The sequence below is a fragment of the Lactuca saligna genome, chromosome 5, assembly GCF_052625555.1.
Source record: "Lactuca saligna cultivar CGN05327 chromosome 5, ASM5262555v1, whole genome shotgun sequence".
Lineage (NCBI taxonomy): Eukaryota > Viridiplantae > Streptophyta > Magnoliopsida > Asterales > Asteraceae > Lactuca > Lactuca saligna.
Window position 1 is genome coordinate 67,879,265 of NC_136421.1, and position 72,089 is coordinate 67,951,353.

Here is a 72,089-nt window from a genome sequence, read left to right on the forward strand (position 1 = left end):
CTGGTGTCCCTCGAATAGGATTAAGATTCAGAGGATACATTTCTCCTTTTCGTGCCGATTTTAGCAGAACTTTCTTGGTTTGTTTTTCTATAATCTCAGATCCTGTATCATCGAATGATACCTTCAAGCCTGTGCCCACAACTAATTGCGAGACACTAATGAGGTTGTGCTGCAATCCCTCCACATAAGCCAACTTTCTGATGGAAAAGTCTTCATTAGTTATCATCCTGTATCCTTTGATTGTTCCATAGGAGTTGTTTCCAAATTTCACCGAACCGCCATCCTTTAGAGACCGAAACTCCCTTAATTCCTCCTTTCTTCCTGTCATGTGACGCGAGAAGCCACTGTCTATATACCATTCGTCGTCGAACTGCTCGTCACTGATTACCTGCAATTTCAAGCAGATTTAGGAACCCAAAGTTTCTTGGGTCCTGGTGAGTTTTTCACAGAGAAAGGAATTACAATAGAAGCATCAACAAAGTAAGTTCGTTTGACGAGAGTTGTTTGATCCTTTCTTTTGATAGTAAACACCTTGATTTTTGTTTTCTCTTCTTTAAATTTTAATGTATCTTCATTAGTTGGTTTAGTGTTTTTCGTTTGATTCTTAGGTTTAGGGGAGGATCGCTTATGTTTATATTGGAACCTGGAGGATCCATATCTAGAATTGGGACCGAAACCGGTGTTAGAACTGAATCTGGTGTTAGGACTGAATTTGGTTCGATGATCGAAACCTGGTCTAGAACCGAAACTTGGTTGAGAACAGAAACTTGGTTTAGAACCGAAACTCGGTTGAGAACCGAAACTTGGTTTAGAACCGAAACTCGGTTGAGAACCGAAACTTGGTTTAGAACCGAGACTTGACTTTCGGTTTTGGGATTTGGAATAATAGGAATTAGGAGCAAAATCTTCCTTTAACTTTTGCTTTCCTTTATCCATGGATTCTTTCCTAGGAGACTCATAGTTAGGATTTTGAGAATTCCAATGCCTTTTCCGTTCATTTAGATTCGAGGCATATCGCTGATTTCTGAGTCTTTTCTGTTCAGATAGCTCCTTCTGAGATTTGTGAACATTAAAACTTGACTTCGATTTTTCCTTCATTATCTTGTTATCCACTCTGGTTCCGGTGTGTTCCTTAGTTTGAACTTTCGGTGCTTCTTGTCTCTTGAGTGGACCTTTCGGTTCTTTTCTTTCGATTGGAGCATCAGGTTGCATTGATGGTTCTTCAGGAACATCTTTCGTTCCACTTGTGCTGGGAATATCGAAACTGGAAGGTTTATTGATGGGTTCTGGTATGTATCGTCCTTTGACTCTCCATGTGGTTCTCTCAGACAGACCCACAGTCTCATCTGCATTGTCAATGGGAGCAGACCAGAAATAGTCTTCGCATCCTTCAGCATTATCCTCTTCAACTATCGTCCTTAATTCAATTGTTTGTCTGTGAGCGACTCCAGTCACAGCATAAACTTGGTTTGGTACGGTCTGTACCTTCTGATAAACCATAGCCTTTTCTTTGAGTTTCGGTTTCTGTTCCTTTGACAGACGAGCAAACTCAACTGAGTTTTCTGAAATAAGAGGTTTTTCACTCTTGGCTTCATTTTTCACAAACTCAGAACAATCAACAACATCCTCTACTGAGATTTCACTCATCTCACTCTCTGTTTCAAATTCAGAAGAATTATCTATTATAATTTTATTATCCTTGACGATTTTGGCATTTGATTCATCGAATGTTTGTATAGTTTCGGTTTTAATATTCAGCCTATCATTTTCATCTAAGATATCTCTTAACATACTTTTATGTTCCGTAGAATCGATGAAAGTTTCTATCTTATCTAAACCTAGCATATATGACATGGATGTTTCTTCAGAGGAAACTTCTGATTCACACTCTGCTATAACAGCATCTTCCTTAAATTCAAGAAAGGGCAAAATCATTTTATGTATTTTCTTTCCAATTTCACAATTAAGATGTAATTGAGCAATATTAGTATAAAGATGCTTAGCAATTAAACAGAAAATATTTCTTTGTTTTAATAATTTCAAATTGTCTCTTTGCAAATAAATTATCTCATCCCTAGCCCTAACTAACTCGCTTCCTTCTGCTCAATCCAGATACTTCTCTCCTCACTTTTTGAAGACACCCTGCCGAGTTGGTCAGTTAGGTTAGAGTTTGCTAAGCAGGTTTGCATGAGGCTACTACTTAGGTTGTTAAATTTAAAGTTTAGCTCATTTAATTCTTCTAGATATTCAGTTTTGGAAATTTTAAGAGATTCAAGGAGAGAATGTACCTTCTTGATCAATCGATCGCAGTCGTTGATCTTCTCACTCACTGGCTTGGCTGCAAAACACTTGTTCTCAGTCATGTTCGGTTCTGTGTCTGCACTTTCGGTTGATGGTCCAGCAGTGACGATCAAGCATTTTCCACCAGAACCTTCATTCTTTGCCAGAAACGCATTTCCATGCGTGGGTCTTCTGACCTCTTCGTCTTCAGAATCTGTTGACCAGACTTCTACGCCGCCAAACTCGTCTTCCCCTGCATTTTCTTGTACAATTAGAGCATTCATCGAGCTGTTGGAAGTCATTTTCTTTTTGACTTCTTCAAGTTTTCGCATGTAATACGCTTCATCATCTTCACCCTCTCTCTTCTCAGCCATCTTTCTTAACATGCAATCTTTGGCAAAGTGGTTCTTGCCGTGACAGTAATTGCAGTCGTATCCAGAGTCTCCTGCAAGTTTGTTTTCCTTTTTCTCTTCCACCTTTTGAGAAGAGCCTTTCGGTTCCTCTTTTACTTTCTCAGAACTGTAACTTCCTTGCCAATTTCGGTTCTTATTGGTAGGAAATTTTCTTCTTGCAAATTTCTTTGGATTTGTTATCATTAGAGCATACTCCTCACTTGTAAGATCACATTCTGACATGTCTAACTCTTCTTCTTCCTCAACAGCACTTTTTCCTTTAGAGACAAGAGCCAGCGATCCCATGCCAGAGACCACTTTCGCCTCCTTAGTTACAACACTTTCATGTGACTTCAGTATCCCAACTAGTTTCGCCAGAGAGTAGGATTTGAACTGTTCATGCGCCTTTACAGTAGAAACCACAACCATCCATTCTAGTCTGAGCCCGTTCATGAATGTAACTTTCTGTTCGATCACCTTCCTTTCAATTCCATGCTTGATCATCTTACTTAAAAGATGATTGAACCGATCAAAGGTCTGAATGAACTTCTCTTCAGGTTTCTATTCAAATACTCCAAATTCTAACAGCAACAGAGTTTGAATGGAGTGTTCCAGATCCTCATCAGTTGAGTATAGTTCCTTCAACCTATCCCAGATTTCCTTAGCAGTTGTGCATGAGCCTACAAGCCGAAAGGTGTCAGATTGTAAGGCGAATTTTATCATTCGCATGGCTTTGACATTACACAGAATCTTGTCATTCTCATCTTGCGGCATCTTCTGAACATCTGTCACCAACTTGTTGTAATCTTTCTGTGTCTTGACGATGGTGTTTGTTTCTGAGTGCACGAACGGTCCAAGAACAATAGCTTCCCAGATGAGATAGCCATTATCTTCGGATCCAACCACGTAATCTTCAAAGTGATGAGCCCATACTTCATAGTCTTGAGTGTAGAGTATGGGAACTCTAGTTGTAGAACCGATGTTGTTTGAGATGTTAATAGGGTTTGTATGCGTATCTTCATGAGACATGGTGAGCTGCTAGAATCTTACCTGTAAACTTAAGATTAGGGTTTTATCAAAAGCTGAGTAGTCGTCGTTAAGAAGACGACGGCTTCGATAAAAGCGGAAACCCTAACTATTTGTGAATACAGAAGAAAAGTGTATCGACGAACACAATCTCCTGCTCTGATACCAATTGTTAGAACAATGTTCTATCAGGATCGTATGATTCTAAGCGGAATATAAATAAGAACGTAAATAAGAACACAAGTATTGCAAAGAATATGTCGAATGATTAATGCAAAATACCCCAGAAGAGCTCGATTAAGAACTTCAATCCGTAGAGGTAAATATTAGGGTTACAAGAATCAACGTGAACGACTATTCTATTATATACGCATACATGCATGCATATATTTATAACAAAACCCTAACAACTTATCTAGATAAAGGAAACTATTCTAGATAACTACGGATGGATAAGCCCAATCCGATTACAAATCAAAAAGCCCAAGACGCAACATTAAAATATTCAATATATATATATATATATATATATATATATATATATATATATATATATATATATATATATATATATATATATATATATATATATATATATATATATATTTCTATTTCTATTTCTATTTGACCCAAAATTTTGAATATTAAAAAATAATGTAGTTTAATTTTATTAAAAAACTTCCATCATTTTCGTTTATAAGATATTTAAACTAATATATTTTAAATTTTGATGCTCTTATGATTTGAGAAATTTTAATGTTTGGTCCTTATAATAATCAATCTTTATTACTTTACTCCCTAGATTAACAAAAACTTAGCATTAAACTCTCGTATGAAAATTTATATCATGAAAGATTCAAGGTTACTAATCAAACCCCATACATAACCATACCGAACTTAACATTTAACTAAAATAATGATTTCTCTTTGGTCACCAACTAAAAATAGCAACTTATAACAACTTTGGCCCTTTATATCAACCTGATGGGTTGCCATCTTTATTTTTTATATTATTTTAATAGATTTATTTTTTGTCTTTAATAAACAACTAGTTGCAATAGAATACCAATGGGGTAGTCTAAGAGACAAATAGTTAGCCAAACTTAAGAATTTTTACATAATATTGTTTCTATTATGATCACAATCTTGAAACCGATTATTGATTATATATATATATATATATAGGGCTAGGTTCAAATGTTTCTAACATTTATTGTGTGCTCATACGCATAAATCTAGACCAACGGATGGAATAAAATCAATGGTCATGATCTGAGGGTGTATGATATTAGAATAGGTTAACATGTACCATATAATCACACAAATTTTAACGTATGGGTATTTTGGTCAATTAACCTATATTAAAAAAGGAAAATTTCGGATTTTTAGGGATAGTAATTCTTTTAATTTAATAAATCTGAATTTTTTAAATTAATTCAATTTTAATTATATCGTAATTCTATAAAATAAACAAAATTTATTCTGACAGAATGACAGTCATAAACTAGTAACAATATTTTCGATTTTATTCTTACAGAATATAATTCCAATTCAGATATTTTTTATAACTAACCATATTTAAGAATTCTACATATTCTTCATATATTCGACCTTAAATACAAATTAATAAATATTCTTACAGACTAATAGTCTTATACATTTTAATATAGTTACATAGATTCTAACAAAATATCATCAAAAATGAGTAAATTTATTAAGAAATAGAATTCTTAAATATACGATTATTGAACAAATTCACTTAATCTTCTTCAATGGTCCAAATAATCCACTTGATTCCAACTATTCTTATGAAAATGTGATATATTATCATAAGAATGTAATTCTTCGCAAATATACTTGATGATGAATTCAATTCCAAGTCTTTGTCTTGTATGATTAAATATTAGATTCCTTCTTCAAGCCATTCTGAAAGGATAACATGCATTACTCATTAATATTACTAATTAAGCACATATACTTGTTATTAACAAACATTCTTAAAGACATTCTGACTGAATGCATTTATACAAATAAATTATGACAGAATACAGTACAAAATATTCTATAAGAATACATATATACTTTATTCTAGCAAGATATTACTTAGAATCTAATAGCTATCAAAAAAACATGTTTATTTTGCAAGAATGATGCTATAAATATTCTTCCAGAATGGTTTTGATTATTCTTAAAGAGTATGAAATTAATTCAAATAAATAAAACTAAATCATCATGTTTATGGAATAACTAACCATAAGAAAAGCTAAAATAAAGAAAATAAAGACGCCATTAGACCAACACAAACCATATTAACAAAAGTACATTGGCTAATTTTCAAATGACTTATCAATGGATATCATATACAAATGAATGGATGAAATATTTGGTTTAAGCATTTTAACAAACATCTGGTGGGCAAAAATTTTAGTCCGAAGCTATGTACTAGTTTAGGGAACAAGAAAATCAAAATTTTATGTTAATCCAGTCGTTTAAAAAGAAAACTTACAAAGTCAAGTTTTGGGACTATAACAAAATAAGACTTTGCCATTTAAGAAACACTAACAATCTTTAAACTAACTAGGAAATGAACAGGCATGCTGGATTAATCAACTTATGCTAGTTGATGCTCAAGATCGATTACAAATCCTTCTTGATCATCTTGATATATATATATATATATATATATATATATATATATATATATATATATATATATATATATATATATTCATACACACACAAATACCCATATATAGCTCGTCTTTAGTCTTCGTGCCTTCATTCTTGCATCGAGTTAAAGAAGATGAGAAGGTTCCTACGAGGTCACTAGTGTTTGCAACAACCTCCTTGTTTACTGGACAGAAAATCGAACATGATGGAGGTGAGTGATGGCAACGACTAGTGGAGGACTGACAGTAAAGATTGCCACTAAGCTTTTGTGGTCGGCAATTGAAGGATTTAGGGTTGTCTTCGAAGACGGGATTTCTCTAGTGATGATAATAAAAGAGACATCTTATTTAACAAACAAATTCACCCAATTTAAAGGATATTAAAATGTTTTAAATATTTACCATAATTAAATGTAGCCAAGATTACTATTATACCCTTTTATGATTTATTATTGAATTTATTTTTGTTTTATTCTGATTAGTTATTAGATGCACACAATACTTACTGAAAACATTTGAAATTAATTGGGAAAATGACTTATAAGGGTAAGTATATTTTTAAAATGGTCAAAAAAACATCATCAAAATTTAGCATGTTTAAAAAATACCATCTAACTAAGAGTTTTGTATAAAAAACATCGTATACATTTTGTTCAAATCTAACTAGTAGTAACCAACATGTGTAGGTTAAATGAAAATTTTTACGTGTAAAAAAATAATTAAGGAAAACTAAGAAATGACATGGCATTTTTTTATTCCGTACGTGGATTAATGGGGAAAAATTCCATGGGGTCAACGGAAGAAGGGATGAGTACTACTTTTTCTGCAGGGAGTATCTGTTTTTCAAAGTATGCTTCCATGGGGAAACCGGAAAATGCGACAATATCTTCGAGACTCCGACTCTCGCTGGCCGGTTAGTCCTGGACCTCCATTGTTACCACTACCACCGTCCCCATATTGAAGTTGCTTTGCAGATGTTTTGACGGAAATAAACATCAATGAAGTTTTACTCTGATGACTTTCTTTCTCATTCGAATTTTTCACGTCTTCTGGTTCTCCGATTTCAACGTCCTCCCATTTCATGACCTGTAAGAATTTTGATTTAGTTTGTAACCGACTTTAATTGAATCGGAAATCGCATGCATCATTAGGTCAAACACTTTGATCAACAATCATTGATAAAACAATTTACAACCTAGAATGTTACAGATGCTATTATTGATCACGAAACTTCAATCAGACACTTAACTTTCAATAATAACTTGTTTATGATTAATAAAGGAATTGAATTAACAGAGGAAAGGAGAGTTGGTTGGGGAAAAGTGCAACATTACACATATGAAGAAAGAACATCACCATTACACTTTCAAGATTGTGTTTATGGGATTTACACTTTCTTATGTTGTCTACAGAGTGGAAACACAACAGAAGGGTACTTGATGAAGCTGGACTAAGCATTTCAGGTAATTTAAGTGGTTGGAGAGAACACTCATGTTTACCAAAGCCTATCCAAGGACCTCACTGCCATTAATAATCGTTTGAATGGGTAAGAAAGAATATAATTATCTTCATTTTTCCCTCATATGAACTTTGACATTATCTTCATGCAGGTCCAGATTGTTGGTGAGTTTGGTGTAATTTTTCATCTTTTTGCACAGGGCCTAGAGTTTTCATCAACAAAGGTTCGTATTGTCCGAGTTGCTGTTTTAGGAGGAGAGGAATACCTCAGACCACCAAGTTCATAAAACCTTATAACTTTGACCATGTTGGATGATGTAGAAATCACCCTAACAGTTGCAAAAATAGATATAATGGATTTGGGTTTGTTGAAATTGAGTTGATGTCGTTGTTGAAAATGATGAATCGAGTGTTGATTATTGAGAAAAGAGTTTATTAGCAAGTGGAGTTGGAGCCGCTTTGATTGAATACGAACAAAGTGGGTGAAAAGGGAAAAAAGTCGATGGTATTCCTTTCAGAGGAGGAGATGAGAAGAAGAATTTTGGAGACCAGAAGAAGAATTCGTTCATGAATGTTGAATGATGCCCTAATTCGATTTATGAAGGAGTACGTCAATTAAAGCCATGCCACCCACTCTTATCCATGTCACCCATATTTATGCCATGTCATCAAGTATTAGGCCACGTCAACATTTAACCCGCAAGAACCGGTTACCACCGGTTAGATGGAACAAAATGTATTCTTCGATGGTGTTTTTTATGCAAAGCCTTTAGTTGGATGATGTTTTTTAAACATGCCAAACTTTGATCGGTTTTTTTTTTTTTTGAATGTTTTTGAAACATAATTACCCTTATAAGTCATTTTCCTAGCCTAATTCTAACATTAATATAATCTACTTTTCTTATGTTCAATAATATTTTCTATGGATAAAATAAGAAATAAGTTGTTTTAAATGAATCATTAATAAACAATATTGAACTAATAAACTTTGTATTATACTATTTATATTACACCAAAACATCCAAGGTTTCATATAGGAATGCAATTTATACATCATGTACACAAGAATGTCAAGTTTTTCTTCTTTACTATTAAAAGAGATATGGCCAACTATACATCATGTACAGAAGAATTAGAAACAGAGAAAACCAAGAATTGTCGCCCAACAAGAAACAACACCCAAAGTTTCACCTCTCAAATCAAATCAGTGAATTAGTTACACAACCATCAAACCCACATTCATTTCACCATCATCAACCTGCAATCATTTATTATTTATTAAACAACCAAACACTTGAGCTTGTGTTTTTTTTTTTAATTATGGAAAGGAAAGAGAAGTACTACTGACCTTCTTCGGAGAAAGCAAACACCCCACCAAGCATATCATCATCACCATCGCCATCTTCCTCGGATTTACTCCTCTGATGGAGGCCATTTTTGGCATCAGCATCATTTATTTCTTTTTTTTCCTGAGTGGAAGGGTTGCAGTATTCTTCTTGGAAATCGTGTCCATATCCATCAACAATATTGTTCATGCTTGAGTCGGAACGGTTCGAACCGTCGCTAGTGACCACGCTTTCCAAGGACTTGACCCCGCGGGCCACGGTTCGGTCGGGTGGGATTGAGCGGTCAACCGGAGATGGAGAATTCATGATGTCATCATCAAGAAGAGGAGGGTAACAAGTTAGCCCATTCATGCTGTCTTTATTATTTACAGTTGAAGCGAGAATAGGGTAAGATGCAATCTGTGCTTCTGTTGCTGAACCTGAGAGAATAAACAATAAATAAATAAATAAATAAAAACAGTGTTGGGTTGAGAATTACATTTACTTGCTTTATGTTTGGTTTGTAAATCTATCAAATGAATGTTATGTTAAAGGAAGAATTGTTTTTTGTGTGTTAACAAGGGTTTTTAGCCCGCACATTGCTGGCAAGAGGGACCATTTCTGTAACTTTATCTTACACAGGGATCGTTTCGTCTATATTTCCTACAGAAGGATCATTTCTATAATTTTTGACTTAGGCAGGGATTGTTTCTGTAGTTTGGTTAAAGAGAGACCATTTCTGTCATTTTGTATTTGAATATTTTTGTAAATTTTTTTATATATACTGATACAAATAGAAGAAATGTATAATTTTAACTATGTATATTTTAGTAGAAGATAAATAAAAAAAATCAAACCAAAGGATCTTTTTACCATTGGAATCTTGAGGAAACTTTTCATTGCTGCTACCACCATGGGAAGACGAAGCAGAATATCTACCAGCACCAAACACTCTTCAAATAAAATGAAAACAATTAAAAGTTATAAAAGCCTATACGCTTGCATGATAAAAGATTAGGAGGATGAAAAGGGCATTTGCATGAAAAGTTTAAAAGACGTAAACACCCTTGTTAGGATGATGAAATTTAAAAAAAAAAAAAAAGGAATGGAAGAGGGGTTAATGCGAGTGAGACTACCGGTTATCAGTCCAAGCAGGATGAAGTGCACAAGAGCTATCGAAAACAGGCAGCAAATCTTTCTCCCTGACTTCAATCTCATGCACCGGGATTGTTTCAATATCAACCTCCCCACCATGACCATCATCATGTAACTGTGGGGCCATTGCATAGAAATATATCTGTGCATATCATAATCAGATTCAGATCATAACTCATAAGCATTCTTGAAAAATGCCCAACATACATCTGTGAAAAAAAGACATAAATACCCTCTCCTCATCCTCGAGAATAGCACCTTGGACTTGGATTGAAGTCTCAACGAGACAAAAATTGCAATTTTTGTCCCACACAAGAAAGAGAGAAAGAAAGAAAGAAAGGTGGGGTGGGATGGGATGGGATGCAAAACGACGTAAATACCCTTCTCACCTTGGACTTTTGCCAAATGGGAACTCTCCCGGATCTCATTTGCACCTCAGCATGCGAAAGATACCACCGCGATCTCTCTTTTAGTTTACTCAAATCCTTCTCCACAACACCACCGTCTTCGTCATCGGAATTAGCCATCGCAGCCTCCACCGAACCATGTCTTCCCGGAGCACCACCAATACCAATACCAATACCAATAAACTCCTCTTTTTCCGGCCAATCCGTTCTCCGGCAAACATCCCACCACTGAACGGGTTCGACCTTCACCCTCAACTCCTCATCTTGAGGGGAACCGCTGGATTCCCCTTGCTCCCTTCCTAGAGAAGGCAACAGCTCATACTGAATCACATACCCAGATGGCGTATACACCAACAAATGCTCTAATACATCAGCTTTAGAAACAGAAACAGAAGGAGAAGGTTCCGGATGATTCCGGCGTACGGAAGAATGGAAACAGGCGGCAATGACACCTGGCGGGACAGCCGCCTTTCCGGCGGTGTTAATCCACCCGAAATTAACGTTTTTTATTCTGCTAACTACTGATAGGGTGATGGGGGGTGGGGGTGAGAATGATTGGTCTTTTGTGAAAGAGGAGGTTGACCACCATGGTTGTGATACAAAAGGTGAGAGTTTGGTTTTGTTGGAGTTTTGTATTTGAATACCGGTTTCACCACCGAAAGGAGACAATAGAAAGATATGGCATGTGCCCCTTGATGAAACTACAGCTATCCACTGACTATAGTTACTAAAACATATGTCCTGTATCACCTGTTAAATCAACAGAAAACCATACTCACCAAATAATCAATAAGCTGGATTTTATATATAATTAGTTTTTTATTTATATATAGAAAAGAAAATAAAACAAGAGAGAGAGAAAGTAGAGACGAACAGCAGAAGTCATGCCACGATGGAGTTTATAAAGATGGACATGAGCAGAATTCCAATCAAAGTTTCGGTTGCCTGATTCGTTATGTGAGGAAGATGGAAGAATCCGGAAAATATTGATATTATTCCCATGAACAGATGCAGTGACCAAAAGGGTCCCACTCGGATCAAAACATAGTGCAGAGATAGGACTTGTGTGGGCCCTAAATTGTGAAACAACAGCTCTTGATACAAAATCTTTAATCACAACCTGCACAGATAGTTTTTAGATACGATTCTAATTTCAAAGCAAGTTTTATAGGTAGATGCTTACAAAAAGTAAATATATTAATATATGAAAAATCTTACCATTCCTGCATTAGCATTTTCAGTAGAATGAGGCACAGCTCTGGTAGCATCAGGAAGAAGGTCATGGCAATACTTAGAGAAAGTTCTGTAACTCATATCTCCAAGATTAATAAGTCCACTAGCAAACTGCTTGCTGGATTCCATGGCATATCTGGCCATTAAACTTCCACTGCCAGGTGAGGTTGAGGGACTGACACCTGGCGAAGGGCTTAGATTTTGAGGACTTAATCGCCCTGTGTTTGATAATAATGGATTGTTGGAAGAATATGCTAACCACCTGGGCCCCACAGCCATTGGCCCATATCCAATATTGATTCCAGAGACTCCTTGTCCTCCTAATTGTGATATTGGATATGTGAGCACACTAAATTTGTTTTCCAGTGTAACCGCATCAAAGCAATATATCTGCCATGAAAGAAAAAAAAAAAACATTGTTAATTGTTCCATAACATTCCTTTTCAAAACTAGGAAAAAAAAAACAAACATTTTTAGTATGATTCATTCCTTGATGAATAAATTAAGTTGGGAACCGAATTAAACATAAATTTCACAAATGGAATTAGAAATCGAAGATATTAATATTATTAGTAAGGGTCTGTCTAGTTGGATGGAATGGAAAGATAAAGGAATGGAATGAGTTATTACTACATCCCATGATCATGTTTGGTTGGCCTATAGGAATAGAAATATGGAATGAAATTCCGTACGAATTTTTTATATTATATGTAAATACAATTTATAATATTTTAACTCTATTTTATAAATTATTTTTTATTTACAATTATCAAATTTTAATTTACAAAAACAAAAAAGCCCGTTGAATCCAAAATAAGTTGCAAAAAAAGTATATTATTTTTGTTATTTTAAAGACTTATAAGCGTACTTTAATAATAAATTTTAAAAACTGTGTCAATAAAATTTAAATAAATAAAAACGGGCTATACTGCAAATTTTCAAATCATCCTTGATGGGATAAAAAAAAAAATACCCATGATAATAAGGAATGAAAATTAACAAAATGGAAATGGAAGGAATCACATTCCTTCAACAATGGTTCATTCCATTCCGATGTGCAAAAGAAACAGGTTGTTTTCATTTCTACACAATGAATCATGGACTATTCCATTCCTTCCTTTATCCCATCATACCAAACACCACATAAGAATCAACATAAAAAAATCTACCCCTAAACACAAAGCAATTTTCACTGCTATAACTAACTAACTGGGTTAAATTTTCCAATGTATAATGTCCAAATAACAGAAAACTAAAGGCAGAAACCTATATATATATTTTTTAAATACATTGCTATTTCTTCAAGCATTTAACCCCTTAAAAATTCAAGGAAAGATAAAAATAAAGAGTGAATGTAAATGGATAATGGATGCTTACTTGTGAAGTGAGACCTACAGCTACTATCCTTGGACTGCATCTAACCATATACACAGTTGACCGAAACCTCAACACATGAACATAACTATGTGACCTTAATGAGTAGAATCTCACAGCTCTAGGAGAATACATGGAATTATCCATCTGGGATTCATCTCTTTCATTGTGTGAATGTGATATACCTGAAACCCTTGCTTCTTCACTAGCAACAACCAATAACAAGGGGTGTGACATTTTGAATCCTTCATGGGCATCACTTGTTGTTGCTTCTTTAGGGGTAGGCTGTATTTGTAGAAATGTGACTGGATCATCACGAGTTGAAACTAGTTCACTAAAATTACAACCATCATCCACATCAAGAACTTGAAAACCATTTGAGTAGCCTAGTAGAAGGACATTCTTGATTGTTGATGGATTAAGCTCTAATCTATCAAAGCAACACCATAGTACCTGTTCAAGAAAATATAATCTTGAGTGATTATTATCATTATAATTTATAAATACAAACTTATACAAATATACGCAGCATATTTTGTAACAACCTAAAAAATCAATGGTTACAGAGCGATTAAACAATAGTTTAGTGGTGATAGTGCAAAAGAAGGGACTTTTATTGATAAGCAATAGACTTTTATCATTAAATACAGTATACACAATCCATGTGTTAAATGTGTTAACATGATCACATACAGGATCATAATTGCACAGCAGTTGCTTATTGATTAACACAATATAACCTGTTTAGTTTATAAGTACAATACCCAAATTGCAAAACATGGAAAGAGAACACGTAATATGTTAAATAAAGTAAGTTTAATACTCGTGAAATCTTTTAAAAAGAGGTAACACATCATGGGGGCTATCTTATGGACTATTTTTAAACTAACCCTAAAGATTTTAATGTTGAAATGATAATTCACAAAAGTAGCACTCATTCCATAAGCATTATGTCTAACAAGTCAAATCTAAAACATCTCATTGAAGTCATTTCTTTTTAAGTCCATATACATAGAGAATTAGAAGCCTAGAATTCTATTTGGACCCACAACAAAGTACACACAAAATGCATGTTTTGACTATCGAACTCGCTTTGACTTTCTAATACTTCCTCATCTGCAGAGAAGAATCACCTTTGTCACCTCACCTCAGCTCCTTTTTCTCACTTTCAGGTATAGGTTGTAAGTTCACTTTCCATTTTAAATTGTAGCAGAAACTAATGAGATTTTTGTCTATATCCTCTTTAATTTTTTGTCATAAGTGCAAAACTTCCCCAACTGTATAAATAAAAGTTCCATGTCTACTCATATCAGTAGTAAACAATTCAAGCATATGATTAAAGTGACCCCCTGCTACACCCCTGAAAAACTCCAATTTCCAAACGATTCTGTAGTTCCAAGGGTGAAACCGCGCAGTTGTTTATGTGGCTATCATAGAAAGAGCAGCATCTCCAGAACCACAAAACAAATAAACCCTATATTTAAGGAAAGATCCAAATATCTCATCCACTAGTCCCCAATCCAAATTAAGTGTCTCATTAATCGCTAAATTAGATTCCTCAGCCTTTATATCAATTTCCATTTCCGATGAAAATCCAAGCAATAATTCTACAATATATACTCGAAGTAGATAAAAACACACATGAGATTAATTTCAGAATCCAGTATTAAAACGGTGAACATCAATCCTTATCCTTACGTAATACAGTAAAATACTCTTAAACAAACGCGAAATCAAGCAACTAAATAATCGATCATGAAACCTGGTCTTTCCGAAGTTCATCGGAGGAATCACCGGAAACCGATCCAGAAACGGAGGCTCCAGCCGACCGGACGTTCGAAGAGACGGTCTTGATATATGAAGAAATGAATCTGAACGAATTAGGAATTAAGCCATTGCTGTTGTCATGTTTATCATTATTGGCCTTGTTTTGGTTTCTCCTCATAATAATAATAATCGACTACTTGTAATTTCACCGGCACTCCCTCCTCCTCCTCCACCACCACTACTCACCGCCAAGCGTCGAAGGTTCACGATAGAATAGGGCATCAAATGATGAACTTCACCGGAAGAAAAAAACTTGCAAGAACACGACGGAGATTACAGCGGTCAGAGTTTTTCAAAGTGTTTGTTGGTTTGATCTTCACGTCGACGGTTCCTCTCTCTCTCTCTCTCTCTCTTTCTCTCTCTCTCTCTCTCGAGTCCCTCTATATGTGATTACAAGTTTGCTTGTTAATTGCGCCGTAAGCTGATTGTGGTAGTTGCAATATAGAGTCCCTTAAGATTATTATTTGTCAATTAAAACCTTTCTTTTTGACTTATTACTAAACACCACTTCTAATATATCTTGTTTGTTTTATATTTACACCCCGTTCCCGAGTTCAATTTAAAGAGAGAAAAGAAAGGAAATGGTGGAAGTTGGAGGAAAGTAAGAGAAATTGGTGTTCCCGAGTTTCATTAAAGGAGGGAAGTGGAAAGAAATGGAGGGATCACTTTCCCTCCTAACTTTCCTTCCGATTTGGAAGGATTTGGAGAGAAAGAACAAAATGTTTCATTTTCCTTCCATTTCTCTTCAACTCGGGAACACAAAACACAAATTTCTTTTCCTTTCTCTTCTCTTCTTTTCTCTCCTTACTTTCTTTTCTCTTCTCTTCTTTTCTCTGCTACAACTCGGGAACGGGGATTCTTTTAAGACTTGATTCTTATATCCAGATTCATATATGAACAATTCAAAAAAAGGATACATGATATCACATTTGATATTAAAATTCCAAACTTTAATATTCTAGATTTTTACGGTTTTAATTGATATTGTTGTTATCTACTTTAACATGCAAGAACATTCGAAAATATCTACTAAATCACTTAAAAAAGCAACACCTTTAATGTAAACAATTATTTGAAGTTACAAACCAATGGATCCAAACCAACTTATTAATTTTATACCACAACCATATATAAAGAAAAGTAATCATTACAAGTATACCCTCATTGAATGTTGTGGTTTTCCCATTCTAGTATATAGATCAAAATTATGTTTGGAAAATGATTTATTAAGGTAAATAATTTTTCGGTATGTTCACATCTAGGTAACTATCTTTTTTTTTTACAAATCTAGGTAACAAACTTGTTGGAAATATTCACATATGACCATTATGATTTGCTATAGCAGGTTAAATCCTAGATGTGAATATTTTCAACAAGTTCGTTACTTAGATGTATTAAAAAAAAATAGTTACCCAAATACGAACAAAACCAAAAGTAAAAATAAATTACACAAATGGTCCTTATGGTTTAAGAGAATTTGTTTTTTTTCGTCTCTAACTTATTTTTTTAACTCGGATGGTCTCACTGTTTATTTTTGTTACGCGTTTGGTCCCTGTCTTACCTAAAAAGACTATTGTGCCTTATTAATTTATTTTTTAATTAATTTTCTTATTTATGTGTTTATTTTTTATATATTTAAAAAAAATAATAGACCCCACATATTTGTATCTTGTCACCATAAACTTCAAACCATATTTGAGAAATTTAATTCGGACGATCCCTACTATTTATTTTTGTTGCGTGTTTGGTCACTGTTTTACCTAAAAAGACTATTGTGTCTTATTAATTTATTTTTTAATTAATTTTCTTATTTATGTATTTATTTTTTATATATTTAAAAAAATTAATAGACCCCACATATTTGTATCTCCTCACCGTAAAACTGAAACCACATTTGAGAAATTTAATTTGGGTTTTACGGGTCACCATCCCATCTCTCATCCTCCGTAACTTCTATTTCTTTTTCATTTTTAGTGACATCAATGTCTTCGTCATCCTTCTTTTTTTGGTACTTTAATTATGGTAAACCAACAACATAATCTATTGTCTCTTCATCTTTAGTGGGTTATGATGTTGATTCGACGGAGTTGAAGGATCGAAAAAAGAAGGGATGATGAAGATGTTGATATCACTAAAGATGGAAAAATAAATAGAAGTTGAGGAGGATGAAAGATGGGATGGTGAGAAGATACAGAGATATGGTGTCTATTAATTTTTCTTAAACATATAAAGAATAAATACATAAATAAGAAAATTAATTAAAAAAATTAATAAGGGTACAATAGTCTTTTTAGGTAAGATAGAGACCAAGCTCGTGAGAAATTAAATAGTAGGGATCATCCGAGTTAAAAAAATAAATTAATTAAAAAATAAACGGTAGGGATCATCCAAGGTGATACAAATATGTGGGGTCTATTAATTTATGGACCTGGTATGTGGTATGCAGGGAAATCCAACAGGGAGTTTGTAGGCTATGGTAATCCAACCGGGAGGTTGTGGACCCAACATGTCAACTTATATATTTTATATGTTGTGTGATGGTACTTTGGGGGGAACTCACTAAACTTTAGATTACAGTTTCAGTTTGTTGTTTCAGATACTTCAGATGATCATGGGAAAACGAATGCTTGATCATGCACATCTTTCTGTCTTATGATATGGGATCTTGGGAATTCTCTAATTTTGAATATTGAAACAATGACTCTTTTGTAAACAATGATTGGTTAATGGTTGTCTTTGAAAAGTTTTAATTTTTTATGATTTTTGGAGTGTTACAAATATTCTTTGTTCATACAGAACTCTGAGGTTAAGGATGATATGCTTTTGGTTTGGTTTATCCTTATATAGTCGTTAATGGTGGGTTTCTAAACCTGATACCATGTGGTTCCTTAATTCGTTTTATTAATCCATTAACATGAATCTACACGTAGTTCTTCAGACTAAGAGTGCACAATTTGTTCTTGTCATGAAATACATTGAAATTTTTGAACGAAGAAAATTCTTGTCTTAAACATAAGGATCGTAGTACAAAATAAGCTAAGGATTTTGATCAGAGATAAAACTCATGCTTCTCATGTAAGATCTTTCTATGAAAGTTACGATTACTTGTGTTTTGCAGAATTTGAAAGAGGATATATCCAAATGATAAAATTATTTGCATACTCATGGAAGATAATTGCTTTTTACACACGGTATTGCAAATGAATTCTCTTTTAAGCCTTGTCAAACTATTTTATTCTAAGGATATTAGAGTTCCAAATATTACTTAATGTTCTTCATATCAAAATTGTTTAAATCTAAATCTTTTGAATTCGAAGATTCATTTGAAGATAATTGTTTTTTACAAAGGTCTTGACATTCTTGTTACACATAAATAATAAAAAAGCCAAAAATATTTTCTTTATTTCTATCTTTTATAAATATCAAAATAGCTAAAAAGATTTTTTAAAATTTCTATCTTTTATATATATATATATATATATATATATATATATATATATATATATATATATATATATATATATATATATATATATATATATATATATATATATATATATATATATCGAAAGAACCAAAAAGATTTTCTATGTTTATGTCTTTTATGAATCTCAATAAAAAAATCAAAAAGGTTTTCTTTATTTGTGTATTTTGTAAAAAGTACAAAATCCAAAAATATTTTCGATATTAAATATTTTTTTTGATATTGCAATGACATTTTCGATATGCTATTCTAAAAGTTTGTCTTCTCATGCATTTTCGAAATGTTATCTCACTATACATGAACTTATATATGCACTAAATCTTATATTTTGGTTTGACACTTACACTGTTCAAGTCGAAAACCATGATTATAATTGTTATCTATGAGTTGCTTGTACATTGCTTGTACACGTGTCTGCAAAATGAGGAAATTTAACAATTAACTTTTCACGTGGCATTTTCTTATTTGTCAACCATTCACGTTTCAGAAAGGACAATTCAACTGGATCATTTAAAAGGGGCAACAGGCAACTGGATCATTTAAAAGGGGCAACAGGCAATTCCTTTCAAAATTTTCAAATACTTTGGCAATTTTTCTCTCACAAGGCCTAAATCATAGTTCTATACTTCTACTTCTCAAATCTCTTCGATTTTTCATCGATTCTTCCATTGGTCCGGATTCTTGAAATAGCTTGAACTTTGAGAGGATACCCAACTCAAGTTGAAAGCTTGAAGTAAACTAAAACCTAATTCATGGAAAATCAAAAAACAAATTAATATCAAAAAATCAAAAAACAAATTAATATCAGAAAAGTAAAATATATTTCACCATCAAACAAAAAAGAGAAAACTAAAATAATAGAATTTTTGTCATTTCATGTAATCAAAAAACATGCTAAAAACAAACTTTCTTTCAGAAAACTAAAAATAAAATACATTAACCGTGGTTGAAACTGAGGGTGAGCATGGTGCGGTTCGGTGCGGTTTTTGACAAAAACCGAACCGAAAATCACAACTTCGGTTTTTTAAAATTTAGAAACCGCACCATTTGGTTTTTATGCGGTTCGGTTTTTGCAGTTTTTTATTGCGGTATTATGCGGGGTTTTTTTTTTTTTTTTTTTTTTGCGGTTTTTTGTTAGTTTTTATTTCAGTTTTCGTTTGTCTTTTTACTAAAACACAAGTAACTCGATGAGTTACTTTGACTCAGATGAAGAGTGCTAATCATTTTTTGGAGATAAACCGATACCATCACCTCTTGGTTTGAAATCAAATTACATAATCACTTATCCAACACGTTTCTAATGCTTGAACACAATACGAATTTAATATAATATTTGTTTCACAGGTACATGCGATGATATCAATTAATATATTCATAAAAATGATACTATCATCAGTGGTACTCTTCATATTTAAATGTTAAAAAATATCATAAACATTATTCGATATTGTAACTACCATTGAATGTATGATTAAAAATATACAATCATCCTCCGATTTTTTTTTGCGGTTTTTACGAGACTAGAAACCACACCGCACTGAGTATTTTCGGTTTTTGCAAAACTAAACCCGCACCATCGGTTTTCTTTTCGGTTTCGGTTTATACGGTTTTTTTGGTTTGCAGTTCGGTTTTTGTTCACCCCTAATTAAAGCACTACAATGAGTTGTCTCTGAAATTGCCATGGCCTTTCTCAAGGTTTTTTTTTTCCCTCCAGTTCAGTAGTTGAACTTTGAAGTAGGGATGTCAACGGGGGCAACGGGGCGGGGATTTTTTGATATCCCTATTTTGAAGGCTGATATAATGAAATTAGAAATCGAAGGTATGAAGAATGTCCACTGATGTAATTGAAGAACAGAAGAAAGATTTCAGAAATTGAAATTTTGGGCTTCTTGACACATAATGGACCATTTTTTCTACTCCAAAGCCCATTCCCCCTTTCTTGAGCCAGCACTTAATAATAAAATAATGATTTCTCAAGTGCATCAAAGGATAACATGGTTTTCATAGGATTTTTTTTGCTATAAGTTCTAAATTCTAAAAAGTTATATATTACGAAAGTCAAAATAATCGGCCTACCATAAAATGAACATGTGTGGCACTTGTTTTATTAATACGCATACAAGGCGCCGAAGATACCATTCTTGCTTCCCTTCCGCATCTTGGTTTATTCTTTCAAATTGATAAACTATTTTCGGAAAATGGTTTCGTGACGTGATGTAATTTTTCCACATTTTCTTCCAATATTCTATTACTTTCATTTTATTATCCAATCCCTTTACCTTTCAGCTAATGTCAGTATACACCCTAAACTTACATATATCCAACTACTTCCCCTACATAAAGATACAAAACTATTAAGTAACGTTTATGGTATTTTGAAAATTTAAGGGCAAAAGATAAAGAACAGATTATGCCATAAGTTTTATTGAGTTAACTATAAAACATAATAATATATTTTAATTGATTTATTTTTATTGTAACATTATAATTTTATTTATTTCAATCTAAATAATGTATATTAAAATTTGTATTCCACATATTTACGAAACAATTCTTTTTCCTTTTTATAAAAAGGTATTCTGGTCTTTAGAGTTTACAGGCTCACCCCCAAGAAGGGTTTACGCTGTGTTTGGTGCGTCATAACTAGCTGATAAGCTAGTTTATTTTTCAAGCTTTTTAATGTTGTCGTGTTTGGTAAATAAAGAAATAACTTATAAGCTAGTTTTTTGAAAAGCTACTTAGATTAGCTTTTAAGAGTTTTTAAAAAAAAATTAAAATACACTCCTTAATTAATTATAAAAACACATACTCTTACATGTCATTTTATGTAATTTTATATATTTCAGCTAGTTTTACCAAACGTTATTTTTTATCAGCTAGTTTTTTATTTAAAAGCTAGCTATCAAATAACTTTTCAGCTAACATTTAGTTTTACAGCTAGTACGCCAAACATAGATTGTTATCAAACCAAACATAACCTTAGTGTGTTACAATTTGGTGAAAAATTCAGATACAACTATCATTACCACCGACCGAATAATATTGCAAGCCTTCTTCTGACAACCATTAGTTGAAACCGCGTAGGTTTGATAACAAGGTAAGCCAGTAGATGATGGTTATTTATAAAACAATGGAATTCATTATTTTTTGTAGATTTTTGAATTTCAATGTTTAAATAAACAATAATATAATACTATAACTGAATAATTGTTTTAATTACAACGTTTTAATAGAAAAATTAATATGCGCTACTATTAATAAAAAAACAAAAATACTATAATACATAAGTAAACCAAGTATGATGTAATTTTTTTTATTTGGTGATTATTATGTGGTCAACAAAGTTTGAAAATCACAATAAAACAAAGTTTGAAAATCACAATAAAAGCTTGAACTTTATTAAAAAAATCATTAGGGATTTAGGGTGATATAAATCATACTAGACTACTAGAGTACTAGTCATTTTTAGAGGTGGCAATCGTATCGTGTCGTATCGGGGTGCCGTGTCGAAACAATAAACGGGTTGAAAGTGTTTGACCCTAACCCGACCCATTTAATTAACGTGTCGTGCCGTGTTAACCCGTTTATTTTTTTGTCGAGTTCGTGTCGGGTTTCGGGTTAGGGATATACCTTGAAATATATCGTGTCGTGTGAGGTTAAAATATTGAGCGTGTTGAAAGAGTAGGATTTGGGTAGGCGGAGAGGAAAAACTAATAGTTTGGAGGCAGAATAGATGAAGTCATAGCAAGTTCAGATGATAGGCTCTTCGTCCTCTTCCGGATCCTCCTCAATCCATCCTCCGTTGCCTTGGTTTGGGTAGTAAGGGTCCCTATGCGGGTGAAATCCAGCCATTTGACTATACGAGAATAGGGTTATAAGATTTGAACAAAACTTGAGACATGTAATACTAATTAATCTATTGTATGCACCAAATACTCCTATAGTATTTAAATTGTATGTTTGATACTAGTGTCTAATTTTGGTAAGTTTTGACTTGTTTCTCACTACAATATTTCCTCGATATACGTTAGTCTAATTTCGGATAAACATAGTTGATTAGGCTATATTCGTCCCAAATTTGATTACATATCTCGAGAACTAATCGTAGTGTCCAACTCGTCTTAATACTTTTGTATAGTTCTCATCATGAAAATATGTCATTGTATGCATGTATTTTGGATTTCCATAACCTAAAAAAAATCTATTTATATGAAATAAAGAATTTAGGTACAAAAACTTTTGTCAGAGACTTTAAGTCCCTAAGCATTTATAGTTTGTATATCTTATGAGGTTCGATATACTTAGTTCACTATAAACATTGCTCTGATACCAATCTGTCACACCCCTAAACCGGAACGGCGGAAACGTTCAGGGGCGAATGACTTCATGTGGTAACGTAAAAAATGAATACATAGTAAAGAAAGCAATACAACCATCATATATATAATTGAAAGTTTACATTGTTTAAAAGAGTACATGTTCAAAATCAATTACAATATGATGTCAAAATATGAAATTCAACTGGCGCCGCAGCGTCCCTTCTCCAAGGCCTGTTTGTTACCTGTAATTACTGAATCCCTGGGACATACAAGTAGTTTTGAAAGAGTAGATCAGTATTTAAGCTGGTGAGTTTCATAAGTATTTAATGACAATGTTTGTATGAAATGAAATATTTTTGTTCTTATTTGTTTGTTCCTAGAAAATCCTATATTTTCTACTAGTATAAATGTAGCCTTCTTTCAAGACCAATGTTTGTTTCTAGTAAATGTATGTACGTATAAAATTTCCAATATGTCTGAAAAACCCCGTAAATCATTGTGTTTTTAATACTCTATGTGAGTTTTATAACCATACTATTGACGAGGAATGCCTATACACAACGTTCTTTAGGCGTTGGAATGTTCTGATGTTTGTCACCCCAAATGGTGGACTGTAGCTAACAGTCAGGGCGCGGGTTGTCAAGCCCGTATAGATCTATACACAAACACCGTGTTCCCCCTCCAAGGGATTCTGGTATATAATACAAGACTTGAAATGTGTACTCGAACGTACGTGAAGTTAATGTCTCACAAAACTTAGTAAAAAACATGTGACAACCCGAAATTTCCATTTGTACGAACAATATCTATTCAATAGAAGCCAGTCCAGTTTCAGTGATTTTCAGACTTTTCCGAACAAGTTTGTGTACATTCGGGCTTACGTTTCAGGAGATATCAGGAGAGTGGATGCTCCTGGATTTGTGAAACTTGAACATTCCAAGTTTCATAATGTTATAGTCCAACTTCCAGAATAAAAATATTTTATGTCAAAATATTTCAGGACTATAAATAGATTTCTGAATTTAATTAATTCATTATTCACAATTCCAACTAGAGAAAAGCCATTTTCTCTCTGACGGATCTTCGGGTTTTCATCCCGGATTGTGAGTCTACTTTCCTAAATGTGTTTTAATGCTTGTTATATGCTTTATAACATTGTTTACATGTCTAAAATACAAGGTCCGGGAGCTTACGGCCCAAGAACGTTCTTGGGGTGTAAACTCCAAAACGAAGCCTAAAGGCTATCTAGTCCCGTTTCCTTGTTAGGTAGATAGTTAAGGACATTGTGTATAAACATTTGAGGCTAGAAATCATTCAAGAACATCAATCTTTTGGAGTTTACGGCCCAAGAGTTTCTTGGACCGTAAACACCATTTCCAAGGGCCAAAGTGAGCCCTAAATCACCCCTAAGGCTTAAGGCATTTACCCTCTAATGCTTGTAGCTACTTTGGACACCAAAACACTTCAAAATCATAAAGTTTTAGGAGTTTACGGCCTAGAAATTCTCTTGGGCCGTAAACCCCTTTTTCAAGGGCTAAGAGTGCCCTAAACACCCTTAAGGCTTTAAGGAAATTACCCTTTAATACTTAGGACTTGAATGGGGAGTAAATTACATCAAAATCATCCCTTAAAGGGAGTTTACGGCCAAGGAACATCACTTGGGCCGTAAACTCCAAGTAAAGGCACAAATGTGTGCCTAATGTCCCCTTTAGCCTTAAACAAAAACATAGAAGCTATCCTACATGTGTAAGTGACTTAAAAGAATTAAAACCAACACCCCATAGGAGTTTACAGCCATAAACTCTAGGGGATATGGTCCTTTGGCCGTAAACTCCCCAACGGAGCATTCTAAGGCCTTAAACTACTTCAAGAATTATTCCACAAGTGCTAGGCTTATTCTAGGATTTAGATAACACCTTAAAACACCCAAAACCACCAAGTGTGGAGTTCACGGCCGTAAACTCAAGGAGTTTATGACCGTAAACTCCAAGGGTGGGGTTTGTTGGGTGGTGAACTCTTATACAAGGTCTTTTGAAGCTTCAAACCCTTTTGCCTTGTCCCATATCAACTTAGATGCAACCATTAGGACCTATAACACTTATACAAAGTGTTTACATGATCCTAAGTGTCTCAAATTATTTTGTTAAGTCATTATTTGGCTAATTAGTTATATATATGCTCATTATATGATAACTAGGCTCGTGCGTGTGGACAAGTCTCCGTGTGCCACCTAGCACGGTACCCGATACATCAATCCAATCTACTCACCACAGGTGAGTTCATACCCCTTTAATTAACCTTTGAAATGCTTTTAAATGTTTTAAATACTTTATGGGGGGGGATACAAGTTAAACACTTACAGTTATTACATCAATCACATGTGATTACATTAATCACATGTGATTACATTAATCGCATGTGATTAATAACTAGAAAACCAATGATTTTATCACTGTTCAAACTGTTTCACTTCAAAATGTTTTACAAACTCTTTTTACTTATCAAATGATTTTATTAAACTTTGTTTTACTTCTATTAAATTGCATGCCCATATATGTATAGATATATAAGTAATGTTTAAAGGGCTTAGGAAAGCCATCCGCCCTATTTCCACTTCCTCGATTTGGATGTGGTCTGGTGGGACTTCGGGTGACCATCCGAGGGTCGTTTCAATATTAGTTATATATCATATATACATGTATAGACATAAAAGTACTTCCACGTTCATACTTATCAGTACATCAATAGCTAGTTACCATCGGGGGTAACACAGAACATATATACAATTATACTAGAAACAGAACATATACAACTATACTAGAAACAGAACATATACAACTATACTAGAAACAGAACATATACAATTATACTAGAAACAAAACATATACAACTATACTAGAAACAGAACATATACAACTATACTAGAACGAGAAACATTACATATACATGAACACGTTAACAATTGTGATCCACTGTGTCGGAGCATGCCTTAAATGTCATGGCCCGAGTTGTAGCCAGAATTCTCTTGGAGGGAGAGCATGAGTTTGCGTATAGATCTATACTGGATTGACTATCCTACACCTTGCTGCTAGCTACCTGCAGGTCTGCGGGTGCCAAACGTCATTTCATTATTACGACCATTCATTATGTCGTTGTTACCAGTCGATAGCATGGTGCAATTTATCACATTATACCTTAATATAAATCCGGTTTAAGGTAGTTAGTACAACAGTAGTTCTTATAATACAAAACTACAGTTCTACAATGATTTACCCATTACATATTTTAGTGATAACCTCACTTAAACGTTAATGTACAAACTATATTTTGTTAAATGATAGTTACACTTGGGAAATTACACACTTTTACATCAAACGAGCATACAAAACAGTTAAGCCTTGGTAGAAGGCTACTTTAATAGAAAATATAGGTTTTTCTGAGAGATTCAAACTTTTACAAACAATTACAAACATTTACATACATTTTACAAACTTATGCTTGATACATGTTCAAACATTCTTGGATGACAAATACCGACACTAAAATACTTATGAACTCACCAGCTTAATGCTGATAAACTCTTTCAAAATAACTTGTATTCTCAGGTCATCAGTAGACAGGTACCGAGGCCAGCTTTTGAGAAGATGGAGCGCATTCAAGACTTATCTTATTATTTTGATATACATTATTTTTTGTGTCTATACTATACAGAACACGCTTGTATTAAAATTATATATATTTAATGCAATGGATGATGTTGTTTGCTTATTTACAATTACTGTGTTGTGATACTTTACATGACGTCCTCCGCCCCAGAACGTTTCCGCCGTTCTTGGTTTTGGGGTGTGACAGATTGGTATCAGAGCATTGTTTATAGTGAATCAAGTATATCAACCCATAAAAGATATACTAAACTATAAACCCATTTGGGATTAAAACACTCTGACCAAGAGTCTATACTTTAAATACTAAAATATTTAATTAAGTATACTAGTCTGCATTCATACTAAAACCAGTGTCACAACGACAAGAACAAAAGTATTACGATTGTTAAATATCACAGGTAAGCTAGGGGATGTATGGTCAGTCCTGGGAATGGCATAGCCTGATCAACTATGTTGGTCCGAGGAGTGATTAGCATATGCCCTAGAATGGTTGTGATGTGTTAACAAGTCTAAAAACTTACCAACAATACCACAAGAAGATCAGTAGAACCCAAACTTAAAATACTATAGGTGTATTTTGTACTACTAACTACATATATACTATATCTTTATACCACTCTTCTCGCGTAGATTTAAATGGCTGGATTCCATCACGGCGACCCGTACTTTCCAAATTAAGGCAACGCAGGATGGCTCGAAGCAGAGTCTGACGATGAACCCCAAATTCCGTTGGATGATCATCAAGCTGAAGGCTTCTCGGATGGATCAGACTCTGAGCCCGAAGTCAACAACCTACCTCCAGTAGGTCAAGCCCCGAACAACAACCCTCGACCAGCTTTTCCAGGTCCCACTCCCTTGTGGGTAGATAACTTGAATCGTTGGAGTGACGAACAGGGTCAACCCTTACCATACTTTGGGGACCGAAGCTTTTACAACGTCAACGAAGGTGGTTCTGCTGACCGAGCTCTGCCCGTCATAATCCGCAAAATAGCTCGTAATGTTGAGCAAGGTCGAGCAGCCATCGACCGGGTCGTGAAGATTGATGCCAACTCTGGTGTCAACACAGTCCGCATTCGCCGTCTCGAAGAAGACATGGAACGGACCCAGAGAACCAATGAAACCCTACAGCAACATCTGGTTGCCTCTCAAGCAGAAGTCATGGAACTTCGTGCTCGTCAAAGGGCTCATGAGCGACACCTTCAAGAGGTGGTCCGTCAAATGAGAGACCTCAGGGTTCTCCCGAGGAATACTCATCGCCGTTAGATGATGTCTAGTACATCATTATCTTTTGGGTTAAGGATTAGCCTTTAATATCTGTGCTCTAAGTAGCACTTATCTGTAAAATATTCCTAACTTTCAGTACTCTAATTAGGAATCTAAGAACTGTCAAGCTTTCCGTATGGTATGATGTAAGACCTACTGTTAGGTCAATTTTCATTGAACTCGTTACATCAGTAATACCAGTATAATTGACGACTACCTACTCTGTGGAAAGAATCTTTACACTTGGGTTTTCCTACACATCTTTCTTGTTATGATCTCAAAAACTCATTCAATTGTTGGGCTATGGTTAGTTAGTCCATGTGTCATTCTCACATTACTTACAAATTGATTCTTACCACTTTTATCATCTTTATAAACTTATAGCTGAAAGATGTCTCCTCGCAAATCTCCCCGGAATAACCCTACACCTACACCGCCTCCAGTCATCGATACAGCAGCCCTAAATGCTGCCGTAGCTGCAGCAGTGGCAACTGCCATGGCACAGTATCACTCTACTGATGCCAACAGAGGTGCCTGTAAACTCTATTCCGGTGGAAACTCCTGTGCGCTCGAGAGAGTGCTCTTACAAGGATTTCACCAACTGCAAGCTGAAGTCCTTTCATGGGACCAGCGGAGTCATTGCCCTCTCGCAATGGTTCGAGAAGACTGAATCAGTCTTCGAAATTTGTTCATGCCCTGCTGTGAGCAAAGTCAAATATGTTGCATGCACCTTTGAAGGAAAGGCCCTGACGTGGTGGAACGTCCACGTTAAATCTCTAACTCTCGTCGTAGCCAACGACATAGGCTGGGAAACGATGAAAGACCTCATAATTGAGGAATACTGCCCGAGGGGCGAGATCCAAAAACTAGAGCAGGAGCTTTGGAGCCTGACCATGAAGGGCACCAACATTGTTGCTTATACCGCCAGATTCAACGAACTGGTGGCCCTCTGCCCAAACATGGTTCCCAATGAAGGGAAAAAGATTGAAAGGTACATATGGGGGCTAGTGCCTCCGTATCAGGGGAATGTCCTATCATCAAACCCCGCTACCTTCGACAGTGCCAAGCGACTGGCACAGCGACTCATTGACCATGGTGTCAAAACCCCTGCAACCACAACAACCCTAGCCATCCCGGAACCCTCCAAACCCGCTGACACCAAGCGGAAGTTCTGGGATGACAAGAAGAAGCAGCGAGCTGCCGAAAAGCAGCAAATTGTGGCAGTGCATGCCGCGGTAACCCCTACTACTGCTCCTGCTCCGATGAAGCAGTATGTTGGAAGTTTGCCAAAGTGCAACAAATGAAACTTCCACCACAACGGCCCCTGCCGTGAAATGCAGTGCTCTAACTCCAACAGGAAAGGACACATCATCCGTTTCTGTAAGTTCTGACACAACCGATCACACAAGTCCCTAGCTCCGGCGCAAGCCCGACTTGCTATGGATGTGGCGAAACAGGCCACTATAAGAGGGACTGTCCCAAAGCGAGAAATGCTGGAGGAGCAGGGAGGGTACTAGCTATAGGCCACGGGGAAGCAGTTGCTGACCCGACAGTGGTGACTGGTACGTTCCTCCTCGATAACTCCTATGCATGCATTCTGTTCGATAGTGGAGCGGAGCGAAGCTTCGTGAACCATAAATTTGCTCGCATGCTTAAACAACAACCACACGCACTTAAAGAACAATTCACAGTAGAAATGGCTAATGGAAAAACAGAAAACACCAGTAGCATATACTTAGGATGTACCCTAACTCTAGATAACCATTCATTCCCAATCGACCTCATGCCGGTCTCAATAAAAAGCTTCGACGTTATCATCGGCATGGATTGGTTGAGTCTTCATCGCGCCGACATCATGTGCTTCGAGAAAGCAGTCCATTTAAACCTCCCGTCTAACGAAACTCTTATCGTCTACGGTGACAAACCTGGTGCGAGTCTTCGCATTATATCAAGTATTCAAGCACAGAAATATCTGCGCAAAGAATACCACGCATTCCTTGCTCACGTTGTCGACACGAGCCTCAAAACGAAAGAACTAAAGAACATTCCAGTAGTAAGCGACTTCCCCGACATTTTCCCAGAAGAACTACCTGGATTACCTCCGCAACGACAGGTCGAGTTCAGAATCGACTTAGTCCCAGGAGCTACCCCCGTAGCCAAGTCGCCCTACCGCTTAGCACCAGCAGAGATGCAGGAATTATATGTCAACTTAACAAACTGCTCAGCAAGGGCTTCATAAGACCAAGCTTCTCACCTTGGGGAGCACCGGTCTTGTTCGTTAAGAAGAAAGACGGATCATTCCGTATGTGTATCGACTACAGAGAACTCAATAAACTGACGGTCAAAAATCGTTACCCTCTGCCTCGCATAGACGATCTATTTGACCAACTGCAAGGGGCGAACTATTTTTCCAAAATTGATCTGAGATGCGGATATCACCAGTTACGAGTGCTCGAGGAGGATGTGCCGAAGACAGCCTTACGAACTCGTTACAGACACTACGAGTTCGTGGTGATGCCATTCGGATTGACCAATGCGCTCGCAGTTTTCATGGACCTGATGAACAGAGTATGTCGACCTTACTTGGATCAGTTCGTCATCGTTTTTCATTGATGACATCCTAATCTACTCCTGAAGTAAGGAAGAGCATGGCGATCACCTACGACAAGTTTTAGGAACTTTACGAATGGAGAAACTCTATGCGAAGTTCTCGAAATGTGAATTTTGGATCCGAAGAGTCGAATTCTTAGAACACGTGGTAAGTGAAGAGGGAATCCACGTGGACCCATCTAAAATTAAAGCCATTGAGAACTGGTCAGCACCGAAGACGCCTACTGAAATTCGTCAATTTCTAGGCCTCGCTGGCTACTACCGCAGATTCATTCAGAACTTCTCCCGAATAGCGAAACCTCTTACAACCCTGACCCAGAAAGGCGTGGCCTTTGACTGGGAAGAGAAACAAGAGAGAGCGTTCCAAACGCTCAAGCGAGACTTGTGCACCGCGCCAATACTATCTCTCCCCGAAGGGATAGAAGACTTCATAGTCTATTGCGATGCATCGAACCAAGGGCTCGAGTGTGTTCTGATGCAGCGAGGTAAGTTCATCGCCTACGCCTCCAGACAGTTGAAGACACACGATGTTAACTACACGACCCACGATCTTGAACTGGGAGCAGTGGTGTTTGCTCTGAAGATCTGGAGACATTACTTGTATGGAATGAAAAGCACTATCTTTACCGACCACAAGAGTTTACAACACATATTCGATCAGAAGGAGCTCAACATGAGACAACGACGGTGGGTCGAGCTACTCAGTGATTACGAATGCGATATTCGTTATCATCCGGGTAAAGCCAACATAGTAGCAGACGCCCTAAGTCGGAAGGAATATTCTGGTCGCAGGGTCAAGTCATTGTCGATAACCATCCATTCACACTTGTCTAAACAAATTCAGGCGGCCCAACTTGAAGCCATGAAACCTGAAAATGTGACAAGTGAATCCCTCAGAGGGATGGACAAGAATTTAGAAGCCAAGGGTGACGGAGCCTTATATTTCATGGACCAGATCTGGACACCGAAACACGGTGGTTTCCAAGACTTGGTCATGACCGAGGCGCACAACACTCGGTATTCCGTCCACCCAGGTTCAGATAAGGTGTATCTGGATCTTAAAAAGCTATACTGGTGGCCTAATATGAAAGCAGAGGTTGCTACCTTTGTAAGTAAATGCCTTACTTGCGCAAAGGTAAAGGTCGAGTACCAGAAGCCCTCCGGTTTACTGCAACAACCAGAGATTCCAGAATGGAAGTGGGAGCGGATCACTATGGATTTCATAACCAAGTTGCCCAAGACAACGGGTGGACTTGATACCATATGGGTCATCATCGATATATTGACCAAGTCTGCACACTTCCTGCCTATCAAAGAAACCGACAAGATGGAGAAACTTACGAGAACATACATTAGGGAAATCGTACGGCTACATGGTGTGCCTATATCCATTATCTCCGATAAAGATAGTAGGTTCACCTCAAGATTCTGGCAATCACTACAACATTCCCTGGGAACAAGGTTGGACATGAGCACAACCTACCATCCACAGACCGACGGATAAAGTGAGAGGACCATCCAAACACTAGAAGATATGTTGAGAGCCTGTGTGATTTACTTTGGAAAGGCATGGGATACTCATTTACCCCTTGTAGAGTTTTCTTATAATAACAGTTATCACACGAGCATCAAGGCTGCTCCATTTGAAGCCCTCTACGACCGAAAGTGCAGATCCCCTCTGTGCTGGGATGAGGTGGGTGATACCCAACTAGCAAGGGGGCAAGCTTCCGACAATACTCTCACCGGTCCGGAAATCATTTGGGAAACGACAGAGAAAATAGTCCAGATTCGTGAACGATTGAAAGCCTCTAGAGACCGACAGAAGAGCTACGCTGATAAACGAAAAAACCTTTGGAATTTCAGGTGGGAGACCGAGTCCTTCTCAAAGTCTCACCCTGGAAGGGCTTGATACGCTTCGGTAAGCGTGGGAAGCTTAATCCAAGGTACATAGGGCCTTTCGAAATTCTTGCAAGAGTCGGCCCCGTAGCTTACAAACTCGATCTACCTGACACACTTCGTAACGTACATTCTACATCCCACGTATCTAACTTGAAAAAGTGTCTGTCCGACGAGACTCTCGTAATCCCACTCGACGAGATCGAGATCAACGAGAGCCTCAACTTCGTGGAAAAACCTCTAGAGATCATGGACCGTGAGGTCAAGCAGACGAAACAAAGTTGTATCCCTATCGTGAAGGTTCGTTGGAACGCCAGGCGAGGACCGGAATTCACTTGGGAACGCGAGGATCAGATGAAGCTGAAATACCCTCATCTTTTCGCTTAGTTATTTGTAACTACTTATTTGCTTAAATTCTAAATTCGGAACGAAATTCCTTCTAACGGGGGGATGATGTGACAACCCGAAATTTCCATTTGTACGAACAATATCTATTCAATAGAAGCCAGTCCAGTTTCAGTGATTTTCAGACTTTTCCGAACAAGTTTGTGTACATTAGGGCTTACGTTTCAGGTGATATCAGGAGAGTGGATGCTCCTGGATTTGTGAAACTTGAACATTCCAAGTTTCATAATGTTATAGTCCAACTTCCGGAATAAAAATATTTTCTGTCAAAATATTTCAGGACTATAAATAGATTTCTGAATTTAATTAATTCATTATTCACAATTCCAACTAGAGAAAAGCCATTTTCTCTCTGACGGATCTTCGGGATTTCATCCCGGATTGTGAGTCTACTTTCCTAAATGTGTTTTAATGCTTGTTATATGCTTTATAACATTGTTTACATGTCTAAAATACAAGGTCCGGGAGCTTACGGCCCAAGAACGTTCTTGGGGTGTAAACTCCAAAACGAAGCCTAAAGGCTATCTATTCCCGTTTCCTTGTTAGGTAGCTAGTTAAGGACATTGTGTATAAACATTTGAGGCTAGAAATCATTCAAGAACATCAATCTTTTGGAGTTTACGGCCCAAGAGTTTCTTGGACCGTAAACACCATTTCCAAGGGCCAAAGTGAGCCCTAAATCACCCCTAAGGCTTAAGGCATTTACCCTCTAATGCTTATAGCTAATTTGGACACCAAAACACTTCAAAATCATAAAGTTTTAGGAGTTTACGGCCTAGAAAATCTCTTGGGACGTAAACCCCCTTTTCAAGGGCTAAGAGTGCCCTAAACACCCTTAAGGCTTTAAGGCAATTACCCTTTAATACTTAGGACTTGAATGGGGAGTAAATTACATCAAATTCATACCTTAAAGGGAGTTTATGGCCAAGGAACATCACTTGGGCCGTAAACTCCAAGTAAAGGCACAAATGTGTGCCTAATGTCCCCTTTAGCCTTAAACAAAAACATAGAAGCTATCCTACATGTGCAAGTGACTTAAAAGAATTAAAACCAACACCCCATAGGAGTTTACAGCCGTAAACTCTAGGGGATATGGTCCTTTGGCCGTAAACTCCCCAAAGGAGCATTCTAAGGCCTTAAACTACTTCAAGAATTATTCCACAAGTGCTAGGCTTATTCTAGGATTTAGATAACACCTTAAAACACCCAAAACCACCAAGTGTGGAGTTCACGGCCGTAAACTCAAGGAGTTTATGACCGTAAACTCCAAGGGTGGGGTTTGTTGGGTGGTGAACTCTTATACAAGGTCTTTTGAAGCTTCAAACCCTTTTGCCTTGTCCCATATCAACTTAGATGCAACCATTAGGACCTATAACACTTATACAAAGTGTTTACATGATCCTAAGTGTCTCAACTTATTTTGTTAAGTTATTATTTGGCTAATTAGTTATATATGTGCTCATTATATGATAACTAGGCTCGTGCGTGTGAACAAGTCTCCGTGTGCCACCTAGCACGGTACCCGATACATCAATCCAATCTACTCACCACAAGTGAGTTCATACCCCTTTAATTAACCTTTGAAATGCTTTTAAATGTTTTAAATACTTTATGGCGGGGGGGATACAAGTTAAACACTTACAGTTATTACATCAATCACATGTGATTACATTAATCACATGTGATTACATTAATCACATGTAATTAATAACTAGAAAACCAATGATTTTATCACTGTTCAAACTGTTTATCAAACTGTTTCACTTCAAAATGTTTTACAAACTCTTTTTACTTATCAAATGATTTTATTAAACTTTGTGTTACTTCTATTAAATTGCATGCCCATACATGTATAGATATATAAGTAATGTTTAAAGGGCTTAGGAAAGCCATCCGCCCTATTTCCTCTTCCTCGATTTGGATGTGGTCTGGTGGGACTTCGGGTGACCATCCGAGGGTCGTTTCAATATTAGTTATATATCATATATACATGTATAGACATTAAAGTACTTCCACGTTCATACTTATCAGTACATCAATAGCTAGTTACCATCGGGGGTAACACAGAACATATATACAATTATACTAGAAACAGAACATATACAACTATACTAGAAACAGAACATATACAATTATACTAGAAACAAAACATATACAACTATACTAGAAACAAAACATATACAATTATACTAGAAACAGAACATATACAACTATACTAGAAACAGAACATATACAACTATACTAGAACGAGAAACATTACATATACATGAACACGTTAACAATTGTGATCCACTGTGTCGGAGCATGCCTTAAATGTCATGGCCCGAGTTGTAGCCAGAATTCTCTTGGAGGGAGAGCGTGAGTTTGCGTATAGATCTATACTGGATTGACTATCCTACACCTTGCTGCTAGCTACAGCCGGACCTGCAGGTCTGCGGGTGCCAAACGTCATTTCGTTATTACGACCATTCATTATGTCGTTGTTACCAGTCGATAGCATGGTGCAATTTATCACATTATACCTTAATATAAATCTGGTTTAAGGTAGTTAGTATAACAGTAGTTCTTATAATACAAAACTACAGTTTTACAATGATTTACCCATTACATATTTTAGTGATAACCTCACTTAAACGTTAATGTACAAACTATATTTTGTTAAATGATAGTTACACTTGGGAAATTACACACTTTTACATCAAACGAGCATACAAAACAGTTAAGCCTTGGTAGAAGACTACTTTAATAGAAAATATAGGTTTTTCTGAGAGATTCAAACTTTTACAAACAATTACAAACCTTTACATACATTTTTCAAACTTATGCTTGATACATGTTCAAACATTTTTGGATGACAAATACCGACACTAAAATACTTATGAACTCACCAGCTTAATGCTGATAAACTCTTTCAAAATAACTTGTATTCTCAGGTCATCAGTAGACAGGTACCGAGGCCAACTTTTGAGAAGATGGAGCGCATTCAAGACTCATCTTATTATTTTGATATACGTTATTTTTGGTGTCTATACTGTACAGAACACGCTTGTATTAAAATTATATATATTTAATGCAATGGATGATGTTGTTTGCTTATTTACAATTACTGTGTTGTGATACTTTACATGACGTCCTCCGCCCCAGAACGTTTCCGCCGTTCTTGGTTTTGGGGTGTGACAAAACATATTTACGTGTGAAAATGTTCGTTCGTTATTGTATATGAAAGTAGCTTCTTGAAATAGTATTTCCATGTATGTAAAAGTTCGTAGTATGCTCGTAAAACTATACCTATTATAGTTTCCTAAAAGTGTGTTTCGTTTGTATAATAAACCCTTAGTGAAAATGTTCACTTGTTATGAAAAGTGTAGTTTTTGTAGTGCCAAAACCGACACACAGAAATGTAGTATAAGCAAAGTATCTGATTTATATAAATACATAAATCGTTTCTCATTTCAAAAGATAAAATGTTGTCGTGGTATAATTTGCGTATGAAAGTTTCCGTATAATAGTTTTAAATCACATATGATTCCTTTGATAAAACGCGTATAGTGAAAGTTTATATAACACACGATAATAATCGAGTGTTTTACTTGTACCCCCCCCCTTTAAAAGCATGTAAAAGTACTCATAAAACATTTAAAAGCGTGAATTATAGGGGTATGAACTCACTTGTAAGATCGGAGGTTGCGGGATGAAAACCGGATAGAATTTCGGCTTGAGAAAGTGGATTTCCTCGGGATTCTCGGGAATATCGGGGGCACAAACGACCTTCGGGACTTGAGCAAAGTGATCGGGGCTTCGGGGTAGCACGGGCACGGAAAACGAGACAAGAAAGTAAGAGAAATGGTGTGATTTTCCCGGAACCCTCGCATCCCTTTTATAGGGGCTGGGAACCGACCTCGTACGCTAGGCGTACGCGTGTACGCGGGGCGTACGCGTGTACGCGGGGCGTACGCGTGCGTCATGCGTGACCGAGTCCTCGACTGCCTCGAAGCTCGGATGGGACGGGGCATAGCCTCGCACAAGCGCGACGTGGACGATCCGAGGCCAAGGCCTCGCGTACGCTGGGCGTACGGGGGTTACGCTAGGCGTAACTTGGCCCTATCTGGTGACTCCCCTTCGGATAATACCAAGGGTTTATATTTAAATTTATATATAAATTATTTAATAAACTTCAAAAATTCATATCTTCTTCATACGAACTCCGTTTTCGACGTTCTTTTTATCCACGCGAAGGTGAGACCATACTCTACAAATTTCGTTTAGATCCCGTAGGGAAATTCCAAAATTATTTTTATTATTTATTTTTAAAAGGTCGCGGTAAGAAAATTTCTTTAGAAATTCATAACTTCTTTATCTGACGTTGGTTTTTGCCAGACTTTTTACCGCTGAAATATCATTGTTGAGACCTTCGATTCTCGTTTAGGTCATTCCGGTCGAAAGTCGCTCGATCTCTGATTCGAGTTTTTAGCCGTTTGTCGTTAAGCCGAACTTGAAAAATTCCTAACTTTCTTATACAAAGTTGGAATTGGGTGTTCTTTTTACGTACGATCACAGTTTAATGACATATAACATAATAGGTAATTTAATTAGTGATATTTGGATATTTTATTTTTGAAGTTAATTTTATTACAACTAACGTGGTTACAATACTTGACTTTTTAGGTCGTTTACATGTAGTTGAAATATCGGGTTGTCACATAAATATTGCTTATTTTTGAAACACGTAGGAGATGGAAAAACTCTCAGCATAATAATGCTATACGGTTTTGTGATAGTATGATGAATCAATCATGACATATTGATAAAGTGATGCAAAAACAATCTACTGATCAAATTGAAAAGAATATGTTAAGGGTGAAAACATCAATAGATGTTGTTCGTTTTCTTTCATTTCAGGGGATTGCTTTTAGGGGGCATGATAAGAAAATTGATTCAAAAAACTATGGGAACTTGATTGAGTTGATCAAATACACAACTTCTTACAATGAGGATGTTGTAGGTGTTGTTTTGGAAAATGCCTCAGGCAACGCAAAATACACTTCACATGAGGTCTAGAAAGAAAATTTAAATATTTTTGCTAAGAAAGTGAGAAAAAAGATAGTTGAAGATATTTATGATTCTAAATATTTTATAATCGATGATGAGGCAAGTGATGAAAGTAAGAAAGAGCAGATGGACATTGTTCTTCTATATGTTGACAATAAAGGTTACATATAAGAATGGTTTTTTGATATCGTCCATGTTAAAGATACATCATCTTCCACTTTGTATTCTTCTATATGTGCAACTATTACTTCTAACAAGCTTGTTGTTGAGAATCTTCGTGGACAGGGGTATGAAGGAGCTAGCAACATGTGTGGTGAATGGAAGGGATTACAAACATTATTTCTCAAGGATTATCCATGTGCTTATTATATACATTGTATGGCTCATCGGTTACAACTTGCATTGGTTGCAACAACTAGAGAAGTAGACTCTGTACATGAATTTTTTGGAAATTTATCTTTCATTGTAAATGCCGTAGGTGCTTCTTGTAAATGCCAAGATGAACTACAAGCCGCTCAAGTTGCTGAAACTGCAGAAATGCTAGAATCTAGTGAAATTGAAACTAGAAAAGCGGCTAATCAAATTGGTACTTTAAAGTGTGCTGGAGACACTCGTTGGAGCTCACATTTTACTTCTATTAGCAATCTTCTTTGGATGTACAATCCAACTTGTACAGTTTTGGAAAATATAAAAAAGCAGGCTCTGATTACAAAACAAGAGGCAATGCTAGTACTACATTGAAAAGAATGACATCTTTTGAGTTAGTTTTCATTTTACATATGATGAAATAAATTTTGGGAATTACTGATATTTTTTGTCAAGCTTTACAACAAAAGTCTTAAGACATCATAAGTGAAATAACAATGGTTTTCCATACAAAGAAATTGATTGAAACCCATAAAGATGATGAATGGGGCTTTTTCCTGTATGACGTTATGGAATTTTGTAAGAAGCATGATATTGGTATTCCTGAATTTAAAGATCCATATTTTGAAGGAAAAAGCAATAGGAAGGGAGGTCTTATTACTACTGAGCATCACTATCATTTTGATATATTTAATGAGACAATTGATTTTCAGTTACAGGAAATTGACTCGAGGTTCAATGAAAGATTCGTAGAGCTTCTACAACTTAGTGCTGCTTTGGATCCAAAAGAGGGATATAAATGCTTCAATTCTGATTCTATTTGCAAACTTGCAAAAAATTTTATTATCTTGATTTCACTGACCAAGAAATATATGTTTTAAAATTTCAGTTGAAGCACTTTGAAGCTTATGTAAAGGGTCATCCATTTTTGGGAAAGTTGTCATCTATTGCTGAAGTTTGTCAAGGTTTGGCAGAGACATGAAAAACAAGTCACCACTATCTTGTTGACAGATTGATTCGGGTTGTGTTGACCCTTCCAGTGTCTATTGCAACTATTGAGCATGCATTTTCTTCTATGAAAATTGTAAAGAATAAACTACGTAATAAAATCAATGATGATTTTATTACTGATAGTCTGGTTATTTACATCGAGAAAGACATCGCCAAGATTTTCGATTCCATTTTAGATGATTTTAATAATGTAAGAGAGTATCGTGTGCAACTTAAATGAACAATTTACTTTAAAATGCATACATTGTCGCATTTTGTTATCATATGATGTATTTTTCTACTAGTTTATATTTTGTAAATTATTTGATCTACCATAAAGCAAAATCCTGGCTACGCCACCGACTAAATTACCACAGCACCGCGTACACATGGAAACACCACATCGTGGTAACCTAACCATCGTTCCTGGGAGAAAAATTCCTAAAATCCAAATTAAAACTTTAACCATGCATAACATTTTTCATACATGAATTTGATGTTACATGAGGATTCATTGGGTTGTAGAAATATGATGCGAAAATTCGGTTGATGGTTTATAGGGAATCACCCGATTCCATTTATGATTATATGAGAATGTATGAAAGAACTGCAAGAGAAAGTGTGTATAGATTGTCAAAATGTGTTGTTGAAACATTTGGTGACATTTATTTCCAAAAACTTTCTTTGAGTGGTATTCAACAACTATATGCGACACATGAGTGATATTCAACAACTATATGTGACACATTAAGAAAGACATGGTTTTCTCAGTATGATAGGAAACATTGATTGCATACACTGGAATTGGAGAAATTGTCCCCCAAGAGTGCAGATGGTAGTTTGCAAGTAGTCATCATGGAACATCTTCATTGGTATTAGAGGTTGTTGTTTTCTAATATTTATGGATTTGACTTGCTTTTTTCGGGGTTGTAGGTTCAAAAAACAAAATCAACGTTCTTGATCAGTCACCAGTATTCAACGATACTTTGTCAGGAAAGGCACCAGATAATCCTTTTCATTGTGAATGAAAACAAATATAAGTTTGGGGTATTACCTTACAAATGAAATATATCATATGTATTCTACATTCGTGAATGCATTCCAACACCCAGTGAAACCAAAAGAAAATTTCTTCAAGAGAAGAAAAAGAAACAACACGTAAGATGTGGAACTTGCTTTTAGAGTTCTAAAGTCGAAGTGCATATAGTAGAGCATGTGACACGACCATTGGAGATGGAAACTCTATGGTATACTATGTAGACATGTACCAATATGCATAACATGGTAGTAAAATATAAATGACAAAATATTGAACAATATATATGCCAACGGAGCCCTGTCACATGCCGTTTCTACTAGGCTCAGTGAAATAAAGAGTTGTTGATATTCAAGATGCAATAAAACATATACAACTTCGAGAAGACTTGCCCGGTCATATCTACGATACTAACAATGATGACGAGTAGTGTACTTAGAAAAAAAATTATGTATTTTTTAGTCTTGTAATGTCTTTTTTTTTTAATAATTTAAATGTTATGTTTTTTTTAATATTATATAATTATATTTAGAACTATTGAAAAAAATGAAAAAAAAAGAAACACTTAAAAAAAAGGAAAAAAATATGATATGAAAATTATTTTGATAAGAAGTTATGTTTACAATTTCTTGGTTTTGAAAATGACGTAGTATGTGAAATACGATGTTATTTTTGTTTTGAAGCGGTAAATGTAATTTAATCCTAAACTACTATTTAATTTCACCTATGTTTACAACAAAAAAACATGATGTTATGACTTTAGTCACTTAGATGCATACCTACACACCTAAGTTTTGGAGTGAGACAAAAAAAACAAACTTTTTAGTCATTTCTTCAACGAAGGTAATTTTGACCTACATTTACACAGTTAGTTTTGGTCTTTTCAGCAATCAAATTTTAATTTAATTTATCAAGCTCACAATCCCAACAAGTCCAACATAATCAACTTAGTTTCAAGTTCAATAAAGAGTTACATATTCAATTTACAAAACCATGGTCTCCACTTGGATAATTATCATGGCATCATGTATGCACATTTTTTTAAATTTATAATTTCGACCTATAACATCAGGTTATATGAAATTAGGTTTAAGATAATTTAAGATATCAATATCTTGATTTTAAAGAAAAAATATAGATACAAAACTTAGAATACATGTTGTTTTATAGTTTTGAAACAATATTTTTTCAATAAATATGTGAGGGAAAAAGTATGTTCCACAAAACTCAAAATCTTATATGTATAGACACTTAGTAGTTAACTTTTGTTAAAATTGCAAAAAAAATTGCGTCTGTTGGGAACATACATATTGGTCATTTTTTTAAATGAAAAAGTAATAGAAGTATATATATATATATATATATATATATATATATATATATATATACACACACACACACACACACTATTTTGTGGCCTACTATTTGGATCTTGCTAGGGTCCTTGCCCCTGAAACCCCATGTTCTCGGGATCTAATTGCATACATGATCTTTGCACCTCTGAAGCTTGCAATATTGCTAAAACCGAACTCAACTTGTCTTGAGTTAATCATGATATTACTAAACGAGTTGATTAAACTAAATATAGCCACAAACAATATGAGAGGTCTCAAGGTCAAACCTAAACATACTTCACTGATTGTTAGTGTTATGTGATTTACGCCTTACATTATGTGTGATGGCCTTTATGGGTGTGACGTGAAACATATAGGAATGCAATTTATCTTTTTTGAATTACTGTAATCTTACATAGTTAATATGAATTGTATAGAGTCATCTATTATTTAATTCATAAACATTACAATCACGATTATAAAAAAGATTTTTAAATTTGAAAAAATATCAAAAAAAAATATGTGAAAATCTTGGATATTCAAAATCTGATTTTAGTTCTTTTGATAGATATTTGATAGTTATGTTCCAAAAGTTTGGATATTCAAATTATCCAAATCCATGAATAACACATTTTGATCTATATACTAGAATAGAAAACCACAACATTGAATGAGGATATACTTGTAATGATTTCTTTTCTTTACATATGGTTTGGGTATAAAATCAATAAGTTGGTTTCGATCCAATGGTTTGTAACTTCAAATAATTGCTTGCATTAAAGGTGTTGCTTTGTTAAGTGATTTAGTAGATATTTTCGAATGCTCTTAAATGACATGTTAAAGTAGATAACAACAATATCAATTAAAACCATAAAAAGTTTGAAATTTCAATATCAAATCTGATATCATGTATCCATTTTTGAATTTTGGGTATCGAAATATTCTTAAAAGAATCTCGCATATCCAAAATTCGGAACCTAACATGGCCTTATAAGACAGTTCTAAAAAAAGTTAAATATAAACAAAACAAGATATATTAGAAGTGGTGTTTAGTAATAAGTCAAAAAGAAAGGTTTAAATTGACAAATAATAATCTTAAGGGACTCTATATTGCAACTACCACAATTAGCTTACGGCGCAATTAACAAGCAAACTTGTAATCACAGATAGAGGGAGAGAGAGAGAGAGAGAGAGGAACCGTCGATGTGAAGGTCAAACGAACAAACACTTTGAAAATCTGTGACCGCTGTAATCTCCGCCGTGTTCTTGCAAGTTTTTTTCTCTTCCGGTGAAGTTCATCATTTGATGCCCTATTCTATCGTGAATCTTCGACGCTTGGCGGTGAGCAGTGGTGGTGGAGGTGGAGGAGGGAGTGCCGGTGAAATTACAAGTAGTCGATTATTATTATTATGAGGAGAAACCAAAACAAGGTCAATAATGATAAACATGACAACAGCAATGGCTTAATTCCTAATTCGTTCAGATTCATTTCTTCATATATCAAGACCGTCTCTTCGAACGTCCGGTCGGCTGGAGCCTCCGTTTCTGGATCGGTTTCCGGTGATTCCTCCGATGAACTTCGGAAAGACCAGGTTTCATGATCGATTATTTAGTTGCTTGATTTCGCGTTTGTTTAAGAGTATTTTACTGTATTACGTAAGGATAAGGATTGATGTTCACCGTTTTAATACTGGATTCTGAAATTAATCTCATGTGTGTTTTTATCTACTTCGAGTATATATTGTAGAATTATTGCTTGGATTTTCATCGGAAATGGAAATTGATATAAAGGCTGAGGAATCTAATTTAGCGATTAATGAGACACTTAATTTGGATTGGGGACTAGTGGATGAGATATTTGGATCTTTCCTTAAATATAGGGTTTATTTGTTTTGTGGTTCTGGAGATGCTGCTCTTTCTATGATAGCCACATAAACAACTGCGCGGTTTCACCCTTGGAACTACAGAATCGTTTGGAAATTGGAGTTTTTCAGGGGTGTAGCAGGGGGTCACTTTAATCATATGCTTGAATTGTTTACTACTGATATGAGTAGACATGGAACTTTTATTTATACAGTTGGGGAAGTTTTGCACTTATGACAAAAAATTAAAGAGGATATAGACAAAAATCTCATTAGTTTCTGCTACAATTTAAAATGGAAAGTGAACTTACAACCTATACCTGAAAGTGAGAAAAAGGAGCTGAGGTGAGGTGACAAAGGTGATTCTTCTCTGCAGATGAGGAAGTATTAGAAAGTCAAAGCGAGTTCGATAGTCAAAACATGCATTTTGTGTGTACTTTGTTGTGGGTCCAAATAGAATTCTAGGCTTCTAATTCTCTATGTATATGGACTTAAAAAGAAATGACTTCAATGAGATGTTTTAGATTTGACTTGTTAGACATAATGCTTATGGAATGAGTGCTACTTTTGTGAATTATCATTTCAACATTAAAATCTTTAGGGTTAGTTTAAAAATAGTCCATAAGATAGCCCCCATGATGTGTTACCTCTTTTTAAAAGATTTCACGAGTATTAAACTTACTTTATTTAACATATTACGTGTTCTCTTTCCATGTTTTGCAATTTGGGTATTGTACTTATAAACTAAACAGGTTATATTGTGTTAATCAATAAGCAACTGCTGTGCAATTATGATCCTGTATGTGATCATGTTAACACATTTAACACATGGATTGTGTATACTGTATTTAATGATAAAAGTCTATTGCTTATCAATAAAAGTCCCTTCTTTTGCACTATCACCACTAAACTATTGTTTAATCGCTCTGTAACCATTGATTTTTTAGGTTGTTACAAAATATGCTGCGTATATTTGTATAAGTTTGTATTTATAAATTATAATGATAATAATCACTCAAGATTATATTTTCTTGAACAGGTACTATGGTGTTGCTTTGATAGATTAGAGCTTAATCCATCAACAATCAAGAATGTCCTTCTACTAGGCTACTCAAATGGTTTTCAAGTTCTTGATGTGGATGATGGTTGTAATTTTAGTGAACTAGTTTCAACTCGTGATGATCCAGTCACATTTCTACAAATACAGCCTACCCCTAAAGAAGCAACAACAAGTGATGCCCATGAAGGATTCAAAATGTCACACCCCTTGTTATTGGTTGTTGCTAGTGAAGAAGCAAGGGTTTCAGGTATATCACATTCACACAATGAAAGAGATGAATCCCAGATGGATAATTCCATGTATTCTCCTAGAGCTGTGAGATTCTACTCATTAAGGTCACATAGTTATGTTCATGTGTTGAGGTTTCGGTCAACTGTGTATATGGTTAGATGCAGTCCAAGGATAGTAGCTGTAGGTCTCACTTCACAAGTAAGCATCCATTATCCATTTACATTCACTCTTTATTTTTATCTTTCCTTGAATTTTTAAGGGGTTAAATGCTTGAAGAAATAGCAATGTATTTAAAAAATATATATATAGGTTTCTGCCTTTAGTTTTCTGTTATTTGGACATTATACATTGGAAAATTTAACCCAGTTAGTTAGTTATAGCAGTGAAAATTGCTTTGTGTTTAGGGGTAGATTTTTTTATGTTGATTCTTATGTGGTGTTTGGTATGATGGGATAAAGGAAGGAATGGAATAGTCCATGATTCATTGTGTAGAAATGAAAACAACCTGTTTCTTTTGCACATCGGAATGGAATGAACCATTGTTGAAGGAATGTGATTCCTTCCATTTCCATTTTGTTAATTTTCATTCCTTATTATCATGGGTATTTTTTTTTTTATCCCATCAAGGATGATTTGAAAATTTGCAGTATAGCCCGTTTTTATTTATTTAAATTTTATTGACACAGTTTTTAAAATTTATTATTAAAGTACGCTTATAAGTCTTTAAAATAACAAAAATAATATACTTTTTTTGCAACTTATTTTGGATTCAACGGGCTTTTTTGTTTTTGTAAATTAAAATTTGATAATTGTAAATAAAAAATAATTTATAAAATAGAGTTAAAATATTATAAATTGTATTTACATATAATATAAAAAATTCGTACGGAATTTCATTCCATATTTCTATTCCTATAGGCCAACCAAACATGATCATGGGATGTAGTAATAACTCATTCCATTCCTTTATCTTTCCATTCCATCCAACTAGACAGACCCTTACTAATAATATTAATATCTTCGATTTCTAATTCCATTTGTGAAATTTATGTTTAATTCGGTTCCCAACTTAATTTATTCATCAAGGAATGAATCATACTAAAAATGTTTGTTTTTTTTTTCCTAGTTTTGAAAAGGAATGTTATGGAACAATTAACAATGTTTTTTTTTTTTCTTTCATGGCAGATATATTGCTTTGATGCGGTTACACTGGAAAACAAATTTAGTGTGCTCACATATCCAATATCACAATTAGGAGGACAAGGAGTCTCTGGAATCAATATTGGATATGGGCCAATGGCTGTGGGGCCCAGGTGGTTAGCATATTCTTCCAACAATCCATTATTATCAAACACAGGGCGATTAAGTCCTCAAAATCTAAGCCCTTCGCCAGGTGTCAGTCCCTCAACCTCACCTGGCAGTGGAAGTTTAATGGCCAGATATGCCATGGAATCCAGCAAGCAGTTTGCTAGTGGACTTATTAATCTTGGAGATATGAGTTACAGAACTTTCTCTAAGTATTGCCATGACCTTCTTCCTGATGCTACCAGAGCTGTGCCTCATTCTACTGAAAATGCTAATGCAGGAATGGTAAGATTTTTCATATATTAATATATTTACTTTTTGTAAGCATCTACCTATAAAACTTGCTTTGAAATTAGAATCGTATCTAAAAACTATCTGTGCAGGTTGTGATTAAAGATTTTGTATCAAGAGCTGTTGTTTCACAATTTAGGGCCCACACAAGTCCTATCTCTGCACTATGTTTTGATCCGAGTGGGACCCTTTTGGTCACTGCATCTGTTCATGGGAATAATATCAATATTTTCCGGATTCTTCCATCTTCCTCACATAACGAATCAGGCAACCGAAACTTTGATTGGAATTCTGCTCATGTCCATCTTTATAAACTCCATCGTGGCATGACTTCTGCTGTTCGTCTCTACTTTCTCTCTCTCTTGTTTTATTTTCTTTTCTATATATAAATAAAAAACTAATTATATATAAAATCCAGCTTATTGATTATTTGGTGAGTATGGTTTTCTGTTGATTTAACAGGTGATACAGGACATATGTTTTAGTAACTATAGTCAGTGGATAGCTGTAGTTTCATCAAGGGGCACATGCCATATCTTTCTATTGTCTCCTTTCGGTGGTGAAACCGGTATTCAAATACAAAACTCCAACAAAACCAAACTCTCACCTTTTGTATCACAACCATGGTGGTCAACCTCCTCTTTCACAAAAGACCAATCATTCTCACCCCCACCCCCCATCACCCTATCAGTAGTTAGCAGAATAAAAAACGTTAATTTCGGGTGGATTAACACCGCCGGAAAGGCGGCTGTCCCGCCAGGTGTCATTGCCGCCTGTTTCCATTCTTCCGTACGCCGGAATCATCCGGAACCTTCTCCTTCTGTTTCTGTTTCTAAAGCTGATGTATTAGAGCATTTGTTGGTGTATACGCCATCTGGGTATGTGATTCAGTATGAGCTGTTGCCTTCTCTAGGAAGGGAGCAAGGGGAATCCAGCGGTTCCCCTCAAGATGAGGAGTTGAGGGTGAAGGTCGAACCCGTTCAGTGGTGGGATGTTTGCCGGAGAACGGATTGGCCGGAAAAAGAGGAGTTTATTGGTATTGGTATTGGTATTGGTGGTGCTCCGGGAAGACATGGTTCGGTGGAGGCTGCGATGGCTAATTCCGATGACGAAGACGGTGGTGTTGTGGAGAAGGATTTGAGTAAACTAAAAGAGAGATCGCGGTGGTATCTTTCGCATGCTGAGGTGCAAATGAGATCCGGGAGAGTTCCCATTTGGCAAAAGTCCAAGGTGAGAAGGGTATTTACGTCGTTTTGCATCCCATCCCATCCCACCCCACCTTTCTTTCTTTCTTTCTCTCTTTCTTGTGTGGGACAAAAATTGCAATTTTTGTCTCGTTGAGACTTCAATCCAAGTCCAAGGTGCTATTCTCGAGGATGAGGAGAGGGTATTTATGTCTTTTTTTCACAGATGTATGTTGGGCATTTTTCAAGAATGCTTATGAGTTATGATCTGAATCTGATTATGATATGCACAGATATATTTCTATGCAATGGCCCCACAGTTACATGATGATGGTCATGGTGGGGAGGTTGATATTGAAACAATCCCGGTGCATGAGATTGAAGTCAGGGAGAAAGATTTGCTGCCTGTTTTCGATAGCTCTTGTGCACTTCATCCTGCTTGGACTGATAACCGGTAGTCTCACTCGCATTAACCCCTCTTCCATTCCTTTTTTTTTTTTTTTAAATTTCATCATCCTAACAAGGGTGTTTACGTCTTTTAAACTTTTCATGCAAATGCCCTTTTCATCCTCCTAATCTTTTATCATGCAAGCGTATAGGCTTTTATAACTTTTAATTGTTTTCATTTTATTTGAAGAGTGTTTGGTGCTGGTAGATATTCTGCTTCGTCTTCCCATGGTGGTAGCAGCAATGAAAAGTTTCCTCAAGATTCCAATGGTAAAAAGATCCTTTGGTTTGATTTTTTTTATTTATCTTCTACTAAAATATACATAGTTAAAATTATACATTTCTTCTATTTGTATCAGTATATATAAAAAAATTTACAAAAATATTCAAATACAAAATGACAGAAATGGTCTCTCTTTAACCAAACTACAGAAACAATCCCTGCCTAAGTCAAAAATTATAGAAATGATCCTTCTGTAGGAAATATAGACGAAACGATCCCTGTGTAAGATAAAGTTACAGAAATGGTCCCTCTTGCCAGCAATGTGCGGGCTAAAAACCCTTGTTAACACACAAAAAACAATTCTTCCTTTAACATAACATTCATTTGATAGATTTACAAACCAAACATAAAGCAAGTAAATGTAATTCTCAACCCAACACTGTTTTTATTTATTTATTTATTTATTGTTTATTCTCTCAGGTTCAGCAACAGAAGCACAGATTGCATCTTACCCTATTCTCGCTTCAACTGTAAATAATAAAGACAGCATGAATGGGCTAACTTGTTACCCTCCTCTTCTTGATGATGACATCATGAATTCTCCATCTCCGGTTGACCGCTCAATCCCACCCGACCGAACCGTGGCCCGCGGGGTCAAGTCCTTGGAAAGCGTGGTCACTAGCGACGGTTCGAACCGTTCCGACTCAAGCATGAACAATATTGTTGATGGATATGGACACGATTTCCAAGAAGAATACTGCAACCCTTCCACTCAGGAAAAAAAAGAAATAAATGATGCTGATGCCAAAAATGGCCTCCATCAGAGGAGTAAATCCGAGGAAGATGGCGATGGTGATGATGATATGCTTGGTGGGGTGTTTGCTTTCTCCGAAGAAGGTCAGTAGTACTTCTCTTTCCTTTCCATAATTAAAAAAAAAAACACAAGCTCAAGTGTTTGGTTGTTTAATAAATAATAAATGATTGCAGGTTGATGATGGTGAAATGAATGTGGGTTTGATGGTTGTGTAACTAATTCACTGATTTGATTTGAGAGGTGAAACTTTGGGTGTTGTTTCTTGTTGGGCGACAATTCTTGGTTTTCTCTGTTTCTAATTCTTCTGTACATGATGTATAGTTGGCCATATCTCTTTTAATAGTAAAGAAGAAAAACTTGACATTCTTTTACGCCATCAGGGTTTGTAGTTTTTACCTTTTTTAATTCTTTGCATGCTTGTCATAACATTAAAAAGATATAAGTGGATAATCTTTAAAAGTAAAGTACAATGTTTTCATAAGAAAAAAGTTGAAAGTTTAACACTACAACATAACAAAGTGAAAGATGCTATGAAAAACAAATAAATAAAAGTATGTTGCTATTTCTTGCTTTTAGCTGTCCAACCATATCATAATTATCGCAAAATAAAAGTACGTTGCTAATTTCTTTCATGGTTTCATCAAAGTAGCAAAGAACTTAGCCTAAACATACCATATTTTATTTATTTACAGTTTTTTTAATCAATACTATTCACATTTTAAGCAAAGAATATGTGAACATAATTTTAATATATTTGATGGTCTATGAAGTTGGTTTAAAGATTAAAACTACTAATTCGAATTCCCACTGTTTTCCCATCTTATTTTCTATTAAAGTCAAAGTCCTGCCAAATGTTTGTTTTTTTGGTTTGGTAATCTAACAAAGCTCACAAATTTAAAAGTCTGAATGTGCACTTAAAAGTATCTTTAATCGCTTTCTTCTTGTAAACCAAAATGTATATTTTCCAAGATGGTAAAAACATAGACTAAATTAGATATTTGGTCCTTGCAGTTTACAAAATGTTTAGGTTTAGTCCTTTAACTTCTTTTTATGTGGGTGGTCCTTGTGTTCTAATTTGTTTGTATGGTTGGTCCCTTAAGGGATGAAAAACGCACCAAAATCAAACCACAGAAACGATCTGAATGCAAAAAAAATTAGTGATCAAACGTGAAATTTTGATCAAACCATAGGGACGATTTCAATAATTTACTCTAATATATATATATATATATATATATATATATATATATATATATATATATATATATATATATATCATTTCTATTTATTTTTATCGATTTTTAATTAATTAATTAGATTTATATCTTATACAAATGGACAAAAACCCCACACTAGAAATCGATTCCATCTCCTAAATTGGTAAGACAATCGACATTGTTCATCTGGTTTTATCGGTGATCGGTAATGATAATGATATAAGATTCAAGAGTCTACGGGCTTGGTGTTGTATAAATCATCGATGAGGCTTCTATGCTCTAACATTCTTTTGGTGTAGTTGAAGCTTTGGTTTTTAAATGAAACATCCCTCTCACATTGGCTAGTGAATATAGTTTAACAAAACCTAAATTTTTATGTTTAAATATTCAAATATTTATAAATATGGAATTTGGTCTGAAAGTTTCAAAGTTAAACAACACCTGTTAAATTGTGAGGAAGTATCAACCAATATAAAATCATAAGAATAATTGTCGACAATACATATCCAAAAGTAATCTAGAATACCCAAATGACATAATTAATATTTCTTTAATCCTATAGTTCACGAGCTTAAAAAAATACCCATGAAGTTGAAATTAAGCAACACCAATGGATGTTGTTGCTAGGTTAGAGAATTGATTGGTTAATTTGGAACACTTTCTAACTCCTTGATCACAATATGATTTTGGATTATATGAGAAACAAGACCTAGGCTATTAGAATGTAGAATATAACTAGGAATGTCTAGGTTGTTGAGTACATATTTATGTTTCAAGAACCAGTTCTTTAACCATACAAAATCGTCACTCCAAGCTCACTATCTACTTTCTCAATCGTCTTATGAGGAAAGTTTCTTGGGGCGTCTGCACTTATTAAACAACTTCTGACTCATTATTAGGCATGTGAGGAAAATATCGAACAACATACTTCTTAAGTATAACCAATCTATCAAGCTTAACCACATCACTTTGAGTCAACTCCTTCTGAAAGAGAATCCTACATGAAAACCCGAAACTACCCTTTTGATCAGGAGGTAGATGATTATTCTACTCATTCCTTTTCTTTATAGTCCAAAACTCATGAAACTTAGCTTGATAGGTTCCATCTTTGGATATGGTATACATATCTCTTTTTCTCTCACTAAATAATCTCCATCTTAATTCAATGATGTGCTTTCATTTTCAGGATAATAAAGTTTAATGCTTAACAAAGTAATGCATCAAAGGTTATGTGATTTCTTTGATAGATTAGTGATTTATATTTTGTTTATTTACTACACAAAGGTGATAAATAAAGTTCATATGAGCATATTTTGTGGTTAGGAGAAGTTTAAAGTCCAACTTCAATTCTAAATCATCAATGACATATTAATGAGTAGTTAGTATGCGCTCTTAGCGAGAAAATACAGAAGTATACTTAATAGATAGCTAATCCCAAAAAAGTCATAAACAATTGGTTGTTAGTTTCAAACCTCACATAATGTAGATCTTTATCCTCTTCATACTTCATTCTCATAATAGCCGATGCTTTGTTACATGGTTTAGTCTTTGTTGATATATGTTATGTGGTTCTTAACATTTGTAGTGTCTATAACTACATGTTCAATAATTTCTCTTTGATGTTCTTTGTTGACTGTTATATGGTTAACTTGGTATTTTTTTTTTAAATCTTAATTAATTGGATAAACATATTTCTAAAACCTTTTTCTTTCTTAAGCAAGATTGTCGGGAGAATATGTACCAAGACACCTTAAGAATTTCTATGGTGTTGGTAGCATCATTGCATTGAGGCACTATAGAATATAAACAAATATCATATTTTGATTGTTATGTGGTGCTTTTTAAATGTAAATATTTATTAATAACTTTTTTTTGATAAAAAAATATTGATACATGAATAAACAAATAGTTATTTTGTATGTAGATATTAATAAAAAAATTATTAAGTTTTTATGTTATCACTACATATGCTAATCTTTGAAAAAAATAATTAAAAGATTAGATACATTTTATTAATATAGTAAATAAAACAAAATTGTCTACTCCTTTACTTTTTTTTTATTAAATCACACTTTATTCACTCCGTCCTTATGATTTTAAATTATTTATGTTTTGCCTATTTTATCTGATCCATATTACTTGGCCAGTTACATGTGTTTAACAATCATTAATTTTTTCACAAATAGAAATATGGCTCACAATAGATCAGCTAATTATAGCAACGTTTCGTCCTCCATCATCTACTTTGAAAATGACAGTTTCCTTTATAAGTTTGATTTACATGCTATTGTTGATTGACAACAAGTAGATGATATTAATATACTTAACTTTCATTTATGAAATATACATTATGTCAAATAGTTTTTTGATTATTTTTACCCTCATATTTCATTTTATTTATTTTATTATATAATTTAAACCTACATCACTATTTCTCTGAAAAAAACATTGATTGTTGTCAGTACGATTAAACATGTGTGTACTGATGTGGAATGATACTATTTGGCTTATACTAAATGTCAATAGAGAGTTATAAAAATCATTTTAATGTATGAGGACCAAAAGCAAGATAAAGAAGTTTTTTATTCTTACACTTCACTTGCATGAACAAAGACATATATGTTGTTCCAATATTTTCAATAATTCTTTTATACATATTATTATAATCTTCCGTTAAATTTTCTAATTTTATGTTACTGAATTTGTTTATATCAATGATTTTAGTTTCAAAATCACCATTAGAGTACAAGACTTTACCGGTGTTGTATCACTTACGTTATTTGATCATGACGCAAATAAACTTCTGGAAAAAACTGCACAAGAGTTGCTTTAAAAGTTTAATGATGTCATCGATATTTACTTTATTTACATAAAACTAATTTTTATTTTTTGTCTATCTATTTTTATAATCATTTATTTTTTAAGAGGTAATATGGAGATTTATCCATCTGCTTTGAATGAACTTTTGGATAAAAAGTTAACGTTCAAAATTCAAATTTCACATAGTAATTTGAAGAACAAAGTTGATGGATATGCAATCTCAAAGTTCATTGCTGATAATACAATCATTGCTGAATTGATTTTTATTTTATTTTATTTTATTTTTTAACATCGAACATGTAACATTATTTTACAAAGAATACTACAAACAATACACTTGTTAAAATTTTGTTTTTTATATTTCAGTTGATCAACTAATATATTTCTATGTACCACAAATATAGGTGCCATAATCCGAGTTGTTTAGTGTTTATTGGCAGAACTCATATCTCATGACACATTAAATTTGAAGGTTTTAGACGTAATATAACTAAATCTTATATTTTCAATACTTTAAAATATTATTAACTTTTAGATTGACATAGAAATTTATTTCCTACATTTAGGATGCTCTTTCGTTTACCACTTGAAATCTTGATAAAAGTACTACAACAAGTTCACTAACTAAGATGGCATCTTTTAAAAAAGTGTCTGGACATGAATAATTAAAACGCAACCCGGAAGATATTTACGATGTTGATAATTCGGCAACAATGTCCCCAACTAAATGACCATCATCATAAAGGACAATACGTACTTTTGGATAAGGCAACCAAATATGTTATTTACAAAGAAAGAAAAATAATATTTGATTTTCACGATTTGTTTGACTAGTTAGGTGATTTGAATACTACTGATTTCATATTATGTTTACATACTATTTGATTTTTCAGTTTGGTTTTTGATGATTTTGTTTAAAACTATTTGTTTTTGGGTTAGAATCTTGATCATTTAAATACATTTTGAGTTTTATGAAATGTTTAATTATTAATCTATTTTCCTTTTGTATAATAAAATAAGATTTCATAACATATGAAAAAAAAATAAGAACTTGTGAAAATGTATTTTTTTTAAATTTTTTTATAAAAAAATAACTACAATTAACTTAAGATTTGAAAAAAGAATGTTAAGGAATTATATGACATAAAAGTTCAGGTTTCAAAGATTCAAAGAATAACTATATCTTGTTGTTTTTTTTCACTTTTGTCCTCTATTGGAATAGTGCAACCGGTGAACCTGACCATGAGTAAACTCAAAGAGGTGGGGACACATGGTAAATATTATAATTTATAGTGAAGTTGGAATGAACGTTCGTAAATAATGAAGTGAGTTGATTATATTGGTTGCAAACTTAATTGAAGTACATTGCTACTTATTGCAATTTGCGAACATGAAATTCCAAAACTTGTAGAAATCAACATGATAAGACCAAAACATGATATGTTAATGCGTGATAGTTTAAAACAACGGAAAACAAGACTGCAACAATAAGATGCCATTTTAATCCAAAGAAAACTGCATACCTCAATTTAAAAAAAAAAAATTGAAATCGTATTCCTTTTGCTCTAAAAATGACAAAGTAGAAAACAAGCTATAATACAAAGTAGGCTACTATAATCCATGAAAAATTCATTGGGTTTTAATAATTTTTAGAAAATAAAAAATATAAGATACGTTAATACACTAACCAACAAAATACATTGTAAAATGAGACTTGTCTAACTGAAATGGATATAGAATTGACAATCATTATCACAATAAACATTGGTAACAAAAGTGAATCAGCAAACCATATGAAGAATCTCGTGGAGCTTCAACAAACGAGGATAAAAACATGGGTTTTACGCGGCGTTTTACGCGGATCATAATCGATAATCTAGTTTATATTTACAAGATCTATCCTAACAAACTTATTTATTCACAAAATCAATCCAAAAAAACGGTTAAGTGAGTAAACAAGGGTTGCATCTAATCTTCTCTAATATAACCAAGTCAACCCCAATTTCCTAAACTTTGACTCGGTTTATATATTTAGTTCGTTATATTCATTTCATTTACTTTCATTAGTTTTATTATTTACTTATTTTACTTATTTTATTTTTATAAATTTACAAACTAACCCTAAGAGCATGTGTTACATTAAATATTTTAATCATTTTGGGTTTGGAGTCTCATATCTTGAACAAGTTTGTCCCTTTATCTAATATGTTTGTGTTCTTTATAAGTTTGAAATTTTGGTTTTAATTGTTAGATAATTATAGGACCACATTATATATATATATATATATATATATATATATATATATATATATATATGCAATGTTATCATTAAATCCAGTTATTATGGTAAGAGTATAAATGGTTGATAAACCGATTTATAGAATATTTACTTACCCTGTGGGTTGAGTTTTCCGGTTTGATTTAAGATCCTCAAGATCCCTTCCATCTCTCACATTAGGATTTATCTCCATCTATAAATACATGTGATGATGAGCAAATCGACACACACAAAAATACACATGTAAATTCGTTTAAGATTTGCTAAGGGATTTTAGAGAGAGCTCTTGAGATCAACTGAAAAACCCAACATAGTTTTTCAGATTCGAAGATTATAATGAAATCAGGTATCTAATTGTTCTTTCTTGATTAAGTTTTCTTGTAATCAGATTTGAGCTTAAGATCATCATGCTTCTGTGTTTAAGTTTTAGTTATCAAAACATCCAATAATTGGCATCAAAACCTACTCGAATCTATTATCAGAAATTTAAGTTTAGGTTGATTAAGATATGTGTGAATATTTTAAATTAAGCATATCCGTGTAAATTGATCATCAACAAGAGAAACGGGTTATGTCAACCGTATATTTTCTTTATTTGAGTTTTTCGTATGCATGCATGTCATATATATATCATATATGCCTCTTGCTTTTAGTATTATTATAATTTTTTTTTATTTAGGGGGTGTTTGACTTACCTTTTCACAGCCAAAAGTTTTTTTTGTAAAAGAAAAAAAAAACAAAAAGATATTTGGCAAGCTAGTAACTTTTGAAGTTTTAATACAAGGAAAAACAACTTTTTAGAAAAGTCAGAATTTTCTAACTTTTTGTAATTTTTTGGAATAGAACTTTTAGCTTTTAAAAGCTAAGCCAAACACACTCTTATTAACAAAAATGCTTATCATAACCTCATATTTTTGACGCTTTCAATAACTAATAACTAATAGTATGACTTCATTCCTTTTATTTTAGGAATTAAATTTGGATATAATAAGTCATATAAGTTCCATTCAAATTGTGTAAAGTCTGTAATTTCTGACATCGTTTATTAATTTCTTTATAAGAATTTAATAAATTAGTTTTATTTTGTACTTAAAAGTTGTGTTTGTACATAGTGAAAATTTATTTTTTTAAGCGATAATGACACTGATATGTACAAGTATAATTATTTTATTTAGTTGTGAAATTTGAATTAGGTATGGAATCAGTTTTTTTTTTTATTTATTTATTTATTTATTTATTTATTTATTTTTTATTTTTATCGTTGTATATATCAAGATGATTTCATAATGATCAATTTTTAGCAAATACGATTATATGAGAATATTATTATGATAGATTTTGATTTTATTTTATTGTTGTTGTCTTTTCCGAACACAGTTATGTTGACGTCACTATCTTCATAATCTAACTGGCCTAAAATATTGTCCGTCATTTAATTAAATTATTAGGTAACATCTTTTGTTATATATCAATTTGATACCATTTCATGTATGGTTATCAATAAATTCGGTTATGTTATTATTTAATTTCTTGGAAAATTTAGTGACATTATATATCGCCAAAGTGATCTCTTTTTTTGTAAATATTAATTTTCTAAGAATCTAAATATTATGGTTTATGTGTTTATATGTGGATATTAATCGACCCAAAGGTAGATTAATATATGTCCGGATAAATACATGTTTAATGATAAATATGCGACAATTTTTAGGTTAAATGTCATTAATAAGTCAATCCAAAGAGAGACTTATTAATTGATATGATATATTGTCAATTTTTATTATCAAAATTTATAGTTTATATGTTTATTAATGTGAGTATTAGCCGACCCAAAGGTAGACTAATATTTGGCCCAATAAACATATATGTGGTGATAAACATGTGGTGATTTTTTTTGGTTCCATGTGATTAATAAGTCAATCCAAAGATGGGGCTTGTTAATTGACATGATTTATTGTCAATGTTTATCTCTAAAACAATGATATATCATGCAAGTTAGTATTATTATCCAAAGACTTGATATTAATGTTGTGTTAATACCTTCTAAAGATGTCATAAATTGAATTTATTGATTACAATTTATGGATTAATGAACATAAAAATAGATTTGTTTATGTTTGAATTATGGTATTATATCTGCTAACATTGATCACATTTATGATTTATGTACTCAATGAGATTAATTTTAAGGAATAGAATGAGGACATTATGTTAGTTTTCAATTGTATGGATATTGAACTTGCATTTTGGATAGAGCAACATTCTTTGAGGATGTTGAGTTTGGAGGAAAAACAAGGTTAAAACACTCTCCTTAAGGAGGAATCAATCTTGATTCCTATTATTGCTTTTGATAGTATGCATATTATGAATCAATAATCGACAATGTTATTCAATCTCCTATTAAGAATACACAAACTAAACAATCTCAACTTTGGATATCCTATGCGTGGTACCACATTTTTGGTTTTTCATCAACTTATTATCTCTTTTGGTTTTGAGGTAAATACAGTAGATGATTTTGTGTATCACATATTAAGTGGGAGTAAATTTATCTTTCTGGTTTTTGGACAAATATCTACGAAATTCAAGTTTAGATCATAAGAAAGCAACCAAATTGATTTTGATATATCTATATATAACAAAAGGCTATATGCTCAACTATAGGAAATTTAGATGTTTTGGAGATCATTTTTATTAAGAATATGATTTTATTAGATGCCAAAATAGTTACTGATCCATATCAGGATACTTTTACATATTAGCATGATGAGCCATTTCATGAAATAGAATTCGGTAGCTTTTTCCATAATGGCAGAATAATTTGTAGCATCAAATATGGTTGCGGAAATTTGTCACGAGGCTACACATTATTGGTATTGAAAAACCACTAAAGTTTTGAGAATAAGTCAGCAATGTTATATTCCAACAACAGAAGTTCTATTAAGTCAAATCATATTGACATAAAGTTTTCTTCTGTTCACACAATAGTGCAAAATGGAAATATATATATATATATATATATATATATATATATATATATATATATATATATATATATATATATATATATATATATATATATATATAGCACATATGAACAAACTCCATGAAAGCGGATCCGCTCATAAAGGGATTACCTCCCTAGGTCTTTCATGAGCATACTACGCACGTTGGTGTGATATTTGGTTTTAGTGAGACTTTTTATGGTGCTTTATTTCTTGTTTAAGAACAAGTATGTTTTTCTGTACAAAATTAAGAATTCGGTTAACTCCATTATTAGTTGCACTTATTTGAAGTTTGATCTCACTTCAATCTAAAGAGGAACTTGTTGGAAATCTATTTAGATTTCAAAACCACACATCATGTTTAATCTATGTAGTTAGTTATATATGCATATGTTCCCATTGACAGGTTTAGTTACATAAATTGTAACGAAGACCGCTTTGATCCTATACTATTATGATTAGTGGACGATATTGTTTAAGGGTACCAATATTATGATAACATTCATTAAAGCACTTATACACTTATACGCACATTTATATATTCGTGGTCCAATGGGAGGTTGTTAGATAATTATAGGACCACATCATATACATGTAATGTTATTATTAAATCCAATTATTATGGTAAGAGTATAAATTGTTGATGGTTCGATTATAGAATATTTACTTACCTTCTGGGTTGAGTTCCCAGTTTGACTCAAGATCCTCAAGATCCCTTCCATCTCTCACGTTAGGGTTTATCTCCATATATAAATATATGTGATGAGGAGCAGATCGGCCCACACGAAAATAGACATGCAAATTCATTTAAGGTTTGCTGAGGGATTTTAGAGAGAGATCTTGAGATCAATTGGAAAACCCAACCTAGTTCTTCAAATTCGAAGATTATAATGAAATCAGGTATCTAATCGTTCTTTCTTGATTAATCTTTCTTGTAATTAGATTCAAGCTTAAGATCCTTATGCTTCTGCGTTTATGTTTTAGTTATCAAAACATCCAACATTCCCATCTTTTAATTACTTTAGTATTTAATTTTGATGTTGTTAGAAGTTTTAAATAGGATAATAATTTCGTGTTTTGATCTTTTCTTGCTATATAAGGTTAATGTACTCATCACCCCTGAAGGAAAACATATAAGTATATTTTTCTATTAGAAATGGTGTTTTCGTTTATCTTCTACCAGAAATGGTGATCCTTGTGGGGATGAAGTTGCCGTCAAGGATGGCTGATGAAGAATATGGGATAAGAGTCTAAATATCAAACCCACTATTTCTTGTACTTTTTTGCGAAAAACACTTGGTTGCTTCTAAACATCGAAAGGCACCCAAATTGTGGTACACATCACACCATCGATAACCACATTCTTTTTTTTGCATTACGAGAAAAAACCGTTAAGAAAAATCGCCAATCGAATCAAACACTGCTCTAGCCGAATCAAGGTACGTAGGTTAAAAATCATGCCATCGAAAGTCACATCCCACGTCCTAGCCGCCATCCAACATTTGAAGAAAAAAATGAACAAACTATTCCACTTCGAGCACACAAACAGGACAAAGAAGAGAAGGAATATGAATATCTTCTCTGTCTAAATTATCCTATATGGGAAAAAAGAACATGCATAAGATGTTCACCTTTCTCGGTAAAAAATGGAGTGATATTGCTAATAAATATGATCCTATAGGGTCACACCTTTATCAAGTTGGCACATTTTGTATATTTATTATTAATATGATTACTAATAAATAATATCAATTCTTGTAGTATAATTAGGGAATACTTATTGTTTTGTGAAAATAATAATTATAAGAGAGTATTACTAGTTATTATTTCATATGGTATGAATTAATAAGTCATGCATAACATTTTGGACTAGTTGGATTCTTTTATCTTTTACCTAAAGACAGAGTTTATATTTTATAAAGTTAGAGTTTATAAAAATAAAAGAATCTTTGTTATAAAAACAAACATGACCGAAACATGATGATGGTGTGGGAGGTTGCTTGTCAACCTTCCGCTTCTTGTCTCCATGCTTCTAAAGGCTACCATTACTTTAGACTATTTTAATGGTCAGGCCTTACCTTTCATAGACTATATAAGAGTGTCTTATGTATGAGAAATGTGCAAGTTTTTGGTCTCATTTCTTCTCTTGAAGCTCATGGCCGAAACTCTCTCTATTCTTCCTCCTTTTTCTAGTTTGAAGTTAGTTTGGTGGTTTAAAAGACTTGTTGAGTGGTTCCCTTTGGTGCGTAATTGAGTTAAGCACTTAAAGGTTTTAGACACTCAATAATACAAGAAGGAACTAGCATTCCAAGTGCCTTACTCTTGATGGTGGATACTTGTAGAGAAGATCATACACTTTGATCTTTTGTTTGTTGGATAAGGTGTCTAAGTCCATAACTTATTTGGTATATACTTGACCCGACCCGACATGATCCATTTGGGTTGCATTTCATCCAAACTATTTATGGATAATTTTATGAGAGTTATACACATATGATTATTAATATATTATAAGTTATAATATATTAATATGAAGTCATGTTATTTAATTAGTGTTAGTCTTAAATTAATTATGAATTAATTTAGAGATTAAAAGGAAGACTAATTAGATTGTGGGCTATTGGTTTTATATGGTGTGGGCTAACACTCATTTGTTAATGGGTTAGGCTTGTATGGAAGTCCATGGATGATCCATGGAGCTTTTAACCCATGGATCCTTGGAAAAGGAAAGGTCATGGGTTATTAGGGTTTCACCCTAATCATGTACACTATATAAGCATGCTTATGTTGCATGAAATAGCCACTAGTGAAACTAGTGTAACTAGTATGTGTGTTTGTGTGTGACCGATTTTATAAGTGTGTATACACTCTCTCAAAGTTTTCCAAGAGTTTGTGGTGATTTGTGATTCCATTTGAGGCATTCACACTATTGGTGCTTGGCCCTCAAACTCCTTAGGAATTAAACTCATCATCAAAAGGTATGTAATCTCATCTAATTCTTTTATGTTTAAAAGTACCCCATGCCATGTTAGATAGGTTATGAACCTTGGAAAAATTATTATTTTGCATGTATTTAGACAAACATAGATCCAAGGTTTATTAGGGTTGCATGCACACTTAGGAAGTGTTAGATTGCTCAAAACCCAACAGTGGTATCAGAGCCTAGGCTTGCTTGTTTGAATACTTGATGCAAATTGCTGAAAATCGAAGATTTTATGCTGTCTGCACAGCTGACTCGCCGAGTCCATGAAGGGACTCGACGAGTCCAAGGCAAAACTCATCCAACTCGGCGAGTTGGTTCATGCACTCGACGAGTTGGACCCCCAGACAGCATATCTTCGAGTTTTGGTGCTGGAATTGGTCTAGAATCATTACCTTAAACTGTTTTGGACTCATAAAACCTGTTTTTGATGTGGTAATGATGATGGTGGACCAATTTCAAAGTTATAATCAAAATTTCAATTTTATATGTGTTCATATGATTCTTGAAATTGTTGATGTGGATGTTCATGTTCATATGAGTTTTGTTAGATCATAGGAATTATTTGCAAATTGTTTGTTAGTTCATTCTTAATCTTAATGTGTTTTAATGGAATTCTTAATTTGTCCTCAAGTTATGGAATTCCAAGAGGTTTTCTTTTAAATGTTTTTTTAAGAAGTTGTAAGTTACATTTTCTTGATGAGTTTTTCCCATAAATGTTTTATGGACTCCATAACTTGTCCTCAAGTTATGGATTTCCAAGAGACTCTTCATTAAAAGCTTTAAAACACTTAATTAAAACTCATAAGTTATGAATATCCAAAAGTTTATGAATTGTTCAAAACTTGCCCTCAAGTTTTGGAATTTAGAAAAGTTTCACACACTTTAATAAACTTTAATTCCAACACTTAGAATTTTAAAAGTTAAAATTCAACACTTATACTATTTATAACATTAATGGTTAATTATATATATATATATATATATATATATATATATATGTATAAGAACAAGTCGTTTTACCGTTAGTAGGCCTCATTCACGAAGCCGGTCTATAAGGTGGGTATAAGGTTGTTGCCTATAAAATGGCGACTTAATGGGTGTATACTCTCACCCACCGCTTGCTTGATCGGTGGAGGGTCGTTAGCCGAACGGGTAGGACAATGACTTTAAATTCTCATTAAAAGTATAATGAATATTATAAAGTAACTAAATATTTTTTATTTAATTCCCAATCTTAGTTACTTTAGGAAAAATGTGAATTTGGTGCTAGCCCATGGAATTCACACTTTGTACCTTACCAAGTCGTTGGTGGAGCGTGTGCGGGTAACCGGCACACTAACTTGGACTAGTAAGGATCACTATGGGTGACTTAATGTTTGTCATAGATCAATGGAGCATGTGTGGGTAACCGGCACATTGATTGAGTGATAATATTAAGGGTACCAAGTGAATTGGTATGGTTATTCACACCTTGTTTTGTGATCCTCGGCATCCCAGTCACAAAATTTGAGAGGGCACACTCAAGATTGAAACATGCCATTGAAAAGTTCAATGAATCTCAAAAGATCTAGGAATTTCAAATCCAATTAAAACCTAATAAATTATTTCGTTTTTCATGGTGGAAATTGGTGAATCGTCATTCGCCTACCTTCAAATATTTTATAGCTTGGATTACGGCATCCCTCTTCCAAATTATAAAATATTGTGTTGGGTCCTAGCCTTAATATTTCATATTGGGTGTTATATTAAGGACTTTGAATCAACTAACTTGATTTTCTCCCATTATAGATGTCTGGTTCAGACAACTATGATCTTCCCAAATCTCTTGAAGATGGTGTCCCTCAACATCATGCTTCACTTCCTCCACCTCCTCCAATTATTCTCCCTCACCCACAAGTTCTTGAAAAGTTTAAAGTCACTCAATCCCTATTGGCAAGCATAGTCTATGTGTGCTCACATCTTGAAGATAAAGTCACATATTGACAAGCCGGGAGAGTTGGGTGTCAAAGTCTTGTGAAAGTTGGATGTTCAAATCACTTTCTTAGTGACACAGTGAGTCTCTTTGGGACTATTATGAGATAGACTATGACATGAGCCTTAATGATCTTATCTATTTGCTCAGTGCTGCAGATTTAGCAATGATTCAGAACACTAGTAAAGCAAATTTTAGAAGATCAACTTCCCAAACCTGAAATGGACATTGGCAATGGTAGCATTGGATATCTAGAAAAGCATTTCTCTTCCCAATGGAAAGGGATCGGCCATAGTCAACTCGGTTGACCAAATGGTAAAGAGAAAAGCTAAGTCTGAGATAGTCTCATGTGCCATTACCAAAGGGTCCATGTGTTTTGTTGCTAAAGGAAGGGGCATTGGTTGCGAAGCTGCCCTATTCACCTGAAACGGTCATAAGGTTGATCAAGTCAAGAGGTTTGACTCTACTTCGGGTAAAGTCCACTGTCTAACTCTATTAAGTTCCTGTTTGGAGATTCTTATTACATAATGTGAATGGGTCACATGTTGATGTTTTTAAGAATCAAAGAAAATATAGGAAGCTTAAAGTAAGTATATGTTGATTCTGATTGCGAAGGTGGGTTTCGATCGCATGGTTCGGTAATCAGAATTTTGAGCTGTTGCTTAAGAGTTATAATATATTTCTTATGAATAGATAACAACAAGGTTTTCATGTGGATTGTAAGGATAAGTTTTTCCGCAAAGTTTAAAAAAAAAAAGAAAAAAAGGGTTTTAATTTATTTATTTTAAAAATATCCTTACAATGGCATCTATGGAAAATTGTTGCTTATATGTTGCCAGTAATAGCAATATTGGAAAGTGGATTTGATTCTTTCATTTGTGGTAGTGTCTGAATTTACCAAATGAAGAAAGTTTTTCATCACCCAAGTTTCAATTGGACAGAAACTTGGAATCATACAAGTTGTATTGTATGATGAATGAGAATTTTCATCTTTGAAAATTAAGACTAATTCTTTGATTACATGTATATGTGAGTCAATTAAAGGACTAAGGAATTAGGTACACTGGGTGTGCGCTGGTCAAGGTCCACCACAAAGATTTATTTGTCATGATTTACTAAGGATTAGTAAATATGATTATACTTATAAGGTTAAGTATAATTCTATAACATTGGAAAGGTTACAATGTATGACAAAACAAATGAGAAGAATCAAATTAGGCAGAAAGACAAAATTTTCTCAAATCTGAAAGGATGGGAGAGTACTTTAGTATCATATTTCATGATCATCTTAATGATTATGAAACCATATCACAAATTCATACTCTAAGGATGTCTTAGTGCATTGTTATGGCTAAGAAGAGAGGTCATGAATTGTTGGATTGGTTAAGATCAAGAAGATGAGTCATACTTCGTTCCAAAACAATTCTTAGAGTCATACTCCAAGATTGTAACCTTGAGTGACATAAAGGAAGATTTATTAACACTAGTCAAATCTAAGAGTAAAATGTTTTCTACTCTTGTACATTTGAGATTGGTAAGTTGTGATGCCTTGGATGAGATAGAGACCAACTATGACCAATTGTGTGAAGTGTTAGTCTTGATAAGAATCCGCACTATCCCTTGAATATTTGTTTTGTCAAGGAATGGTTCTTGACTGGGGAAACTTATATGTCAAGGGGACAGTGGGAGCCTTAAAGATCCTGAAAGAGTTTCAAGATTTAATCAAGAGTAAAACCTGTAATTTATCACTAGCACACGACTTAAGGTTTGCAACCTATCGTGTTGACATAATTCTTATTTCTGTACCTACTTCAAATAAGTTGAATTTGCATGTGAGTTATCAGAGTTCAACTTGGAAGCATTGGTGGGCCTTGTGCTACCAAGGTGACAAGAAACTAAGATTGAACAAGTTTAATCCGTGTAAGGCTGAATTTGTCACTAACTTTATCTTGGGATTATGGTTTTGACAAATTCACATGGATAGGAACTCATACACTATACAATCTAAGTGTCATAAGGTTTCTCTCCGATTCATGAAAATGATAGTGAGGAAACACTTTCACTAAGTAGATTTTACGTAGATATCAATTGTGTTATTTGCATTTTCAAAAGTCGTTAGTGGAGCGCGTGTGGTTAACCGGCACACTAACATGGACTTGTGAGAAATGGCAAATACCTAAGCAATTGAGACTATGATTACGACATCCCTTTTCATAGTTCTGAAAATTGTTTAGACACACATGTGAGCTATCTAAGAAAGGGTGTATGAATCTAAAATTTTAGAAGTCCAACCGATTTCTGAATACATGTTAAAGCTAGTGGGAGCATAAGTGTTATGCTAATAATCATCATGTTAGTGGGAGCATGATAATTATGATTAGTGTTGCAAGTTAGCAATGTTAATTATAGAAAACAAAATTTCAATTCGTGAAGTTGCAGGGGTTGAAAAGTTGTTTTGCTATAATTAAGGGAGAGGAAATTATACTTCATTTCAATTCTAGAAGCTTAGATTGAGATTTTAATCATCTTTAGTCGAGGACATATATATGAATTTTATGTCTGAATGGTTCGACTTAAGGAAATTCTATATATATTGCGTTCTCAAAATTCAATTATGACTACGTTATCCCTCTTCATAGTTAAATTTTGAAAACATGGCAAATAAAAATAAAAAAAATATTGTAGCAAAAGACTGGTCTAGTATCATGTCTTTATGTGAGACATCATGAATCGTGTCCCATATGCTTCGGATATAGGATCGATTTCATGTGCTATAATATTCATCCTTTTATAAATTTTCCAAATACTTAAGGCATTGAGAAGGGAAAAGTCTAGAACTGGATATGACTAAAGTGATTAAGCAATTGTCGAGGACAAATATGAGGTTCGCCAAAGATTGGTTGCTCAGGGAAGTTGGAAGTATGATGTAAGTTGTCGGAAATGACCGTATTGACATGTTCTGAAAAGAAGTAACTCTTGTTCGGAAGTGATAGTCAAAATGGGACTATGGAAATTTCTCCATAGGTGGAAGTTATTCAATCTATATAAGATTAGAAAACCTTAATGCAAGAAGGATGTTCAATGCAATGTACTTTGAATATGAGAATTCATTTCCATAGAGTTGATCTTCTTTGGAATACTCTGTAATGACTGGTGACAAGGTTTTGGTGACTTTGTGAATAATCATTACAAGAGGAACATTGCATAAAAGTTTAAAATCTAACAGATTTTTTGGTAAATGATAGGAATCGGGGATTATCACATTTACAATAAGGATTTGGGATTGTGAAATGAGTATCATTGGAATCATGTTCAATTGATCTACATCACAATGTAAGGATCATAGACAAACATAGTGTGCATACTTGGAGTATGGCATAACTATTGTTTAGAAAAACAAAGTGTACATGCTAGGAGCATGGGATAACTATTGTTTTTATTCAAGTCTTAAGTTGATTGTTTGAAACATTATACAATGAATAATGTGTAATCAATATGGTGATAAATAAAAGGTGGTTCTATTTATATTCAAAAGGGTTCTGAGACCATATTGGATTCGATTATTATTGTGTTTCACTTTACATGTTTTGACTTCCAAAATAGCTAGGTTATTCTTTCCGAATGACTAAGTTATTTAAACACTCCACAGTCGTTCATATGTTGGAAGTAGGTATGAATCAAGACTGTCATGAATCGGGTTTGTAGATGGCTAAATGGGTTTAGTCATAGCAATGGTTGCTACAACATTCATGAGTGCTCATAAGTTATGAGTATTGGAATAAACCCACGCTCACTTGTATCACTTCATGGAATTTGTCTCGAGTGATCGTGAGACGGTAATATCATATAAATATTCAAACCTAGAGATATGAGTTGTTACCTATGAGTTGGTTGTGTATTGATTGCACGTAAACGCATCAGTAACTTGATGTTATAAAACGTGCCTTTGTGTACAATTCAACAAGTAGTAGAACAAGTATATGAGTCGAAGTTTATCTGTTCCTTCTAGAAATAGAAGCGATATCTGGGCCCCTCGATGATTTTGTTGTGACCTTTGTACCGGCCGATCAGAACTAAATTGATGTGTTCGATTAAGTTCTTTGTCAAACAAATCGAAAATCGGGAAACAAACTGCTGGACAATAAGTACGACGTTGTTCCATGTATTTGTCCGACTGATATCATGAGAACAGAGGATTATATGATCACTTATCTAAAATGGCGCTTCATAATTCAACGGAGTTTTCGAGAGCTACGATTGCTGGTTGGTTCCTAAAGTAACATACGCAAATACAATTATTAGACTTATCCAAGTGGGAGTCTGTTGGATAAGGTGTCTAAGTCCATAACTTATTTGGTATATACTTGACCCGACCCGGCATGGTCCATTTGGGTTGCATTTCATCCAAACTATTTATGGATAATTTTATGAGAGTTATACACATATGATTATTGATATATTATAAGTTATAATATATTAATATGAAGTCATGTTATTTAATTAGTGTTAGTCTTAAATTAATTATGAATTAATTTAGAGATTAAAAGGAAGACTAATTAGATTGTGGGCTATTGGTTTTATATGGTGTGGGCTAACACTCATTTGTTAATGGGTTAGGCTTGTATGGAAGTCCATGGATGATCCATGGAGCTTTTAACCCATGGATCCTTGGAAAAGGAAAGGTCATGGGTTATTAGGGTTTCACCCTAATCATGTACACTATATAAGCATGCTTATGTTGCATGAAATAGCCACTAGTGAAACTAGTGTAACTAGTATGTGTGTTTGTGTGTGACCGATTTTATAAGTGTGTATACACTCTCTCAAAGTTTTCCAAGAGTTTGTGGTGATTTGTGATTCCATTTGAGGCATTCACACTATTGGTGCTTGGACCTGAAACTCCTTAGGAATTAAACTCATCATCAAAAGGTATGTAATCTCATCTAATTCTTTTATGTTTAAAAGTACCCCATGCCATGTTAGATAGGTTATGAACCTTGGAAAAATTATTATTTTGCATGTATTTAGACAAACATAGATCCAAGGTTTATTAGGGTTGCATGCACACTTAGGAAGTGTTAGATTGCTCAAAACCCAACAGTGGTATCAGAGCCTAGGCTTGCTTGTTTGAAGACTTGATGTTGTGTGAAGCATTTGAGGCATCACACTTGGGGTGCTAGGCTCATAAGGTTTCAAGGAACACAAGCAACAACAAGGTAAGTTATTCTATCTATCATTCAAGTTAAAATTGTTTCCCATGTATGCTAGATAGGAATATAGCCTTGGAATTCAACTTTGCATGATAATTAGACAAACATAGATCCAAGGTTTATTAGGGTTGCATGCACACTTAGGAAGTGTTAGATTGCTCAAAACCCAACATTGTTATCTTCATCAACACCCCAAAACCAAGTGTGTTCAAAGGCTTCAAATGTTATCTCTAGAACATCCTATGGTTGGTTTTATTTCATTCTAACCTCTATAAATGGATCATTGATGGTTCGGTTTTATTGTGAACTAAAAATAAACTTGTTATTTTTAAAGTCTCCCGTTCCCGGTTTTTGTGACAAACAAACTTTTATTCCGTATCAAAACCCAACACATGTATGACAACCATGTTTTGAATTTGGTTGATCAAGAACCTGGTTGAAATACATTCGGTTGGAAATGGATCTTCAAGAAGAAGACCAACATGAATGGAAATGTGCACACATTTAAGGCACGAATGGTTGTGAAAGGCTTTACTCAAACCCAAGGGGTTGACTATGATGAGACATTCTCACCAGTGGCTAAGATAAAATCTATTAGGATAATGTTTGCCATAGCTGCCTTTCATGATTATGAAATTTGGCAGATGGATGTGAAAATTGCTTTCCTTAATAAGAAGTTGGCTGAAGATGTTTAGATGAGTCAGCCAGAGTGTTTTGTTGATGCAATATTTCCTAATAGAGTGTGTAATCTTGAGAATCCATCTATAGATTAAAACAGGCGTCTGGTAGCTGGAATATTTGCTTTCATGAAAAAGTCAAAGGGTTTGTTTTTTCTAGAAGTGAGGATGAGTCCTGTGTGTATGCCAAACTAGTGGGAGTATAGTAACTTTTCTGGTATTGTATGTCGATGACATACTAATGGGAAACGACACTCCAACTTTGCAAGAAGTGAAATCCTGGCTTGGAAAGCATTTTGCTATGAAGGATGTAGGAGAGGTTGCCTATATTTTCGGGACAAGAATTTTGTGAGATAGAAAGAACAGACTAATTGGACTTAGTCAAAGTACATACTTGTATGAGGTACTAAAATGGTTTAGTATGCAAAATTCCAAAAAGTGAGAGCTACCTATTCAAAGTAATGCCAAATTGAGTATGACTCAAAGTACAAGTACATAAGAAGAGATAGCTGATATGAGTCGGGTCCCTTATGCTTCGGCTGTAGGATTGATCATGTATGCTATGACATGTAATCGCACTGATGTGTCCTTTGCTTCAAGCATGGTTAGTTGCTATCAGGGAAAGCCTAGCAGAGCTCATGAGACATCAGTTAAGAACACTGTCAAGTATTTGTGAAGAATAAAGGACATGGTTCTAGTGTTTGGTGGTAGTGATACATTAAGACTGACAAGGTATAGTGATGCCAACTTTCAAACAGATAGAGACAACTTTCGTTCTCAATCTGGCTAGGTGTTTATATTAAATAATGGAGCAGTTACTTAGAAAAGTTCCAAGCAAGACATAGTGGATGATTCTACTTGTGAATCAGAGTACATAGAGGAAAGTGAAGCATCAGAGGAAGTAGCTTGGTTGAAGAACTTCATTGGAGACCTTGGAGTAGTTCCAAGCATTCATGAACCAATAGAACTTTTCTGCGATAAAGAAGGTGTGGTTGGTTTGACTAAAGAATCAAGAGATCATGGAAAATCAAGACATATTGATAGAAAGTACCATTATATCAGACATAGAGTAGAAGTAGGTAACCTCATTGTGAAGAGGGTATCATCAGAAGAGAATCATGCAAATCCGTTAACGAAGGCTTTGAGTAGGGTTACACACAATCAACATGTTAGATGCGATGGATTATTTAGACATGATATTAGTTTTTGTAGTTAGATGTTTTGTTTTGAAACATGTTACAAAATAAATGTAATTGACCTTTGATGATTAAATAATAGAGATTATTTATAAGTTTGTTTATTACCTTTGTTGATTATTTATTCTTGTGTTTCATTTTGCATGTTTTACTTACAGAATAATTTAATTATTAAAACTCCACGGCCACTCATACTTTGGGAAGTAAGCAGTGAATTAAGACTTGTAAGGTCACACCTTATGATCTGATGAGTCAAACACATGACATGTTGATCTATCAGCGTCGACTTCTACACGTTGACAGCGCCAGCGTATCAAGTTGATCAGCATTAATACTTAGTATAGTTATTCTATGTAATCTTTGTATATTAGTTAATGATATAGATAAGTATAGAATAGATCACAGATCCAATGTCTTTATAATAATATTAGTTCTTAGTATATATTAGATATAATCCAGTCAATAATGGGATATTCATGTATAGATTAATATATTTACAACATTTGGGCAAACCCTAATGTTGTGGAACACGGATTTATGTCAATCTTCTTTGTGATAAACTCATCTTCTTGGTGAAGAAAAAAACCTATTTTCTTTGTGAAAGGAACAATTTGGAGAACTTCTGTGTTATTTACTTTATGTTGATCATTTTGCTTAGATTAGTTTTACGTTTCTTATTCATACTAGAAGTGTATCCGATCATCACAAACTTTCAATTGGTATCAGAGAAGATTTGTGATACACTCAAGTAATCATGTCGACCTCTTTCGTTCCTTAGTCATATGTACAAAACAAAATCCCTCCGTTTGAAAAATACAACTTCTCTGATTGGAAATTAAATGCCATGAAAGTTATAGAGTTCATGGATTTCGATATGCCCGATGTCGTCAACAAAGGTCCTATAACTGCTATGCGTCAATCATCCATTAATGGTGCATCTGGCAGTAAGCTGAAAGGGAAATTTGTTCCCTGTTATAACAAGGAAGAGAAAAGGATGCTGAATGTCGATGTAAAGGATATAATTGGTATTGGAAACTCACTTCCTTTTTTTGTCTATCGTTTGGTCCAAAAGTATTCAACTGCTCAAGAGATGATGACCACTCTATCATCTGCTTTTGAAAAGGAAAACTATTCAGATGATGAAGCTAAGTGTCTCATGGATCAGGTTGTTGAAACTCATGCTGAAAATTCACATGACAACGTTGGGAACCTTAACGATGATTCTCCTCACACTACTGATGACCTCATGTCTGAATGGGAGGATGCATCAGTGTATGAAGTAAAAAATCATGTTAATCTTTCCTCTATTGATAATATTGAAAAAGATGACATGATCGATCTCTTACGTTTCAATTTATTGATCTCAAATAAAAAAAAAAATCTTCTTTCAGTCTTGAGCTAAAGAGTCTCAAAGAAAAAATCATTTCTTTATAAAAATATCTTTTTGTTTTAAAAAAAATACTTGTATCTCGCTTACCAATAATTTTCTTCACACTGAATATGAAAATGAAAAAGTTGTTGATCATGCTAATCGCAAGAATCATTAATGCTCAGGTTCCAGATCAGTGTAAGAAATTATTGGAGGTGATGTAGAAGGTGTTGTTTCTTTATCTAAAGTTGAAATTAAACAAACGTTTTATAAATATGACTGCTTAAAAGAAGACCTTAAAAGTAGATTTGTGAGTTCTTACTTTATAAATCAAACTTTACTAATGCTCACTGCTCTATTGATTCTAATGGCATTACTAAAT

At 34.2% G+C, this 72,089-nt stretch overlaps 4 protein-coding genes and 1 long non-coding RNA gene across 5 annotated transcripts; 4 read left to right on the top strand and 1 right to left on the bottom strand.

Annotated features, from left to right (window-relative positions):
* Positions 1 to 7,348: 7,348 nt before the first annotated feature.
* LOC144997713 (uncharacterized) lies at positions 7,349 to 8,685 on the top strand. The gene is made up of 3 exons (XR_013659913.1): positions 7,349 to 7,455; positions 7,780 to 7,913; positions 7,978 to 8,685. It is a non-coding gene; the product is annotated as an uncharacterized LOC144997713 (long non-coding RNA).
* Positions 8,686 to 8,798: 113 nt separating this feature from the next.
* LOC144998817 (autophagy-related protein 18h-like) lies at positions 8,799 to 15,530 on the bottom strand. Its single transcript, XM_078958550.1, has 9 exons — positions 15,082 to 15,530; positions 13,323 to 13,772; positions 11,931 to 12,335; positions 11,587 to 11,832; positions 10,695 to 11,462; positions 10,287 to 10,447; positions 10,024 to 10,103; positions 9,174 to 9,590; positions 8,799 to 9,083 (listed from the first exon to the last, which is right to left on the bottom strand). The coding sequence occupies exons 1-9, from the start codon at positions 15,262 to 15,264 to the stop codon at positions 9,079 to 9,081; spliced, it is 2,715 nt and encodes a 904-aa protein (XP_078814676.1). The 5' UTR covers positions 15,265 to 15,530; the 3' UTR covers positions 8,799 to 9,078.
* A 22,070-nt stretch (positions 15,531 to 37,600) lies between these two features.
* On the top strand, positions 37,601 to 38,578 carry LOC145045392 (uncharacterized). Its single transcript, XM_078993729.1, has 3 exons — positions 37,601 to 37,840; positions 37,889 to 37,997; positions 38,040 to 38,578. The coding sequence occupies exons 1-3, from the start codon at positions 37,601 to 37,603 to the stop codon at positions 38,576 to 38,578; spliced, it is 888 nt and encodes a 295-aa protein (XP_078849855.1).
* Positions 38,579 to 38,700: 122 nt separating this feature from the next.
* LOC145045394 (uncharacterized) lies at positions 38,701 to 39,434 on the top strand. Its single transcript, XM_078993730.1, has 3 exons — positions 38,701 to 39,033; positions 39,093 to 39,168; positions 39,244 to 39,434. Exons 1-3 carry the CDS (start codon positions 38,701 to 38,703, stop codon positions 39,432 to 39,434), a joined length of 600 nt encoding a protein of 199 aa, XP_078849856.1.
* Positions 39,435 to 42,714: 3,280 nt separating this feature from the next.
* Positions 42,715 to 49,351, top strand: LOC145044909 (autophagy-related protein 18h-like). Its single transcript, XM_078993260.1, has 9 exons — positions 42,715 to 43,155; positions 44,465 to 44,914; positions 45,902 to 46,306; positions 46,405 to 46,650; positions 46,775 to 47,542; positions 47,790 to 47,950; positions 48,134 to 48,213; positions 48,647 to 49,063; positions 49,154 to 49,351. Exons 1-9 carry the CDS (start codon positions 42,973 to 42,975, stop codon positions 49,156 to 49,158), a joined length of 2,715 nt encoding a protein of 904 aa, XP_078849386.1. The 5' UTR covers positions 42,715 to 42,972; the 3' UTR covers positions 49,159 to 49,351.
* Positions 49,352 to 72,089: the final 22,738 nt, after the last annotated feature.

What these genes read in the sequence shown, in the direction of transcription:
- LOC144998817 (XM_078958550.1), bottom strand. Translation starts at nt 15,264, where the DNA reads ATGAGGAGAAACCAAAACAAGGCCAATAATGATAAACATGACAACAGC. An exon ending in CTGTAGGTCTCACTTCACAA is followed by an intron (nt 12,336 to 13,322) that starts GTAAGCATCCAT and finishes CTTTCATGGCAG; the next exon opens with ATATATTGCTTTGATGCGGT. An exon ending in GTTTCCTCAAGATTCCAATG is followed by an intron (nt 9,591 to 10,023) that starts GTAAAAAGATCC and finishes TTATTCTCTCAG; the next exon opens with GTTCAGCAACAGAAGCACAG.
- LOC145045392 (XM_078993729.1), top strand. Translation starts at nt 37,601, where the DNA reads ATGCAAAAACAATCTACTGATCAAATTGAAAAGAATATGTTAAGGGTG. An exon ending in CAAAATACACTTCACATGAG is followed by an intron (nt 37,841 to 37,888) that starts GTCTAGAAAGAA and finishes GTGAGAAAAAAG; the next exon opens with ATAGTTGAAGATATTTATGA. An exon ending in TCTATATGTTGACAATAAAG is followed by an intron (nt 37,998 to 38,039) that starts GTTACATATAAG and finishes TCCATGTTAAAG; the next exon opens with ATACATCATCTTCCACTTTG.
- LOC145044909 (XM_078993260.1), top strand. Translation starts at nt 42,973, where the DNA reads ATGAGGAGAAACCAAAACAAGGTCAATAATGATAAACATGACAACAGC. An exon ending in CCATTTGGCAAAAGTCCAAG is followed by an intron (nt 47,543 to 47,789) that starts GTGAGAAGGGTA and finishes TGATATGCACAG; the next exon opens with ATATATTTCTATGCAATGGC. An exon ending in CCTGCTTGGACTGATAACCG is followed by an intron (nt 47,951 to 48,133) that starts GTAGTCTCACTC and finishes TTTTATTTGAAG; the next exon opens with AGTGTTTGGTGCTGGTAGAT.
- LOC145045394 (XM_078993730.1), top strand. Translation starts at nt 38,701, where the DNA reads ATGGTTTTCCATACAAAGAAATTGATTGAAACCCATAAAGATGATGAA. An exon ending in CTGATTCTATTTGCAAACTT is followed by an intron (nt 39,034 to 39,092) that starts GCAAAAAATTTT and finishes TTAAAATTTCAG; the next exon opens with TTGAAGCACTTTGAAGCTTA. An exon ending in TATTGCTGAAGTTTGTCAAG is followed by an intron (nt 39,169 to 39,243) that starts GTTTGGCAGAGA and finishes TGACCCTTCCAG; the next exon opens with TGTCTATTGCAACTATTGAG.